This window comes from Coptis chinensis, chromosome 7, assembly GCF_015680905.1.
Source record: "Coptis chinensis isolate HL-2020 chromosome 7, ASM1568090v1, whole genome shotgun sequence".
NCBI lineage: Eukaryota > Viridiplantae > Streptophyta > Magnoliopsida > Ranunculales > Ranunculaceae > Coptis > Coptis chinensis.
The window spans coordinates 39,401,369-39,453,120 of record NC_141462.1 but is presented as its reverse complement, the minus strand read 5'-3'; the positions used below and the strand labels follow the sequence as shown (position 1 = coordinate 39,453,120).

General features: G+C 36.8%; 2 protein-coding genes and 2 long non-coding RNA genes across 5 annotated transcripts; 3 read left to right on the top strand and 1 right to left on the bottom strand.

Annotated features, from left to right (window-relative positions):
- Window positions 1-14,263: 14,263 nt before the first annotated feature.
- On the bottom strand, window positions 14,264-16,232 carry LOC147487484 (uncharacterized). The gene is made up of 2 exons (XR_015201806.1): window positions 16,130-16,232; window positions 14,264-16,034 (listed from the first exon to the last, which is right to left on the bottom strand). It is a non-coding gene; the product is annotated as an uncharacterized LOC147487484 (long non-coding RNA).
- A 10,625-nt stretch (window positions 16,233-26,857) lies between these two features.
- On the top strand, window positions 26,858-31,368 carry LOC147487483 (lactoylglutathione lyase family protein / glyoxalase I family protein). Of its 2 annotated transcripts, none has more exons than XM_086572014.1 (8): window positions 26,858-27,197; window positions 27,287-27,348; window positions 27,441-27,501; window positions 27,565-27,644; window positions 27,728-27,798; window positions 28,983-29,072; window positions 30,501-30,624; window positions 31,108-31,368. In XM_086572014.1, the coding sequence occupies exons 1-7, from the start codon at window positions 26,982-26,984 to the stop codon at window positions 30,599-30,601; spliced, it is 681 nt and encodes a 226-aa protein (XP_086428140.1). In that variant the 5' UTR covers window positions 26,858-26,981; the 3' UTR covers window positions 30,602-30,624; window positions 31,108-31,368. The 2 variants fall into 2 exon arrangements, with proteins under 2 accessions (XP_086428140.1, XP_086428139.1); XM_086572013.1 differs by having other exon boundaries at window positions 26,958-27,197; window positions 31,090-31,368.
- Window positions 31,369-36,291: 4,923 nt separating this feature from the next.
- LOC147487482 (uncharacterized) lies at window positions 36,292-38,449 on the top strand. Its single transcript, XR_015203174.1, has 3 exons — window positions 36,292-36,351; window positions 36,485-36,884; window positions 37,812-38,449. It is a non-coding gene; the product is annotated as an uncharacterized LOC147487482 (long non-coding RNA).
- A 1,109-nt stretch (window positions 38,450-39,558) lies between these two features.
- Window positions 39,559-41,910, top strand: LOC147487481 (uncharacterized). The gene is made up of 7 exons (XM_086574045.1): window positions 39,559-40,228; window positions 40,832-40,960; window positions 41,053-41,148; window positions 41,314-41,469; window positions 41,567-41,686; window positions 41,784-41,850; window positions 41,901-41,910. Exons 1-7 carry the CDS (start codon window positions 39,769-39,771, stop codon window positions 41,908-41,910), a joined length of 1,038 nt encoding a protein of 345 aa, XP_086430171.1. The 5' UTR covers window positions 39,559-39,768.
- The last annotated feature ends 9,842 nt before the right edge of the window (window positions 41,911-51,752 follow it).

Sequence of the window (51,752 nt, the reverse complement as noted above, 5' to 3'; positions counted from 1 at the left end):
GTTGGCAATGGAATTTACTGGATCAAGACTCAGGAGGGAAAACCATTGCCATGTCCTTGGAACACTTATTTGTTAAAGAGATTTTATCAATAAAAATGCATTGTTGTACATTCCATGTTTTTATTTACTGCAAATTAAGGTATAGTTTACTTATGTTTACAATTATAACCTACTCCGTTCAAATTCATCAACAAGACATGGCACTCACACTGTAAGCACCACCAACATACGCGAACTTCCAACACACTCAGGAGTTTTAACGCTCTCAGTGAGCAATACGCTTTCATAAACTAACACGCTCTCAACGAGCAGCACGCTCTCTTGAGCTTACAGGCTCCAAAGCCTCTCCAATTCTCACTAGTTAAGGACCTATAATTCCAGGATCAACTCAGTGAGAACGCTTTCAGTGAGCAATACGCTTTCATAACCTAACACGCTCTCCTCGGGCAGCACGCTCTCTTAAGCTTACAGGCTCCAAAGCCTCTCAAATTCTCACTAGTTGAGGACCTATAATTCTAGGATCCACTCAGTGAGAACGTTTTCCGTAAGCGATACGCTTTCATAAGCTAACACACTCCTCCGAGAAGCACGCCTCTTAAGCTTACGGGCTCCGTGAGCCTCTCTAATTTTCACTAGTTGAGGGACCTATAATTCTAGAATCAACTAAGTGAGAACGCTCTCCGTGAGCAATACGTTTTCATAAGCTAACACGCCACCGTGAGCAAAGACGCCCCTTAAGCTCATAGGCTTCATAGCCTCTCCAATTCTCACTAGTCAAGGACCTATAACTTTAGGATCAACTCGGAGAACGCTTCCGAGGCAATACACTTTCTTAAGCTACCACGATCTCCATGAGCAACACGCTCTCCGTGAGCAGCACACTCCCTTGAGCTCATAGGCTTTATAGCCTTTCCAATTCTCACTAGTCAAGGACCTATAACTTTAGGATCAACTCAGTGAGAATGCTTTTCGGAGGCAATACGCTTTCTTAAGCTACCACGAGCAACACGCTCTCCGTGAGCAGCACACTCCCTTGAGCTCATAGGCTTCATAGCCTCTCCAATTCTCACTAGTCAAGGACCTATAACTTTAGGATCAACTCAGTGAGAACGCTTTCCGGAGGCAATACGCTTTTTTAAGCTACCATGATCTCCACGAGCAACACGCTCTCCGTGAGCAGCATACTCCCTTGAACTCATAGGTTTCCTAGCATCTCCAATTCTCATTAGTTGATTACCTATAATTTTAGGATCAGCTCAGTGAGAACGTTCTCAGCGAGCCCTACTCTATATTAGGCTAACACACTCACTCGAGCTATCAGGCTTCACAACCTATATAGTTCCTACTAGGGGGCAACCCTTAAATGAGAACATTATCTACAAGCAAAACGCTTCCATAAGCTAATTCTCAGGCTTCTTAGCCACTATATGCCATATGCATCATAAACAGAACAATAGATACAAGCAAGGAAGCATAAGCAAAAGACATGCATCCCATAAACATTCATCAATGGCACTGCCTGAATAAACTCAGGACACCAATTAAAGAATCCACCGATCTGCTGGGACTACCCAGAAAATCCAAATATGCATTCTTACAATTTTGCAAATAGCTTAACTACCACTTTAGTGGAAACGGTTCGTTCAGATCTGATTCCGGAAAAGTTTAACTAGGGGCAAGCCCGAGAAAAATTTATTGTTTAGGCAAAAAGGCAGTTTTCACCCTCGAACTTGTCAAGTTTTACCACTTACCCCCCTAAACTTCACTTTAGGCAATTTTAACCTTGTACTTGTAAAACGTGTCCAGCTCCATTTTTCCAGTTCATTTTCGGCACCTGAAGAGTGACGTGGAATTATATTTTCTGACGTGGCAAAATTAGAATTTGACACATGGCAAAATTAGAAATTCCACGTCAGAAAATATAATTCCATGTCACTCCTCGTCACTCTTCAGGTGCCAGAAATGAACTGGAAATATGAAGGTGGATATGTTTTACAAGTACAGGGTTAAAATTGCCTAAACTGAACTTTAGTGGGGTAACTGGTAAAACCTGACAAGTTTGAGGGTGAAATATGCCAATTTGCCTATTGTTTAACTCTCTTACAGAGAGGATAACTGACAAAATATCCAACAATTTTCATAACTTACAAAGACGAGTCAAGAAATCATCATCCAGCATCAGCAACAACGTGTTTATCAGTAGGAGCAGCGCTGGTAGAAGGGACATTACTAGCATCTCGTGGTACAACAAGTGCGGCAGTACCCTCCGCCTCACAATCTTGCTTCTCCAGTAATTCAACATACATCTCTGCCAGCACAGCATGATCTTCACAAACTCGATCATATTCCCTCTGCGCTTTATGTGCTACACTTTGACACTACTTCACGTACTCAATCACGGACGCCAGCTTTTCACGCAGGTCCATCATCGAACTAACCAGCACCGTTTTCTCCTCCAGCACGTCCTGATGATGTTTTTTCCTCAAGGCCTTCATCTTCTTCTTGTCAGCTTCCCACGCAATACACACCCTAAGCAACTCAGCCGCATCACTATCAACATTATCGGGTTGGTTGAACCTCGCTTCGTTTTATCGCATCCACCGTGAACTACAAAGAAAATGCCAATGTTAATATTCACCATTCAAACAATAAGGAATCAATAAAAGTGAAAAGCTCACCAGAAAACATGCCAAATTAGTGGTTTTCAGCGTCGTTTCCAGAGTTTCATCTTCAAGCTCAGCTTTATCACCATCTAGCACCATTCCTTCCAAGTGGCAGGTCGCTATAGAAGTCGAATGGAAGCTGCAGTCAGAACGCTTAACCATACGCTTCTTCCCCGCCTTCCTAACATAGAAGAAGTCGCCCCCACATCACCGTAACGTTGGGACGAACCGCCAGAATAAAGCATGGTGACCTCGACCTAGGTCACCATGTTCCTCCCATTCGTGTCGTTACCCCTCCACGACCGGGAAACCTAAACACGATACCTCCAGTTACTTTCGGGGACCCTCCACCTTGGCATGTTTGTCGTTCTTTGAACCAGAGGCAACAACCTTTCATTTGCCACGATTCCCATGAGGATGGGGTCTGAACTCCATCTCTTCCATCACAAGGGGAGAGGCTTCCCTCGCCCCCTCATCACCAACAGCATCTCCACGTCACCCGGCCATAATAGAACTTGCAAACGAAACCAATGATCAGCAAACAAACACAGGCGCAAAGCTTTCTCGCTCAAACAGAGAACCAGACAATGAAGAACACGTACCTGAGAGGATCAACAAAGGAAGGAGCGAAAGAACTTTGGAGGAGAATAGAGAAACTTGAAGAAGAAGACGAGCAAATGCCTTTCAAATTCTAACAACAGTTCTCTTATTTTTAAGAAACGCACCTTCCCTAGGTGCATCATAATGACATCGAGACGCCAAACGTCAGGCCACCTGGCAGCCATCATTGCATCTCTCTAACCGCTTCATATTCCTACACGTGTCACACACGTGCGGAGGTAACTTCAGCTCTAAAAAATGGAGGACGCTGCATACGCATTTCACAATCTCTCAGAGTTCGCATTTAATCACTAATTCTCACTAGTCGCACCTACAACACTAAGGGACGAATAAAGATCGACGCCACCGTGGTCACAAGTTACTTAGCCTCACCCAATTTTACCAAGGGTCGTACACAGCCGGACCATTATAACAATATCAAGAATCACACATTCACATCATCAAAAGCTAAAATGTAATGGATAAGCAAAACCAAAGCATTTCATAAAAGCAAAAGGATGAACCGCCAACCAAATACAGCCCTAGTTCGTGGTACTAGTCGAAAGCCGAGTCTACTCAGAAATCCAAATCGGGCTAATCACCATTTATCATAAAACGAAGCTCCCCATAACAATACGAGGAGCAAGTTTGCCTGTTTTGTTTTGCCAATCATAAAAAGAAAGTCGAATCGCCCAAAGTTACCCAAGAAAGAAACTCAAAATTTAATGTAGCACAACTTACAAACATTAGAACCAATAAAATACTCTCACAACTCTCAAACTCTAGGAAGAACTGCCAAATTTTCAACAGCTTGGGGGTCTACTTCAACCTCTGCATCACCCCCCTCAACCACAATCGAAAGACCATCCGCACCCAAGTTCACAAACACATCTGGCGTAACGTCTTCAGTTCGGGATTTAACGATCTCTTGAGCAGATACCGCAGAAGTAGGAGCATCACATGCATCTCCTAGTATAGGAACCACTAATGTACTGGGAGCCCTGCGTTCATGCTCCTCTTTTAAGGCTTTGTATTCAACCTCCAGGTCGAGGAAGTCAGCGTCCAGATCGTCATACGCTTTAGTAGCTTTTTGAGCAACGTCCTTGCAGTGCTAGGCATAATCAGTCAACCTACCAATTTCTGTCGTCGCAGCCGCAAGGTTCTCCTCAGCGGCCTGTAATTTTATCTTTGCGTCTTCCACCTCGGTATCCTTCAGAAGCTTTGCCAACTTAAGAGCCTGCTGCTTTTTCTTCACCTCATCAAGCTCCTTTGCATCTATGTTATACACTTCACGAACATCCTTCAGCTCGTCTTTCAACTTCACCACGGTCTATCTATCTGATTCAGCGAACTGGGCGATCTCCTTCAGCTTCTGGTACCCACTCACAAGCTGTATCACCACACATACAATAGCAGTCAGTTCGCAACGTTCTCATAAAAGAGCACGCAAACCAAATTTGTACAATTCCACTTACTAGACAGAGCGCCACATCCATTCGCCTCAGGTTATCAGCCAGCCCCTTGGCATCCGGGGTTCTTTGTTGCCGTCAGAGCTATATGATCAAGGCAGCACAATGAAATCTTACTTGACTTGAAGCCGACATCAGTTCCTCACAATCCAGACCCCCCGCTCATCTAAGTACACCTTTGGGGCTCCAAATCCTCAATAGCCATCATAGACTTCCCACTCACCTTTACCGGGGCCTTTGCCTTCACCAACGAGGTTGACTCTCGCGACACTTCTGGGGTGAACTCGCTTGACCCCAAAGGTCTCCAGATCCATGATCGGCTGGCCTACTCGTACTCACGAGTGGCCTTACCACCAACTTCGCCACCACCGCATTAATCGATAAGTGCTCAAAAAGTGCAATTTAACCCTCGATCATGCCTCTTGTTTAGCCATTTTAGTGGATTAATAGTATTTGTAAGTTATGTTTTATGATTCTACAGGTGAAAGAGAGAGTTTTGTGAAATATTAGAGAAAAAGGGGTAAAACGGAGCAATTTAGAGCATTAAGGATCACATGGGAAGCCCGTGGACAATCATGGAGAAGGCCAAGGAATTGAAGCTATTAAAGATGCGACTTGGACCTATTTTAAAGCCTATTTGGAAGCCCAAGGCCAAAGGATTCGTAGCTTGGACCAAAGCCCGCAAAAGAGAATAGAAGGATAGAGCAGAAGAGACAAAATAGGCTTACGCGTCTAAGACGATTGATCTGGCGTCGAGACGATGGATCGTAAGGCCCACCAAGATAGATTGACATCAGAGCCAATTCCTTCTCAGTTTTGGAGACAAAGTTGGACTCTAAAAGAAGTATATTTATATTAGGAAACAAATGACGGTTTAGAATGCTTCTAGAACTCATTGTAACCCCTATAAATAGAGGACCTAAGTGCCTCATGTAATTTGCCAATTCACTTATACTCTTGTCTCCAGAACTTGAGGCAGAGAGAGATTAATAATAAAATATCGGTTTTAAATAGCCGAGTCTTAATAAATTAGTCTTTCTAGTTTTATGTTTTTCGACTCTTCTTCTTCTCGTTCTTCTCGTTCTTCGTGTTCTTCTTCTAGTTTTATGATTCTTTTGGTTCATGGTATTCTCCAATCAGGTTAGTTCTTTATGTTTTTTTAAGTTATTAGTTTAATTGCCCAGACCAGGGGATGGAAGTATAGATAAAGGTTTTTATTTATTGCAATCGAATATCATGCTAGTTTAGGGTTTTATTTATTGCAATTGAATATTTGCTAGTAACATGTTTTTATTTATTGCAATTGAATATAATGCTAGAATAGGGTTTTATTTATTGTAATTGAATATTATACTATTATTCTCTACTTTTTTCTAGTTGTGTAGTGTTTTAGAGTAAGGGAAGTATTTCTTGTATTTGCCTTAGATGGTAATTCATTGAATAGCTGCCCAAGCTCACATAAAAGGAAAGAAGATACTAGTAACATGAACATAGGAACAACCTTAAGTAGAGTTATTCGTTAACAATGTTTCGTCTAAGAGGGCATCGGCACTCGCTCGATTGCCTAATTGTAGTTTACATGCGAGAACAACCATGAAGCATAAGGTCATAGATCAAAAGTATTGGTGGATTCTAATCATTTGAATTCCCTCTCTTATAAATTCTCAATAGTTTAGTTTAGTTTAGTTTAGCATTAGAATCTACAATATCTATAATAATAGTTTTTAATCCCTCAAACCCCCTTTCCAGTCCTGTCCTTCATATAACATACACTTAAAAGTGGAACGATACCCTACTCATCCTTTACTTATTGAGGGATAATTAGGTTTTGATACGCTTCTATTTTGTTCAACGACCATCATCTATCTATATCCACATCCCATATACCATCTCACACACAAAAGAGGAAAGGTCAAATATTTGCCATTTTAAGTTGTTTATGTTTAACGTTTTCTTTCAAGATTAGAATATTGGATCTTGAGGTAATTTTAGCCGCATCATCCATCCTTTTAAGAAAGAAAGATGCTTGAAGGACATCTCGAAGACAAGATCTACCATCCAGGTTAGTTGAATCTTCATTCTTTTTATTTCATTCTTAGTATAGTTGCATCGTAGTTTAGTTTTATTGCTTTCTTAGTATAGTTGCATCGTAGTTTAGTTTTATTGTTTTCTAATATAATTGCATTTAGGACCTTTTCAATAATTGAAGTTGTAAGGCAACACAGCGAAACATCAAACTCTAGTGTTTCTTGTCTGAATCTTGACAAACGGACTATCGTCTGTAGGCCGTGGTACTTAAGCAATCCAAGCCATTCTCCATAACCCTAGAAGAGACGACTTTTAGACAACGGGGCGTAGATACTAGCTGCAAAGCCCAACCCAAATTGAAGGAAAGTAGTTTTGCATTTTAGTATAATTTAGAATAGTTGCATATTAGTTTAATTACATTCAAGCATAGTAGGATAGTTTTTCGTTATTTTCGCATAACATTTTCTAATGTATGCCCTGCGATCCATATCATCGTCCGGTAAGAACACAACAATGGATGGACAAGGTTCAAAGATCCGACTTACAAGAATACTAGGCGAGATTGAAACAATGGCCGCGACACAATGATGGAAGTGTTTTGGACACCAATAATCTCGGCTATCCCACCCATGCAAAAATATAGAGGAAGAAGTCGGCGATTTCTATTCGCCAATCATTGGAGACCCACCCGCCAGTTTTGTTTTTCCAGAGAGAATCTAACCGGTTTGAACTTAGAGCATCGCGAATCTCTATGCTTCCAAGTTCAATGGTTCGCATAATGTTCAAACTTTTATGTTCACATGAACAAATTTCTATCAGTCCTAAGAACTTTCAAGAACCAGAATATCAGGGATGAGAGTATCAAGTTAATTCTATTCCCACTCTCACTCGAAGGTAAAACATCTGAATGGTTAACTGCACAGCCGATCAATTCCATTGATTCCTGGGAGAAGCTAAGAACAAAGTTTATGAACAAGTTCTACCCACCCCAGAAGACTGATGCCATGCAGCAAGCTATCAGCAATTTCAAAGGAAAGGTGACTGAAGAATATCATCAAAGCTGAGAGAAATTCAATAATCTGCTAGTCTCAAGTCCACATCATGGTTATGATAAGAGCACACTGGCTCATTTTTTCTTTTGAGGACTTTCTACTATGAACAAGCAGATGATACAGTCAATGCACAAAGGCAAGTTTACATCAATGGATGGAGAGGAAGCTTACAACTTTCTCGAGAATTTAGCTGAAGAAACACAACAATGGACTACTAGCAACGAGGATGTCGCTAGCATGGAGGGGGAGCCAAAGCAATTTGGTTACCAAGTACATGAACAAGCATATCAAGAACTGAAGTCTACATTGGCAAGCCTGGCCACCAGCATTGAAACTCTGAGTAAGAAATTTAACCTGTTCTCCATGAATCCCTCCAAGAACAACAAGTCTCAAGCTAAATCTCTCCCAGTCATGCAAGCTAGCCGATACTGCGAAGTCTGTTTAGACACTTCTCATGCAACTCTAGAATGTCCTCGTTACTATCAACATGCATCAGTTGGAAAGTATAATATAAACTCATTTCAGAGGCCCAAGCAAGGTGGTAATAACTTCCAAGGCAATTATTGGAGATAGAACACAAGACCCCTGTGTTCTCAAGATCAAAGTTATATTCCCACGCACAAGTCAAGCTTCGGTTGGTTCCTCAACAACAATTATACTCTCAAGAGAATTCAATACAAGTGGAAAGTTAGTGCCCCGATCTTAGGAGAAATTATGCCACACCCCGCTAACCTGGAGAATGCAATTACTTTGCAATCACAGAAAAATTAGAAGTTTGAAAGTGTTCTAGAGCTTCTTGCAGCCCTCATTTCAATCTCCAGCTGAGCCGGGTAAGTCAATGTTCTAGAATAGAGTTTCTAGAGGCTAAGGTCGACCAACTCACTACGCTTTGCTTGCAGAAAAGACACAAGCCACTCAACCTAGCTTATTGGAACCAATATTGAGGAGTGAAGATGTATGCCACATTGGGACAACTTCTAGTACTGATCACATCCATGATCATGTTAGCTCGATTACATTACTCTCGGTCGATTGAAGATAGACAACAAGGTTGACTTACCTTCTCATGATGACATTGCTTCTGAGCAATCGGTCAAGATTTCAAATGAAGTTCAAAAGGAAGTGGGGAAATCTTTTCCACTCCCATTTGTCAAGATGACCAACACAAGATATGCAAGAATGCCTAAAAGAAAGAAGAGTAAACACATGCCGATGTGTTTGTACCAAAGGCACCTTTTCCTATGTTTTTGCTCAAAGCAAAAGGACAAGCAATTTTTAGAGATGAAGGAGGCATTTGAGAAAGATAACATCAATATCCCCTTCTCAAAGCGATCAAGCGATTGCCATCATATGCCAAATTTTTGAAGGATGCATGCAACATAAAGAGAAGTACTCAAGTTCCAAAGTGGCGTTTCTAGTCGACAAACAACATCATTTATCCATCGACGAAGCTCCGGTCAAGCTCAAAATCCGGGAAGTCCTACAATATCATGCAAGATAGGAGAAAAATTCACGGGTAATGCTCTTTTAGACCTTGGTGCTAGTGTTAATCTCTTGCCATATCATGTGTACCAAGCGTTGGGCCTGGAGAACCTAAAGCCTACAAAAGTCAAATTGAAGTTAGCTAACCGTTCTACCAAGATTCCCAGAGGCATAGTTGAGGATGTTCTTGTTCAAGTAGCCGATTTCTACTATCCTGTTGATTTCATTATGATAGACACCAAGGAGGCCTTTGATAAAATTCCAATTATTCTAGGCCGACCTTTCCTCGCTACTGCAAAAGCCTTGATAAATTGTCATAACGGTGAAATGAAGATCAACTTTGGTAAGATGTCCATGGACATAAATATCTTTCACCTATTGCATAAGGATTGTGATGACGCGCGAAGGTGGAGAGGTGTACTTCCTTGATAGCATAATACAAGAATCCTACCCATTCGAAGATACAATTGAGAGTGCTCAATTCTGAGAAACCGTGATGGACTTGAGAACCCCACCACGGCGTTGCTAGCCATGTTCTTGGAATCTCTGCAGAAAATTCTGTGGATTTAAGTGAAGCGGAATGGAAAATTAGCAGAGAGAGTATCATACCTTGAGAAGATGAACACTACATTTCATGATGAACAACAGACTTCCTCCCAAAAAAAATCAATTGCTAGAGAATCAACTTAAAGAAGTTTTGGAAAAACAATGAATCTAGAAAAATGAGTCTTCTGAAGCAGAAAGTGGACCATATTGATAAGATATCAGATTTTGTTGAAGCCTCTTCTACACCATCATCATTCAACGAGAGAAGTATGTGAACCGGTCTACCGCCCACCTTGAGAAGCGATTACCATATATCTATTATCATTCTTTGTGGTGGTAAAGGGCACATCGATATTATTGTCCAGTTAGAAAGAAAGATTTTTGTCAATTTTCTACACAGAGAAACCACAAGGCCTATCACACAATTATCAGACCTGAAATAGTACAAGGTAGAAAAGCAACTTCACCAGCAATCTTTCCAGCATATCAAAGAGTATTCTTGACAACCCACAAGGTGAGACCTCCTTGTCCTCCAAACATTTGTCAGATTTGAGTACGAAAATCTGATCTCCTCACACCAAATTGATAATGCATGATATATAGTCTTAGGGATCTGACTTAAAAATACCTAACAAAAAGAAATGAAAAAATGATCTTGTTAAAAAGAAATATTCTTATTTTTGGAATTAATTTTGATATTCGGCATCAATGGTAACATCTTCCCTTTTTCTCATTCATTTCATTTACTAAATTTCTATACATTGAGGACAATGCATATGTTAAGTTGGGGGAGGGTGTACTTGAGAAATGAATTTCGAAAATTAGTTTTCAAAAACAAAATTATTTTTGTTTCTATATCAGTAGCATGAGAAAAAAAATGAATTTTAATGATGAGTCTGGGATATAGATTCTATACTGCTTAGTGTTGAGTTTGATAGATAGTTGATATTGTTGATTTCATTACCACTTAGACTATTTATTATGCTCAAACATAGGCTTGTTGATAGAATTCTTTATCAAGGCACCACCATAGTACTTGGTCATGGGTTTTGTGTACTTTTGCTAGAAGAGAGATTTCCCAGTAAACCTGGGAAGCATATTTTTTAGACTTAGCCCGTGAGACTTGAGCTTTATACCCATTCTTTAGAGAGTCTTATTACCAGCTTCTTTTGTGTATGTAGATGAGATATGGATGATGTAGATAGATGATGGTCATTGAACAAAATAAAAAGTATCAAAACCTAATTATCCCTCAATAAGTAAATGATGATAAGGGTATCGTTCCACTTTTAAGTATATGTTTATATGAATGACAGGACTAGAAAGGGGGTTTGAGGGATTAAAAACTATTATTATAAATTTTAGATTCTAATGCTAAACTAAACTAAACTAACTAAACTATTGAGAATTTAGAAAAGAGGGAATTCAAGAGATTAGAATCTACCAATACTTTTGATTCAATGACATTTTGCTTCATGGTTGTTCTCACAAGTAGACTACAATTAGGCAATCAAGCGAGTGTTGATGCCCTCTTGGACAAAAACATCGTTAATCGAATAACTCTACTTAAGGTTGTTCCTATGTTTATGCTATTAATATTTTCTTTTCTTTTTATGTGAGCTCAAGGGCTATTCAATGAATCACCATCTAAGGCAAATACAAGAAACACATCCCTTACTCTAAAACACTACACAACTAGAAGAAAAGTATACAATAATAGTATAATATTCAATTACAATAAATAAAACCCTATTCTAGCATTATATTCAATTGCAATAAATAAAAGTATGTCACTAGAAAATATTTAATTGTAATAAATAAAACCCTAAACTAGCATGATATTTGATTGCAATAAATAAAAACCTTAATCTATACTTCCATCCCTGAAGTGCAGGGCAATGGAACTAATAACTAAAAACATAAAGAACTAACCTGATTGAAGAATATCATGAACCAGAAGAATCATTAAACCTTAAGCACCGGCTTTATCTACTCCCTTAAAGGAGAAGATTAGCCTTCCATAAAGAAGGAAGAACATGAAGAACGAGTAGAAGAAGAGTCGAAGAACATAAGACTAGAAAGAGTAATTTATTAAGACTTCGGCCTAGTTAAAACCGAATCTTTTATTATTAATCTCTCTCTGCATTTCAAGTTTTGTAGACAAGAGTACAAGTGAATTGGCAAATTACATGAGGCACTTAGGTCCTCTATTTATAGGGTTACAATGAGTTCTAGAAGAATTCCAAACCGCCATTTGTTTCCTAATACAAATAAACTTCTTTTCGTAGAGTCCAACTTCGTCTCCAAAACTGAGAAGGAATTGGCTACGATTAATGGATTTCATGCATCTGATGCACGATCCATGCGCCTCTGGACATGAAAGCAACACGCCCGACGCCACATCAATACATCCCATATGCGCGGAAGTCTATTTTGTCTCTTCTCGCCTATCCTTCTATCCTCTTTAGGGCTTTACTCCAAGCAACGAGTCCTTTGTCCTTGGGCTTCCAAATAGGCTTTAAAATAGGTCCAAGTCGCATCTTTAATAGCTTCAATTCCTTGGCCTTCTATGATTGTCCACAGCTTCCAGTAATGGATCCTTAATGCTCGACACTGTTCCGCTTTTACCCCTTTTTCTCTAATATCGACAAAACTCCTCTTCACCAGAGAATCATAAACATAACTTACAAACACTATTAGTCCATTAAGATGGCTAAACAAGAGGCATAATCGAGGGTTAAATTGTAACTTTTGAGCACTCCTATCACAACTCCCAACTAACCTTTACAATCTCTTGTAAAATAAGATAAAAAATATATAAGTGATTAAAATCATATCATAATACAAAAAAATAAAATCCTAACTCATTTTTGTAGGCATCGCTATTACATTTACCATATGCAACAAGGCTTTAAACCTTTAAGTTCCCCAAAAAGGACGAAGTTATAGTCTCTCGGAAGGTTTTTAAAGTGATATACCCACAAAATCAATCAATAACATGTTCAAGAATGATAGTATTATTTTTCAAAGAGAGAAATTCTTTACCCACTTAGTGCTTACTCCAACAGTCTCCATTGCTAACTACATTCTTTGCAAAGACTCATAGATTATGATGGGAGATAGTAAAATTGACAAAATCTCTCAATCAAGGCTTATGTGTGTACTCAATCAATCTCATATACTCTCCTATCCAAGAAATGGAATCCCTAGTTTACTTTTTAGACAGATAATTTTGACTTTCGATCCTCACCGATCATACTCTAAAAGAATCTCTCGAAGATGGTCTACTATTTTACCTCATGGATGCTGGGAAAAGAATAATGAATACTTAACATCCCACATACTACTTTGAAAAACTATAGCCATATAGTGCATGCTTTTATGTATTAGATAAAGTAGGTGTTAAGATTAGATAAGTAAGAACAATAAAACTATTAATAAAGGGTTCATCTCCATTTACATCCTCTCAAATGTCGATGTGTTGCAGTTCATTCAATGTGTTACATAAGATATTTATACACCTAATTTGCTGACTTCAACCTCAGAAAATAGGTTCACTTTTATGTATTAGCTTAAGTTGGTAAAAAATATCCTAAGTTTTCTCGTACTAAGCCCATGCAGATGGGGAAAAAAAATGTATAAAATAGTTGTCAAATAAAAGGCAATCAGGACGATGCAATCATCTCTATGGCTAAGCCTATGCCCAAAAAATCTCTATGGTTAAGCTAAATAGGCCATTAATCTAAATTAAGATGCGAAAATATCTAACCATATCTATTATATTCAACATGATTTTGGTGTAATATGTTTCACCTCTGCATTTTCAACTTAAATATATTCTTTGATATATGTTGTTCTAACCTTGACATATATGTTATTACTATTAGATTTGGAAACTACTATTTAAGCCACAAAGAGCAAAATCAATGGGTAACCCGCCAACTTTCCTACTATGTGAAGGTATTATAAAATTTAGTCATTTATCTACTTGAATCAATAAGAGAAAATATGGCAGATTGCACTTTAAAATCAATATAATATAAATGTGTTGTCATTAAAAACAATAGTTTTAAATCCACACATACATATAGAAGAACACTATAAGTGAAACATCATTTTTTGAAATATAATATAAGACATAAAAAATAAACATTGGTCGCACATATGGCAGGCGGCATGCTATTCCTATTCCAAGAAGAAAAGTTCACAATTGTCATATGCATTGTAATTTGTACATCCGATATACCAAATTATTATGCTTGCCTATTTTGGCCATATATATAATATAAGTTACATTCCAAGGTTTCAATATCAGGGAATTGGGTTTTGAGATTACATCACACAATTGATTGAAGCATTGCTATACTAACACGTAATAATAAGGTTAATTCACTTGGATGGCAAAAGAGTGAACATATTCATATAGGTGTGTAACTTTTTTTTACTGAAATTTGATCAATATAATACAGTTTCCGGTAGCAAATCAAACACGTCAACTTCCATGGTTTATTAGCACCTTTGAAGGCTAGCCAACGCGCACCAACCCTAACTATGAATTGACATATTCATATATCAAATCTGGTATGCATGACATATGACCAATTAACCAAAACATTCTCACATTAAAACCGACATAAAAATCAAAACATGAGTGAGCATTAACTAACTAATAAAGATCGAAAGGATGACGACCACCTAATATCCTCAACACACGTATGTTCACTCTACTTGGTGTAACATTCAAATCTTATAAAGAAAGAGATTTATCATCCCCGGCCACTTGTCAGTAAAGTCCCAAGCTCATCATCTAAAGGATGATTCTGACTGTGTCCTCCAGAAACAGTGCTACTACCACTAAAAAAGTTATCACTGCCACCTCCATTAGTGACACCATACTCTCCACCGCTTCCACCATAACCACCAGCAATAGCACTTCCATCAAAATTGCTTCTACTACCATAGACACCACCTCCACTGCTTCCACCACCACCACCATAGTCTCCGCTGCAATTGTGTAGTCCTCCTGACCAATCTGTTGCAAAATTTACCCTTATCTTTCTACTATGATGTTCCTGTTGGTACATGGTCTGTATAACACTCTGTGCATTCTCATGAGATGCGTACTCAATGAAACCAAAACCTCTGGACTTGCATAGTCTCACGATCCATGATAATTCTTGTGCTTGTTCAAACAACTAACACATCGAATATCAGTTCTCACAGTGATAAACCAACAAAAAAAAAATCATAAAATCAAATAAATACCCCAGAGAAAATGATAAAAAATATATAACTGCATTCATATCATTCTCTTTGACATCAATCAAATTAGTACAACTTAGCTTACCCATATAATTTACACGCTCTTTTATAAGGTAAGTCCCAACTAACCTAATGTGCAAATAAAAGCTTATTTGTGCTTTGTCCAATGTCTAAACAATTCAACAATGGATTCCAATCACAAACCAATATCATTAGTTCATTATCTTCGTAGATTAATAACAAACCCAATGCTTAACTTAAAGGTGGATAAATGTACCAATCTTCAATATAAATTTTCTAACAATGGCATGAGAAAATCAAACCTTCTCAAGAAATTGTAACTCCTTCTTTCGTTCTTTTCAAGTAGTTGCCTCGTTTGCATTATATGTGCACTAAATGAACGATATAAAAAATAGATTAAGGTACTGGTTAAAAAAAAAAAAACATTCCTTGGTACTGTTGACGCTCCATGATCAACTACAGTACATTGCCATATAAGCTCTTGTAAGGATAATGCCTACAAACTATACTTATAAAATGTATGAACATGTTTAGACTTTAGACACATACATCAATATACACTCCATACTTATAAAATGTATGAACGGGTTTAGACTTTAGGCACGTACATGAATATACACTGGTTCCCACTACGACCCTATATTGATTCTCACCATTAAGCTTTTCTTGATTATCAACAGTTCCCACCCTACCGTTATTGTCACCATTATCCCTTCCTTGATTCTCACCACGACCTCTACCTTGATTATCACCATGAGTTCTTAATTGATTCTCACCACGGTCCTTCCTCGTTCAGGTATGGGGTATGGGTAGATAAACTTAAGAACATTTTGCGCATGCGATACCTTTTTCACTTTATCAGCTTTAGAATTGGCATCCTCTTTCCGCTTTGCATCATCTTTTTCAGAACCCTGTAAACCACTATTCCATTAGAAACCAACCCTGATTGATGAAGTTCTCAGAAAGTGACAAAATGACAAAGGCAGGCCAAACAAAAAGTACATACCAACTTCACGAAAATTTCATGATTTCCTTTCTTGAGAAGCTTCATAGATTCAAATCCTTTAGAGTCAAACTGTTCTTTCCTCGGTAGTTTTCGTTGAGAGTACTTGGTTTCGCAGATCTTCTCATATTCGTTTAGAGTCATCACATTCCAGAGGACCAATGAAATATTAGCCAAGGATATATAAATAACATGCTAACATAGACTACACCTAATGAGAATGACACAAACAGATAGAATAACTTGAAAGAATTAATTTCAGTAGTACTAAAACAATATGTAGATAGGATGGGTTAAAATTAAAATGTGATGGTTGGATTTAATTGGAATTAGAGAACAAATAGGCGCGTTAATTCTTTCTTTGATGTGACAGGAAAACATAGAAACCCAAGTAATATATATCGACATACTACAAATAAAACACGAAAACACCCATAATATAAGCCTACCATGACTTAGATTTCAACTTTCTAATCAATAGTAAGAATGTAAAACTGTTCTTTCCCTTTAACAGGCAAACGATTTGGTAAAAACTAAGAGAACAGAAGATCCTTTAGAATATGCATTCTTCAATCTTTATCAAGCACATACATTGAGTAAGATATGTTGAATGCACATTAGAGAAAACACGCTTGAAGGAATCATCAACATATTAACATATACAACTCGCAACTAAACATGATAGCCAGTTCATACTTGATAGTCTTCAATTAGGTTACTTGTGGTCTTCTTATGAATGGCAGATGATTGGCGAAGGTTTGTTAAAATAAAATCATTACCTTAAAGTTGCTGAAAGGAAGACTGGAGGAAAAGGAAAATTCTTCAAATTAGGTGAAAGCTATACGAAACAACTACCTTTCCATGAGACAATGAGAGTAAGGTTTTGGCTTTGGAGGAAAGAGATGAAAATTTGAGAAAAGGGTTTCCATGAGGGGTGGGATTGACAATGGTTTTTTTGCTCTGGTCATTTTTATAGTCTAACCCAAGGGTTTTCAATTTTTAGGTTTGTATTAAACGTGAATAGTAGAATCATGCGTGAGTTTTGTTTTTTTTTCTCAAAATATTTGAAAAGACCAAAAAGTGTTTTAAGAAATTACAAATTACACCAATATTAAAGTTAGTTTGGTAATTATATAGTTAATTATTTTTTAAATGGAAACTATTTTAGAATTTTGGCTGAGGTGGCACACTATGAGCATCCTGAGAGAATGGATATTAATGTAGGTAGGATTTCAAACCTATGATGCACGGATACTCCTAAAATGCCATTGCTTCTGTATCGGTCGGGTACAATACCGATATGGGTACTGAAATCCTTGAAATATACTTGATCCGATAGTTTTACTCCATTGAAATATAAATTGTTCTTGAGGCTTCAAGCTATATTGACTTTGACATGTGTTATAATAGTTTTTCACATATTCCTGACTAACTTTACTCAAAGAACTACTAACATAATTTTTAAAATACACATATTTTAAAATAGGGTTAAAATACACATAGAGCACATATTTGACAACATATTTGACAACGTATTTGACAACGTGATCTGGCATTTGGTATTGGACATCCAGTCGGCTGAAGCACCACTTAGAGCACGTTTCTGTCCAATTTGAGTTGATCACGTTGTTTCATGACTTTGTCGATTCGGTGTTTGGTTTTGGTTTATCGTTATATTTATTTGCTTGTTCTCATCTTTTGTAGTATGGATAACCAACAATAGTGCCAGAATTGAAACCATTATATGTTAAGGTATTTGTTATTGACTGACCCATATTGTGTTGGGCAGACCCCAAAAAAAAACAATTATTACAAGTGTGTCATTGGTCCCAAAAAGTCCAAAAAAAAGCAATTATTACAAGTGTGTTATTAGTCTTAAAAAGTTGAATTCGAAAACTCCAAGCGTAAATGACCCGACTAGGTCGTTCATTGTGCAAACCCAACGATATGGCCACACCGTTTGGACTAAATCTCCAACAATATGGCCACATCGTTTGAACTAACTCCCAAATGACTTGGCCACACCGTTTGGGACTTAGTCCAAACGATGTGCCCACACCGGTCAAGAGGCCAAGAAACATAATTTTATATTTTTTCAAAGTTCAAATCCCAAACGGTATGGCCACACCGTTTGGACTAAGTCCCTAACGATATGGCCACACCGTTTGGGATTTGAACTTTGAAAAAATATAAAGTTATGTTTTTTGGCCTCTTGATTGATAATGGGCATTATCGTTGGACTAAGTCCCAAATGACCACATTTGGGACTTAGTCCAAACGATGTGGCCATATCGTGGAGACTTAGTCCAAACGGTGTGGCCATATCGCTCTGATTTGCACAATGAACCAATTAGTCGAAGTCGTTTAAGTTTGGGGTTTTCAATTCAATTTTTGGGACCAATGACACACTTATAATAATTGTTTTTTTTAGACTTTTTGAGACCAATAGCACACTTGTAATAATTTTTTTTTTTTTTGGGTTTGCCCAACACAATATGGAGTCCATCAGTAATAGGACTCATTGTTAATAACACATATTAATATTTCAAACCTATGATGCACGGATACTCCTAAAATGCCATTGCATCTGTATCGGTCGGGTACAATACCGATATAGGTACTGGAATCCTTGAAATAGACTTGATCCGATAGTTCTACTCCATTGAAATATAAATTGTTCTTGAGGCTTCAAGCTATATTGACTTTGGCATGTGTTATAATAGTTTTTCACATATTCCTGACTAACTTTACTCAAAGAACTACTAACATAATTTTTAAAATACACATATTTTAAAATAGGGTTAACTAGTATTATTTCAGATAAATAATTAGGGTCTCCTCCTTTCTAAACACACGGTCAACTTGGATTGACCGTTAAATTTCAAGTCAAGCAACTAAAAATTACACAAATATTTTCATTATTTTCAAAAAAATAAATGTTCAATTTTAATTAAATGGGGGCAATTGTGGCATTTTCAGCCATTTGACTTAAAAGTTAACAGTCAAACCAAGTTGACTGTGTGTTTGGGGAGAGACCCTAATTTCCCATCTAGTGGGGGGTAATACTACTTAACCCTTTAAAATATTCATATTAATTGTTCGTACCCGTATTCTAATATTTTAAAAAGGCATATCGTACCCCGTACCGGTACCTATACCCGTAACCGTGCATCATAGTTTCAAACTATTATTTAAGAACTTTAGCTTGGTAGATTTGTTAAAAACCTATTTTATGTTTTATCATTTTCTTATTATGCTATTTAAAATTCTGATGCATTCCTTAACTATCACTGTTTTTTCTTATTGTATTTAGAAAATATTACCACTACACGATTTTTTCAACATGGGTTTCTGGATTTGATAAGGTTTTGATCAGTGTAAATTTGATTAAAGTAGCATTTTTGTATATGTGTAAATTGTCTGTGTATATATTTGTGTAGGGGTCCCTATAAATAGAGGTGCATGATCTTTCTTGATTATTTGTCGTTCTCATTTATATTTATATGTGAAGTTGGATAAAAAAAAACTGCCTTGCTGAAGAAGCTCTTGTTGACCAGGCAAAAATGCAGGTCCTGGAAGTGAGTCTACTTTCAAAAATAGTTTTTGAACTCTTAAAAACATGCGCTTGTAGCTCGATGGCGCACAACCTTATTTATCATGTTTTTACATATTTTTGTATACGTGGCCCTTCAATGAGAATTTAGATTAATGGGTTATTTAGGGATTGGTCCTACTTATTTAGGGGTATTTAGGGATAGGTCCTAAAATTATCGATTATTAGGGATTGGTCCTACTTCTATCGATTAACCTTGAGTCGTCTCAGTTGACCGTGGTCAACCCATTTTATAATAATAAAATTTTCGTTTTTTATCAAAATGGCCAAACTACCCTTCACATGTGCTTTGCATGTGACTTTAGAGAGACGTTTAAAATGGCCACGTGTCAAAAATCTGAAGCATTTGATCCAATGGCCAAAATTATAGAGTCGTTGGAAGTTGTCTCTTTGCTGTACTATAAGAGAAGGCGTTCAACACTCACACTCTTCACTCAACAACTTGAACACTGAAGCAAAAACATGGGTGGAGCTCCTGTTCAAACTTTCATTGTACCAAAGGTATGAAATCAACTTAAATGGTAAATTCACCAAAAGTATTTCACGAACTTAAATTGAAACTCCTTTAATGGCAGAAAAGTAGGATGAAAGCCTAATTAACTCAAATATAGGAGGGGTTAAATCCTAAAAGACTAATTCTATGTTGTATCAAATTCTAACTTTTTTTGAACTTGGTTTATTGACAGAATCGTCCACTATGTGAGCAAAAAGGCCCACCTTTGCTCCAACTTGTCCCTACCTTAATAGGAGATGGGGAGGATAATTGCAAGGGATCATGTATTTGTTCAAGAGTTGGGATAAAACAACAGGGCAAAGTCATTGGAATGTGGTTGCAATGCGACTGGGTTGGATGTTTTAGTAGGGAGATGCAATACATTGACTGCAACCAACCTATGCTGCCTACTGAAAACAAGACTACACTTGTCCTAGATTGTAATGCGTGTGGCAATGAGTGTTGTTGTGTTATTGAATAGGGTATCCCAAGTGAGGTTCTATCTGATGTAAGGCCTCATTAAAAAGGATTCAAATAAAGGTTCTTGGTTATGAAATATAGATTTACCTACAACAATTCAAATCTTAAACTCAGCAATGTCACTCAGACAATATTCACAAGGGTACCAAAACAATGTCAGCATCTGATAACAATCAAAAGATATATATGGACACATACATAAACCTGACCCAAAATGAACAACATCATATAGACCATTTCTCAAGTATATGTAACACAAAACAACCCAAACAACAAAATATGGACAAATATTCACTGACAATCCCCAAAAGGATTCAAAAACCAACTATTGTGTAAGTAGCTCTCCTGCTCTCTGATTTGCATTCACTGGAGGAGTTGATGGAGTTTCTACATTGTCATCACCAAACAACAAGCCATACAAGCCAGAGAATTCTCTACCCCTTCCCCTTCCATTCCCTCCTCTTCCTGTTCTGCCTCCTCTTGGTCTTCCTCTCCCTCCCCTGCCTGGAGCTTGTGGTTCTTGCACTGGAGCTTGTGGTTCTTGCACTGGAGCTACCTCTTGCACTAGGGCTCCTCTTCCTCTACCTCCCCTGCCTCTCCTTCCCCTACCTTGTGCTGGTGCCTCTTGTTGTGGTTGTACTTGGGGTGGTGGTCATTCTTGACTTACTTCTTGCTCTGTTTGGGCACTGCTCACTTATTGAATTAGTGTTTGCATAAGGTAAGGTTTATGCAGTCATGCACTAACCATACTCATGCATTTTGCTTTCAATATTCAACTAACATACCTTTACTTTTCTTCCCTTTTCTTTCTTTGCATTGGAGGTGCATCTTCTTGCATTGGAGGAGCTTGTTGTTGCATCGAGGTCCATCTTGCACTTGGTTCAATTGCTTTGTGACATCATGAGTATCATTAGACATTGAAGGATACATCACAATCACATTATAACCAACTATGACATCATGAGTATCATTAGACATTGAAGGATACCTTTTCTTTTCTTCTTCTTGCCAAATTCTCCTTTTTTCCTTGCATCACATGATCTGGAATTGTGACCTTCTTCTTGACACTTTGCACATTTCTTTTTTGACTTGGGCATTTCATCATCTGCCCTAATTCTCTGCTTTTCTTGGTCTTCGGGTTGTGTGGAGACTTCAGGAGGCAAGCCAATTCTTTGTCAAGGTGCGTTAAAAGAAAAATACATTACAAATTACATACAAATAAAATAAATAAATTGCTAAATAACAAAAGTATTAGGAAAGGGCATCACTCACTATTTCCGGCCAATCCTCTATATTATCAAGTGGATACAAATAACTTGCGTAAGTTGCTTTGAAGGCCTCAAAGACTAAAATAAGGACTACAATACACGCCATATAATGAAAAAATGTAAAGAAAGTACCCCAAGAGAATGCACATATAGACACAAGTATAGACACAAGTGATTTACCTAGACCATGGTTCCCTCCTTGACACGAAAATTGCAGAATTGCATGCACGCGGGCACTCCTCGACATTGCCACTCAATGCAAGAGCATTCTTGCTTTTGGATTTCCACATTATACTTCTTCCCGGTTAGGTGGCTTATTGCTAAATCTTGAGTCCGAGTTACACCTCGATCTCATAATTGTTATACCTCTCCTCTCTTCTTAATCATGTACAAAACATTTGGAACAACACCATGTTCAAAAGACTTCATTGACAACATTCTCCTATCATAGATGGACTTCAACAAAAGCAGGTTATACATGTCTATAAATTGGACCAAAGGTTTATCTCTTATTTTCAAAATCCATGAGTTGAAAGACTCACTTTGAAATTGTTAGTCAACTCATCACACTTTGATGTCCAATCAAAGTGTGCTCTAGCCCAACCTCCCTTGGCTCATTATCTAACCAATCCAATCTTTGCACTATCGGTTTTGTTTATGGTTCCTAAGATCCTAGTCAATTCGGTAGCTTGTATGTCATTGCGGCTTCCCAAGCAAGACTCTCCCATAATTCACGGGAAACTTAGCTTTAAAATTTTTTATACATATGTACGGAAACAAAATCTGCAACAAGAAATACATGTACAAGTTAAAACAACATTATAACAAAGTCGGAAACAACATTGCAACAAGAAATACACATGTAAAACATTAGATATGGCTTGATGAGATTTATAACAAAATACATGTATAAGTTAAAACAACAACTTGTGATTATAATCACGGGAAGTATACGCAGCAATTTGGTACCAATCCCTTTTCTTTGTCACTAATGAATGTCAACTTTTCCTTGTGCTTGATGAGATATGGCTTCAATTCGGACAAAAAAGGCTCCATGTATCTTTGTTCTCACCTTTGCACACATAAAACCAATAGGGAAAAGCCCATTCATGGCATCCGATCTATAGCGATCAAACAACACCCACCATACTTACCTTTGAGAAAACAGCCATCAAGCCCAATCACGGGTCTACACCCGGTCACCCACCCATCCGATGAACCCTTGAATGCAATGACTACACCAACAAATGTCGATTGCTATCTTTCACAAACCATTTAACAAGGCTACCGAGTTGGACTTTCTATCTGTCTACACATCTCGGGACTACTTGATACCCAACTTCATAATTTCCATTAATTTTTTCTAGCATCAAAACTCTACTAGACAAAGGCAGTCCAATAAGATATACTAACTCCAAACTCACAAAAATCTCTTTCTCAGATATCCCTTGGTTTGTAATCGGGATGATCTCTCATTTTGTCAACAAGTGTTTTAGCTACCCATGGTGATGTAGCTTTGTGTATACTTGTTTTCATCATCAGCCTCACATGTATCTTTGGTCCAAAACTTCCTAAGAATGAATGTGTGATTGTCTCTTTTGGTAACAGAGGCACTTACTTTCCAATCGACAATTGAAATCTTTACATTCTAAAATGAGCCTTTCCTTGTCATTCTTCGGATGTCTATAGCTAAACTTCTTTCTAATTGCCAAATTTATGAAAAATCCCTACAAGCCTCATTTGTTGGCCAAGACATTTTAGGCTTCAAGTCACACACAAAACATTCTCAACTTTTGGTCCCGCAAGTTTAGCCATCTCCTCGCCTCAAATATGTTTGTAACGACCCTCACAACACTAGAGTCACTACCTTGTATCTCTTCTTCTAAATTTTGTACTTCTTCCTCCATTGGCTCCATGTCATCCAAGGCCTCATCATCAACACCACATCTTGAGTAGTCACTATCAAGGATTGTAGTTGTAATCTTCTTCATCCTCATCTTCAACACTCCACTCATCATTATTTGTGACAATTACAAAAACTGGTCCAAAACTATAACCATATTCATACATCTTGTCACCTCCATCATCACTTCTATCCTTGTCATCTAATGCATCACCATCACCATCGTAAAAGTCTCACCTAAAGTAACCTCATCAAATGTTTACGGATCAAGTGAACCCAATACATGTTCCCAATCATCCACAACATCATTGGCGATGTAAGCAACTTCGTGTTCAAAGAACTTCCACAACATGCTCAACTTCAACTATTTTCTCTACTTCATCATCAGAAGAAGACACAAGGTTCAACATCAAAGTCTCTCCATTAGGGCCTACAAGTGGTTTCAACTTCGCAGACCTACCCGACCTTCTTAAAGGTTTTTCTTGCTTTTGGTAGGGGTTTCCAAAGAGGGGGTTTCACACTAAGGGGTTTCTCAGTAAGGGGTTTCTCAGTAGGTTGGACATTATTTGAAGAATTTTGGTTGTATACAGGGAATCTGGGTTCCCTAGGGGATCTTCTAACTCTAACTGCCTCACCCATTTTTATACTTTTGTTGGGGGTTGTTGGAAGTACAGAAGTGGTAATAGTCTTACTTGGTGGTGGTGGTATGGGACTTGGTGGTGGTATAGGACTTGGTGGTGGTATAGGAGTGGTGGGAGTAAATCTAGGGGATTTTCTAACACTAGCACTTACTTGGACACTTTTCTTTTTAGGGGTAATGGGTAATGGGTGGGCCTTTACTGGTGTGGACTTAACTGGGTGGGCCTTTACTGGTTGAGCTTTTACTGGTTGAGCCTTTACTGGTTGGGCTTTTACTGGTTGGGCCCTTTTGGTGACTTCATTGGTGGGAGGCTGTTGTCGAAGAAATTGGTGGGGATTATAGGAGCTCTAGTGGGTTTAGAAGTTGTTGATTTTGGAAAGACATACAGGTGGTATTTTTTTTTTCTCTATCGGGTTTAAGCTCATGCCACATATGTAATAGGTGTTCATCTTTTGTTAACCTGCAAATATACCCCTTGAATGATACTTGCCATTTGAAATTCAACTCCCACACCAACCAAGTTTTGCACATCCTTTTCAAATCAAACATCTGAGAATTCATCCCCATCAAATTCCATAGTCTTGCTTCTCCTACCACCTTTGTAATCACTACCCTTAATCTTCCGAGGGGTAGTTGTCCCCAAGAACCCCCATAATGTACAACAAACTGTTTTACACCTAGCACCGTCTTGGCCATAGTTCATAATATCTTGGACATAACAAAGCAACAAAAATAATCGACATTATACACTTATCACAATAAAATAGTCCTACTTTTAAGAACATGCAATAACAAGAGTACCCTAAGAACAAAATACATGCATATATATCCACCCAACCATCCCACAAAGAATCTTCTTACAAAAAAATGTTTTTAAACATAGGGTTCAATCAATAATACAAACAAATAATGGAATAAAACACGATTTTTATAAACAATCCTAAAGATCCATGCTTTTCACTTTAAAAACGCATGTTTTGACATGTAAGCGATACAAAGTTTGAACCGACTTACAATGAGCAACTCCAAAAATCCACGACCACCACAAGAGAGATGTCCACGAACAAAATTAGGCGACCCGACTAGCTAACACTCACAATTCGGTTGAAGTTTTTCAAACATTTCGAGTTGAAGTTTTTCAAAGCAAACAATTACGGTTTAAGTTTCTTTCTAAGATTCGTGAGTGAAGGTTAAGCGTTTGGTAGAAAACAAGAGATCTTCAAGTTATCATTTTTAATGGAGAAGATTAAGACTAAGATTAAGCGGAGTGAAGGCTAACTATTGTAACTAAGATTAAGTAAGTGGACAAAAATGGGGAGTCGCGTAGATTTTCCCCCCTCTATCTCACTTATTTCCTCGAGATACGAATACGAAATGATCGAAAGACTTACATAATTTCATTCCTCACTGTTCGACACGTGGTGTTCACAAACAATTCAATATAATGTAGCGTGTCAAGCACGCTGAAGGGTAGTTTGGCCATTTTGATAAAAAATGAAAATTTTATTATTATAAAATGGGTTGACCACGGTCAATTGAGACGACTCAAGGTCAATCGATAGAAGTAGGACCAATCCCTAATAATCGATAATTTTAGGACCTATCCCTAAATACCCCTAAATAAGTAGGACCAATCCCTAAATAACCCTAGATTAATTGAGCATTCAACTGAGTAACTATTTGATTTCAGCCTTTTGTTAGATCTGCGATGTCATCCGGCTCATTTGTAGTGGTTTATTTACTTGTATTTTCTTTGTGAGGTTGCCTATATGCTCTGTTTGGTTCGGTGCACAGACTTGCAAATAACAAATAGTTGCAAATGGTATGTGATTGTATTGCATGCATTGCATCTAATTTATTAGTGTTTGGTAAATCTAAGGCAAAATGATGTAAAGTTGGTTACATTATCCCACTATTTTTTTTCACATCTTATAAAGTTGGTTATATTGTCTCACTACTTTTTTTCACATCTTAAATAAGAGAGCACCTCTATTGTGTTTGCATTTATTTATACAACTTTTTTGGCTGCAAGTGGATGTCATGGAAACTACTTGTATAGTGTATATAATTGCAACTTGTTGCATCAACCGCCTATATACATTTTGCTACCAAACACTGTTTTGTAGGGTGGTTACATGGAATTAGGTGCATTTACATTTTACTACCAAATACTATTTTATGGGTGGTTACATGGAATTAGGTGCAATTGCATCTAAATACATCGAAACAAACAGAGCATATAGTGTAGTGATAGTACCAATGTCAGATGTTAAGTTATTCATTTGAGCGTTCAAAAGTCATTGACAAAAGGAAGGTGGAATTTCGATATGTTCTATATTCGTTTCTTTCTTATTTTCACCATCTCATGAATATTTCATTCGGACAAGTGTTCCATAAATTTCATTCGATATATTCAGGCCGTGTGCAATTGAATTGACGGCTTTTGCAACACGTGATAATGATAACAGTACTACTAATCAAGCCAACAACATTACTCTCTTCAAAATTACTTTTTTTTCGTACTAATAATAAAACCAATTTCCTCTCTCACAAAACAAACGTCTCTCATTTACGGTCATATTGTTGTTCAATGGCAAAAGAATCTGTTTCTAACAATCCGGGTCTTGTTGCAAAACCGGATGAAGCTACTAAAGGATACTTGATGCAACAAACTGTAAATAATCATTTTTTTTTTGTTTATTTTTATATATATAATAATGTATTAAAGAATTTGAATATTATTAGTGTGTTTGGATGTAACAGATGTTTCGAATTAGAGATCCTAAAGTCAGCTTGGATTTCTATTCTCGCGTTTTGGGGATGTCGTGAGTTGCTTTTTCTTTGTTCAAAATTCAAATAAAATTAAAACAAAATCAAGTAAGGTCCTAATTGTTTCCTATGTTCCTGGGTAATTTAGGTTGCTTAAGAGGTTGGACTTTCCTGAAATGAAGTTCAGTTTGTACTTTTTGGGATACGAGGTAATAAACACACAAAATTATCCTGGTGTGGGGAATTTACTTATCTATTGCTCTTTGCTGTAGAATACAGAAGCAGCTCCGGTAAGTCCCTCTGAGAGAACTGTCTGGACCTTTGCTCAGAAGGCTACAATTGAACTCACACAGTAAGAAGTACCATCCATTTCTACGAATTTGTGGTTTAAATTATTGTTTTGTTCCTGCATATTGAATATTCTTATTCCAAAAGCAACTGGGGTACCGAAACTGATCCTTCATTCAAAGGCTACCACAATGGGAACTCAGAACCTCGTGGCTTTGGTATGTATCTTTCTTTCTTCACTTGCAACGGTGTAGCTGAATCCATGAAAATGCCTGACTTAGATTTCATCTTTAGATGGCTTAAATATTTCTGACGTAGCAAGCAGACTATTCTGAGTTGTACAAAGTTAAACAAATAGTCAAAGAACTTCTTATGTAGGAAATCTCATCTAAACTATTAATTAATTGTATTCTAGATTGCTTCTAACTATTTAATGAGAAGTAAGGCATTAGTATGTAATTAAACCTTTTGAGGTCCTTGATGCACATAAGCTTCATATTGGTTGTGTGCTATGTTGCAATATTATTTGCGTGTCTCAGTGTCCGTTATTCTTGGTTCATACATCTTATAGTCTGTAATTCATAGTTGCACTGATATTTGTTTGGGGGTTAGCAGCTAGGAAGCACGGATACCAATACGCGACACGGATACGCAGACACGGCAGTTTTCAAAAATATAGGACACGGATACGTCATGGACATGTTTGAATAATATATATATATAAATATTATATAATTGAGCATTTTTCACCAAATTCAAATTAAAATGACAATTCTACTTCATAAAATGACCAATTCAAACACATTAAGCAGCCACTTACATGTATAACTTGGATTCACTTCATCTTTCTTCTCTTGCATCTCTTCTTAACTTGGATTTTATTTCACTTGTTTTTTTTTGTTGAAATTCCAAAAAAAATTCTTGTATGTGTGAGATTACTGTCCCCTGTGTATCCCCGCTTGTCGGAAATTAAAAAATTAATTATATAATCGGATACTCCAAATCGCGTATTTGACACGTATCGGATGCGTATCGGGGCGTATCCGTGTCAGACACGGATACTTCACCCTTAGGGACGTATCGGTGCTTCATAGGTCAGCAGTACTTGTTTATCCCCTGATGAGTTATCATTTGTAAATGGCCTTACATATTAACACTGACTTCGATTTGTAGTTCCAAGAGAATGCAAAATCCTGATGATTATGTTTCTATCTTGGCTTGCTTATTCTGGTTATATGTATAACCACTCAAGAAAAAGATGAAATATATCTAGGCTGGTGCTTGCAAACTTTACAGTGGATATGCTACAAGGCGTTTTATAGTTAGTGTTGTGTTTAAGTTTAATATATCATTGAAGCACTCAATCTTGTCAGCTGATTTCAGTCGTCGCTTTCATTTTCAGGTCATATAGGCATCACTGTGGATGATACATACGAGGCATGTGAAAGATTTGAAAGTCTAGGGGTGGAGTTCGTGAAAAAACCTGATGATGGTAATTTCTCTTGCTGAACTAGGGAAAATGATTGAATATTGTATTGTACTGTACTTACTATATTATCATCAATATAGTACTTAACTTGCCTGGCGAAAGATAGAAATTTCTAGCTTATGGAAGAAAGTTCTATCTTTTTTAGGCAACTGAGAAAATAAAACTTTTTTTTTTGGCTTTTATAAACAGTCATAACCTGCATAAATAATACTAACTAAACTCTGTTTTGTTTTTTTGGGATATCTAAACTATGTACGCACGCAATTAACTAATTATTACATATTTAATGGAAGGCTTACAACCGCCTGGTTGTGAATAGACCACTCTTTTCATAGTATGTATACTTGCTCTAATGCCTTGTCATTTTCTTATTATTTTATAGTATGTACCACGGACCTCGGCTCCCTTCTGGCGGACGCGCTACCTTTAGAGGCCATGTGTCAATAGTTAGATCTGGGGACACTATTTGCTTTTGTGTGGGAAAAAGAAGTGGATTTCTTTAATCGACAGTTAGATTTTGGTGTGGACCAGAGGGTGAGTAGAGTGTTCACCATTAGACAGCTCTTCAACATCGGGTATTTTGTGATGTGATGTAGGGCAGAGTGTACTATTTTGCTTGTATTGTTTAATTATTTTTAGCAAGTCGGTTTTACTCAAAACAAGTAAATCTCATTTTTAATGTATATGCATAATTTAGTAGCATCTAGAAATCGTCGAATAGGTTTAGAAGGTTGCTAGTATGCTGTAGATAGCTTAGGAGACCAAATTTTTTTTATTGTTTTAAAAGGATTATAAGTTGTGTTAGAGTTCTAAGGGACAATTCCTAAGGGGATCTAAGGGCTGCGCCTAACTTTTTAGGGTGTTTCTATTATGTAAACCCTACTACTTTCTTATATGTAGATGTGTGAGAGAAGGCCGAAACTAGTTAAGGCAGTATTGTCTTTTCTCTCTTCTTCTCCAGATTTTCTTCTTATCATATTCAGTCAAACATGATTTTACTGTTATGAACGAGTTATCTATTAAATCTCCACTATTATTGTTTAAAACTTAAGGTGTGTTCTTGGACTTTGCTTTTTCAATTTCAATTGATAGCTTCCTCTAGGTTATGAAGTCACCTAAATGGGGACTCTTTGGTCCTGAAATTGATAATATTGTTTAAGATGGAGAGAAGGTTTTCCACATTGCTTTCCGTGACTGCTGCCTAGGAGACTCTTGGTCTAGTAAAATGTCATAATATTCCTCAGCTCTGAGAAGTGAAGTAGACATGCTAACCAATCAGTGCATGTTTAAGGAACTCTAATAGTAATATTCTTGAGAGTTGTATCTCATTTCAATTTGATCCTTTCATATTCGTTTGTTGCGTTAAGTAATTTGATTATGTTTAAGATACCTTAAGTTACAACTTACAAGGTTTTATTGACCCAAATGCAGGTAAAATGAAAGGGATAGCGTTCATTAAGGACCCTGATGGATATTGGATCGAAATCTTTGACCTTAAGAAGATTGGAACTGTGACGACCGATGCTTCTTGAGCTAAGCACTGCACCATATTTAGGTAACTTTTATGACCAACATGTCTAAATATTTTCTTCTAGGTTCCTTATTTGTTGCTAAGCACTGCAATTAATATATTTTTCTTTCTTTTTATGGGAAATTAATATTCATAAGCATATGTTGCTAACGTGCTATATAAATGGGCTTCTCTGATAAAACTGAACAGCGTGGAGACAAGTTTGTTTTGTCAAAGCTAGTAGCGCGTCTCATAATGGCTTTCTGTTTGTATATGCTCTAAAAATCTTTTAAGATGGGTCAAATTGCAAAAGTCGTGCTAATAACCTTGCTGTCTTGCTCTATGTTCATTGAGATAACCTTGCAAAAGGCTTTTTTTTTTTTAAAATGCAGCAGAAGCAATACTACAAAAATCAGTGAGTAAACCAAGCCAGCTCACTGATTTTTGTAGTATTGCTTCTGCTGCATTTTTTTTTTAAAAAAAACCTTCAATAGTATCTAAATTCTGTAGGATTTTGGTTTGATGCAGGGAACTTGTGTTTAGAGTTACCAGTCAGTTGCTGTTTTAACAGTCTTCCAAGTTAGTTTTACGCTTCTACCGTGAAGATGTTGGTGTTCGTTCCAACCGTGTATCAGTCAAACTTATGTGAAGTTTTCTGTTGGCATTTCTTTACGGAGATTGGCATGGAAAAACTTTGCCGAACCTATTTTGTGGTCATACACCCCTATGTCTTATACAGTACTTGTTGTAATTATTAAATTAATAAATAAAGCATTTTGACATGGAAAACTTCCTACTATTTTGTTTAGGTAGCCACGAGCCAGTATCTTGAACTGATCAAACGAGTCGAAAATATATGCAACAAAACCTGTCAATATCTGGAGAATCTCATCATAAACAGTATATACCCTAATCAGTTTAATATTGATGTTGGGCCTTGCATTCAAGTTAGTCCTTTAGCTCGTGGGTTGGCCCTTTATACATGAAAATGCCTGACTATATTTCATCAGTGTTACACTGTTACTGTCGCTGTTGTCAAATTTTAGATGGCCTAAATATTTCTGATGTAGCAAGAAGACTATTCAGATTTGTGGGAAGATAAACAAAGTTTAAGAAATTCTCATGTAGGAAATCTCGTCTAAACTATGAATTAATTGTATTCTAGATTGCTTTCTATATATTTAATAAGTCATACAATTAAACCTTTTGAGGTCCTTGATGCATACAAGTTTCATATTGATCGTGCGCTATGTTAAGTATGCTATGTTGCGATATACTTAACGCGGTCTGCATTCTTGGTTAGAAAGCAAAATGTTTGTTCATACGCCATATAGTTGGTAATTCAAAGTACTTTGTTTTCCCCCTGATGAGTTATTATTTGTAAGTGTGGCACGACACATTAGCGCTGACTTTGATATGTAGTTCTAGAGAATGCAAAATCCTGATGCTTACGTTATATTGGCTGCTTATATTATACTAGTTAGTTACTTAGTTATGAGCTAAGCAATTAAAATCAATTTTCGAAACTAATTGGTTGAGTAGCGATATATGGTTATATATAATAGTATAATCATACCAAATATTTCTAAATAAATAGTGATCCAAGATACAACAAAAAAATATCAAATTCTCATAATTACATTTAACTAGTTCAATTTTGGAGTAATACAGAGATGTCAAACACAAAAATTAAGTTAAATATTTAAAAGAATAAAGGAAGAGAGAAGTGATAATATATATTAGAGAGATAATACAATAATTTGTATATTTAACTTTTTTTTTAGAGATGACGAACAAAGGTGGAGTTTTAAGCTTTAAACTTCACAATCAAATTAAAGACAACAAACCTCCTTCTATCCATATTTCGCTCGTTAACAAATATGAATTTTCTATTATTAATTGTTTTGTTAACAAATCTATAATATTTGGTTTTGATGGTGGTGTGGGTTTGTTGGGGTGAAGACTCCTCGAAATTATAAGGTAAAAAAGTAGGGTTTTTTTATCCTACTATTACTATGGTAATTAGACTTTGGTTTAGAAATCTTTGAAATATTAGTTTTGGTTATATTTCTCGCTACTTGAAAAATCAATCAACTTGACTGTGGTCATGCTATTTGCTCTTTTTGAAATGGTAAAATGCCCCTCGAATGCGTCACAAGCTCACATGTAAGACTAAACTTTAATATCTAACTTATAATAAGGACCATGCCCTAAACGATGACATTATTACATGGGTCAAAAATCTAATTTATCTTTAAGAGTGAGAGAGGACAATGGTGTATCATATCTAGGTGATTTTTGCTCTTCATAAAACTGGGTTATGCTCTTCATAAGATTCTGTGCTATAGTGGATCTAGGTGTTTTTTGGGCTAGAACCCTAAAACCATTATTTATTACATGGACCAACATAAGGAGCATAGTTTTAAACTGATTTGAAGGTGGGGTGGACTGCATATGATGATTTTTTGCTCAAACAAAAATTGATAGGAGTTTAGTCAAAATAGGTTATAAGTTATAACAGAAAAATTACTGATCATGTTCGGTTTTAGTCACAAGGAAAAAGTGGATGGGGGTAGCTGTTTTAGAATCTAGATGCATCCAGTGGTGTAAACATGCATCTCATTCCGTGTGTATTTTATATTAAGCTTTAGTTTGTCAAAGACTTACGGGAATGCATATATAGTTTTGCATGTTATAGTTATTGTAGATGTGAGTCGTGGAGGACTTAAATGACCTGACTATAGCTTTTTGACCCATCATGAATTATGGATTATATTTTGATTGCTCATTTAAAGTGAATTTAAGTGATAGAGCGAAATTGGTTGAGAAGCATGTGCAAGAAAAGATAAGTTGTACAAGTCAATACTAATTAAATGTATGATTAATATGGATCTTTATGTAGTAAGCTTCCACCAAGAATCCCCCATTCTTTTTCTGTAAGGCTTTTGGTCTATCTATGGAGTAATGGAAGATACACATTGTCTTAACCATCGTCCTCTCTCAATCTTAAATATAAGTTAGAATTTGACCCAGATAATAATGTTATCATTTAGGACATGGTCTTATTGTATGTTAGATATTAGCGTTTAGTCTTACTTGTGAGCACGTGTAATGCACACCTAGGGACATTCTGGCCATTTCAAAAGAGCAAGCAACATGACCACAATCAACTGAGTTGACTAATGGTTAAGTAGCAGAAGGAGGACCAAAAACTAATATTTCAGCATTTCTAGACCAAAGTCTAATTATCAAAATGGTTAGACGTATCAAAATTTGCTTACAGGTTTTAAAATTATCCAACAGTCCAAATATTTCAAATTTCAAAACAATTTTTAACCAATTGTTTGGGCTGATTTTTTGTAGGAAGTTTCTCCATTATGAGAATGCTATATTTAAAAAAAAAAAATAAAATAAAAAATAAAAAAAAATCAACCCTCAATTCATCTTATAAATCCACTTTTGGTAGTGAAATTCATATATAACGGGTTCAATTGGATAAACTTGAAATACAAAGGCAAAATGTGGTTTACATAAGCATTATATATCATTATATGGGGGATATTAATATATAAACATTACAAATATTAATAAACATTACATATTGTGATTACTTGCGATTTATATAGATGACATTAATATCTTTGGTTCGGAATCTCCTTTAATGAACCAAAAGTTTACATTTATATAATTTATATAATACTTTGGCCATGAACTTCATCGATCTTTAAAGCACCCACCCATCTTCAAGAATTGTTCTCACTAAAAGTCGATACATGATGAAAAGTACTATAAACTATAAGGCTTTTTAACTTCTAGATCGAAAACTTTAGGGAAACAGTTATGTACAAGGTCTTGTATCGATGATACATGGTCTTGTCATCTGCTTGCTATATATATGAATCATGAAATGTACACAATAAATTGCAACGAGAAACATAACATTATTCAGTGAACACTTACATGCAAAGAGAATAAAAATGGATTTGAAAATCCCAGATGAGCTTTGTTTCCTTAATTGAACTGAAGTATTCTCATACACGTAATATGTTCATTGAAAAATACACCCAGGGACATTCTGGCCACTTCAAAAGAGCAAGCAATACGACCACAATCAACTGAGTTAACTGATGGTCAAATAGCAAAAGTAGGATCAAAAACTAAGATTTCAGTATTTTTGGACCAAAGTCTAATTGCTATAATAATAGCATGACCAATGTCTAAATTTTTTTATATAATATTTATTGTTTCTAATATATTTATTTATTTCTACTTTATATAACATATGTCAAAGACATGGACATATGTTAAAAAAAACATGTAAACAAACTCAAAATCGTTAGGGTATTTATAAGTTTTAGATTAACCTAATTTTTTGGGTGATTTTGGACATACCCAACAAAACACTTCCATACTCCATAACTAACATAATTTTTTGTCATACTCCAATAACTGCCTAAATCCAATATTTTCCATAAAAGCAAAAAGATTAAAAAAAAAAAACAAAATAACTACACGTCCTATTTGTACCTTTTTATTAGAAAAGTTTCTTTTCACATTCTTCGTCATCCTTCCTAAAAAAAAAAATAAATAAATAAAATCGATAGGGTGTAGTAGCATTAGCCAATCATAATACTCCAAACATAATACTCCAAATAAACAACTAGGATTATTATTACCACCTGCAAATCCCATACTTCAACTCCAAACAAAATTTAAAGTCTTAGGCTAAGTCCAATGGTTTGGTGCGCCATCCCGCCAAACCACAATAGCATAGTGTATACAGTTAGCGGCTTAGCGTTTCCCAATCCAATGGTTTCTTTTTTTGGGACTCTTCAACCGCCATTCCCACAGGCCTGTGGAAAAAAAAAAAGATTTTTTTTTTAGGACTCTCAACCGCCAGTGCCTATGGCGGGTTTTTTTTTTTTTTTTTTTGACTCTCCAACCGCCATTCCATTGTAAGGTGTGGGGAAAAAAATTAAAAATAAAAAATTTTTTTTTTTTTGACTCTCTAGCCGCCATTCCCAAAGGCGTGTGGTTTAGATTTCTTTTACCCGCCACTTTGAGTGGCGGTGGTGTTGACGCTTATCCCGTTAAAACCGACGCTATATATATAAGTAAATTTATACCGATAGCGTTGGCGGGTTAGCATTTTGACACACCATTGGATCAAAATTTCCGTGATATGTGGTGTTTTGCCGCACCATTGGACTTAGCCTTAGAATCCGGCTTTCGTGCATGGCTCGCTAAACAATCATTACCAGTCGAAGCCGCCGTAGTCACTGCCACGAGTGCAGTCCAAGGCGCTGCTATTGGTGGATTTATGGGCACTCTCACTTCTGATGTTACGTCTGCATTTCCAACTCCTCCTCCTGAAGCTGCTCTTAATCCTCAAGCCATGGCTTCACTTCAGCAAGCCCAGGTACTTGCTACTTCTTTTGGTTAAAATCAACTAGTTCAGGTGAATTTTGAATATAATTGATGGGTGAACCATTTTTTGTATTGGATTGTCATTGGTCCCTCTGTTTTATCGCTTTCATTGAGGTTGTACTGCATTTAATTTAACTTTTGGGTTGTTTTGTAGGGTCAAAACACTAGTCGAGAATTCCTTAAGGGATGCGAAACTCTCATTTAAAGACTTGGACGAGGTAATCCTTGTTGGTGGATCAACACGTATCCCAGCACATCAGGAACTTGTTAGGAAGCTGACCGGGAAAAAGAACCCAATGTCACTGTCAATCCGACGAAGTTGTTGCTCTAGGAGCAGCAGTTCAGGTCAGTTTCATTATCATTCTTTGACAAGTCACCTAATTTGATATCTTTTTCCCATGAACAAATCGAATTGCTTGTACTAAAAACTATTCGATATGAGTTTTATTAATATATGCTGTTGTAATTCTTGCATTAGGCTGGTGTCTTGTCTGGAGATGTTAGCGACATTGTGCTCTTGGATGTCACACCATTATCTATTGGTTTGGAGACTTTGGGTGGTGTCATGACAAAAATCATTCCTAGAAACACAACTTTATCCACTTCCAAATCTGAAGTGTTCTCCACAGCTGCAGATGGACAGACGAGTGTCGAGATTAATGTCCTTCAGGGGGAAAGAGAGTTCGTAAGAGATAACAAATCTTGAGGCAGTTTCTGGTTGGATGGTATTCCACCGGCTCCACGTGTTGTCCCTCAAATTGAAGTTAAATTTGACATTGATGCAAATGGTATTCTTTCCGTTACTGCTGTTGACAAGGGCACAGGGAAGAAGAAGGACATCACTATTACTAGTGCTAGTACTTTTGCCTAATGACGAGGTACATTCTCTTACAGTCTTACCTTCTTTTTCTTTTGTATTTTAATTTGTGTTTACTTTTGGTTTTACTAGATACCTTGAGCGCTACTTGTGTTATTGAGTTTATACCCTGATTAGTCAAACTGTTCACTGGAATAACTTAGGTGTGTTTCTTGTGAACTCAAATTCAAGGATCTGCATCTTGAGGTGAATTCATAAGTTGAGGCCTTGATGTTTATAAATTAATGCCACTCTTAGTCCGAGTGATTGGTGGATTAGATAAAAAGTTTATCCTATATGCATATCCAAGGAGTGAATAAGTAATTACACCTTAACATGATTTTAACTGGAAAAGCCTTTCCATGGAATTGCTTAGATTCCACAACAGGGTTTCAGCACGATATGGTTTAGTACGATTCATAGCCAACCTATCCAACTCACCTGCATACTAAGGCACCAGAAAGCCAGTTTTTGAGGGGTTTTGCCCTCACTTAGTTTGAGGAAACAATCAAGTCCCTGCTTGTTGTGCAGATGCACATCCCTACATTGTCAGCCTTGTCCATACTGTTGAGCACCAATACAGTAACATATCCTTCCTAGGCCCAGAAATTTTGTCATTGTGTATGGGTTTGCAAAATTTGGGAATGCATGTTGCTTACATATGCCTATTTGCTTCACGGGCGAGATCATCGTATATAACATATGCATCCTCACACTTTTACCCTTGCATTTGCCAGTTTTATCTGGTTTTAGACTCTTGGCTATAGCACGTGTTTAAAAGTTGGATTGTATCTCATTTTCTGTGGATTATATATCCATTTTACCCTTGTTCCCTTCAATTCCTTGACCTTGATTCTTCTTCCTGTGTAAGCAACAGACGTTGTGTTAGCTGTTGTTCCTATTAAAACTCATACACACCTTACAATGGTTGATTGAATGATATATCCAGGTGCAAAGGATGATAAGTTTAAGCAGAGAAGTTTGCGAAGGAGGACAAGGAGAAGAGAGACGCCATAGATACAAAGAACACAGATTCTGTTGTCTACCAGACAGAGAAGCAGCTCAAGGAGTTGGGCGACAAGGTCCCTGCTCCAGTCAAGGAGAAGGTTGAAGCTAAGGTTGGAGAACTTAAGGAAGCCATCTCTGGGGGATCAACACAAGCCATCAAGGATGCCATGGCAACCCTCAACTAGGAAGTCATGCAACTTGGTCAGTCCCTTTATAACCAACCTGGTGCCACAGGTGGTGCTCCTGGTGCTTTACCTGGCATTGATGCTGGGCCTTCAGGACCTACAGGATCAGCTGACAACGGCCCTGATGGTGATGTAATTGATGCCGACTTTACTGACAGCAAGTGAGAGATATAACTTTTAGAAGTCTTTTTTGTCAGGTCTCGTCATTGACCTGTATACATTGATTTTCCAAGAATGGAGTACACCATGGGAGTGGTTTTGTTGTGGCAGATTTAGCGGAGAGGATAAAACAATAGTAAACAAATAGTATTACCATTCAATGTTGGAGGTGTTTTCCATTGTGTTAATATACACTATCTGCTTTTAATATAATTGATGGGTTTGGGTTTGGAAACATGAGCACAAACTTTGCAATGATAACCACAAAACCAATTTCTCTCCCTAGCTCTTTGCACCAATCAACAAGGTCTTTTCGATTTTCAAATATCTGTAATCATTTTGTTATAGATTGTATTACATCACCATTCGGAAAAACGATATACTAAATTTATAAAAGTGTTTACAAGTTCTTACTGTTGCAGTTGTAAATGCGTCGGTCGTATCTGGACAAACAAAATTAGAGTTTTCTGTCAAACTTTCTTGCTCTTCATTTTCGACTCATAATTCAGTTGAAGCAAAGACAATGCATTTGGAGATGCACTATTAATAGGATGAGGTCGTTCAAAGTAAAATTTTATCAAAAAAAAAAATTGTTTAGGTTTCTTATACTTTCAAGTATGCACCCAAAAAAATAGCACACTTTTGTTTAATATTGCAAATAAACTCACATTTTGTTTGGTGTTTGTATCATTTATTATAGTAATCCAAAGTATAATAGTCTTTTATGTTCTCCCATTCGTCAAAATTTGATTTTGAATTTTTTTCTTCATCCTCATTCGGGTTGCTTTATTCATCCTCATTACTTTGGTATGATTGATTCAAATCAAAAGTGGGTATTTGTGATGTTTATTGATGAGATAAAAAAAATAAGAGATCATTGGAGAAGAAGAAAAAAAAAAAAAAAACCTGGTCTTTTTCTTCTTAATCACGTAGAGTAAATAACTTGTTTTAGTTAATAAATATTTTGGGTACGTCTAATAAAAAAGAAGGGTAATTTAGGAAGCTAAATGTGTCTAAAATTATTTTTATTTATTTATTTTAAAGTTCGGGAGTGTTTTGTTGGGTATCTCTAAAATCACCTAATTTTTTTTGTAGATATGATCTCCTAATTATTCTAAACATTGTCACAAAATAAAAAATTTCTAAGCTATAGTAACTTCAAAAGTATAATAATGAAATGATTTTCAAGTTGAAGCTGCTTACTCCAACAGAGAACCACATGAAAGCTACGACGACTTAATGGCCTATCTAAACTATATTAAAAATTGCGACCTTTATCTACAGTCCCGCTACAGTGGAATAATAATTTTTTATGTACTTCTAGGTCTCTTCGTCACTTTTCCTTCCGTTTTTGCCCCTGTACCTTCCGTAAGAATTAACCTTTAGAGTCACTTTTCCTTCCGTTCTTTGCCCCTGTACCTTCCGTAAGATTTAACCTTAGATAGATAATCAAATCATCCAATTTAGCTTCTCCTTCCCCGTCACCTTCCTATCTCACCGACTCCAATCTAGCTTCTCCTTCCCTGTCTCCAATCTCATTTAACTTCATAAATAATGGTTGCTACTTCGAACACCAATCAATTAATGGCTGCTATTTCGAACGCAAATCAATTATCTGATAAAAATAAAAATAAACGGTTGGAGCAACGGCGAAATCAATATAGAGAGCGACGCGATATGATGTCCGAGGAAGAACGAGAAATTCAGAGAGAACGTTGGCGTTCACAGTATAGAGAACGTAGACTGAATATGAGTAATGAACAGGTTGTCGCTGAGAGAGAACGTCGACGTCAGTATAGAAAGCATCGCGGAATTATGACTGAGGAGCAACGAGAAATTCAGAGAGAACGTTGGCGCTCGCAATACAGAGAGCGTAAACGAAAAATGAATAATGAACAAATTGCAGCTGAAAGGGATCGTGTGAGGGATCGGGCTAGAGCACGTCGTTTATCTTTGACTGGTGTTGAAAATTTGTCTTCAGAGCATGCAAGCTTGCTAACATCACTTCAATCAGGTACATTTTTTCTTTACACGCTTAATTGTTTGTTCCTTGCTTTTATTCAAGTATAATTACACGTATATACCATTAATACCATTAACCACAGACAACTCATCTAATCTCATCCCTCCCCTGGACAACAACCTGTAAGTCTGTAACTCATGCTCCTGTTATGCTGTTAGACCCATGGAATCTAAATTGGAAATGGGCAATAATCTAAACTGGAAATGCTGCTAGACCCATAACGGATTCATAGAAATATACTCCATCTAAGTAACAGTTAAAACTTATAATAACTCAAGCATATAAAATTGTCGGCTAACAGTTAACATTAGAACTCATAGGTAAAATCAACCATTACTTCATCTCATATAATGATAATGTTTAAGTCACCAAGATACAAAAAAAAATCATCCTGAATAGGACTATGACAATTACTGAAATAGACTCCATCTAAGTAACAGCTAAAACTTATAATAAATCAAACATATAAAATTGTCGGCTAACAGTTAACATTAGAACTCATAAGTAAAATCAACCATTACTTCATCTCATATAATGATAATGTTTAAGTCACCAAGTCCTTAATAGTACTATGACAATTACTGTGACTTGCAGGCCAGCATGTTTCCCCTTCCATTGACAATATGGTTAACAAAGATCACACTCTTCAATCCATTCTTCGTTCTGAAACCGATACACAATTGTCTTCGAAATGTACAAACACACTAACGTCTGATCATTCAGGTGAGTACGTAGTATTGTAATATTGTTTTCTATAAATTATTTGTTTGTTTCTTGGGCTTACTTGCATTCGGTTACCTTACCGTGTCTTGCAGGTCAACATGTCCATGATTCCATCTATAACGAATTTAGCAAAGATACAACTCCTTCACTTGGCCTTGATCAGCCATCTACACTTACTACGAAACTGCGTAATTCTTCTTCTTTGCATCAACTCTTATACTTCATCACACAATCACTAATTCTTCTTCTTTATTTAATTAATTATTAATTAATTGTATATATAATTGTCTTTGTTAATTATTTATTTATTTATTCTGTTACTATTTTATTTATTTATTTATTTATTTATATAGACGAACAATCGACTACAGAAAACTTAAATGCATCTCAGCTTTTTAGCATTTTGCAACGACATCTGGACTCAGAAGTATCTAGGATTGGAGGTCACCATTACACTCCTGTTTTGGATATTAGTCAAGGTTCTATGAATGTTATATTTAATAATGCAGGTGTGTTAGACCTCTGTATTCTCATCTAAACAACGTATATGATTCGTGTCATCAATTTTGTTAATGATTTAATCTTACTGCATTTTTACTTGAGCAGTTTCCACTCCCGTTGTTGGCGGATTTAAAAAATCATGTTCAAATATTTTCGGAGATTGGAACCTACATGAGGAAGGTCATGAAAATGAAGACCCTGATCAGTACCTATCTACTCTCACAGGTTCTTCTTTATCTTTTTATGTATTTATTACTTTGTGTTTTATACATTTATTTATTGTTATGGGGTTTTCCAAACACGTTTAATTATACCATCACAGATGATCCCGGTGTTGTTCAATCTGATATATCAAACCGGTCGAAACGACTATCCAAAAGACAAAGATCGCTTTCAACAACCGTGCTAGAGACTTTACCGACTCTTCCCTCTTCAACAGATGCATTTAGGCAACATGCGCATATGCATCCACCGGCCAGCGGTTATACCCTCACGAATCACGAGAGTTTTGTTGTCTCAATGGACGTGTCAACCTACCACTACCTCCTGTACCTCCTCCGTTGATGTATCTTTACATGGCACAATCCAATGTGGGTAAACATTTCAGAGATAATATAAGAAGGTACAATCATGTATTTGCATTTACATCAATGGGTGTACATATTGATGAGAACTTAGCTAATGGAAGAGATGGTGTTTATACTTATCGAAAGTTAATCGGGATCTATATACCATAAAATTGGTAGTTTATTGCCCGAAATTGGAAGTAGACCGAGATACCTACAAATGTATATATATGACAATCGACCATGAGCTAGACTACGGACTCTCGAGAGTGATTCACTTGATAGACGAGATCCTTGCAACTCTTAGACGGATATTAGATAGATGCAATCCCTTTGTTAGTGTAATTCACAAGTTTCACAAATACACGCACATAGATAACATTCGTTGCGGATAAAAGAGAGCTCTATTGAACGACATCGCTATGCAATGCCCACTTCATCACAAGTTGTCGCTATCTTAGTCGGTCCCCGATGAACCTTCTCGATATAGGCTTATGAGATATCATTGTCGGACGACACGGTCCGTAATTTACTTAATGTGCCCGACATCGCTGGATTTTATGATCCTCTTCAAGATCCACTTTTATCGCCTTTATGGTAGTTTTGGTTGGGATTTAAATATATTCCGCGAATGACTCACCGGATAAGTTGTCGCGGAATTTACTCCTACATGTTACGGGTTCCTCTAATTTCTTATTTTAAAAAGCTTATGTGTATATTATTTACTTCCGCTTCACACTTATGGATTAGTTTAATTATTTTCTCTTGATATCGGTTTATCCTTCAGATCAGAGAACATGTCGACTCCCTGTTTCTTATTGGTGGAAGGCTTTTTCAGCAATATGTAGTTGACCAGTATGTCAAAATCTCAACTCAACAATTGAGATATATACGGGATAATCAAAACAATCTTCGCTACCAGCTATACCAGTATTTACATGACTCGTCGTTCTTCGGAGAAAACATCTTCAAGTAAATTCGTTATTAATTTACATTTATTTGTTTGTTTATTTTATTATTGTACTGATTATTATCATTATTGTTATTAAAATTATATCAATTAATATTTTAGGTAATGTTGGAAGAAGGACTATTTTGCCTCGTGATCATACATTGGTAGTCCGAGATATGCACGTAAGATATCACGATGCAATGGCTTTGGTTCGAAGTTTGGCAAACCCGACATCTTTCCTTACAATGACTTGCAATCCAAACGGGATGAAATCAATGAAAGATTGGCTCTCGACAAACAAAGACAAGACGCACTGCACGTAACTACTAGAGTGTTTCGCCAAGTGTGAAGATCTGAAAAAGATTTGTTCAACCACCATGTACCGGGTAAGGTAATTGCACATGTACATGTCATTGAATTCCGTAAGAGAGGCTTACCCCATGCTCACTTTTTCCTCGATATTTGATGAATGTGACAAACCACGCACTCGATGACTATAACAAATTAGTTCGCAGAAATTCCCGATCCATCTATAGAGCCCGAGCTATTTAACATTGTCTTGAAGCATATGATTCATGGGCCATGCGGGAGTCTCAATCCATCTTTGCGCTTGCATGAAAGATGGAAAATGCAAAAGAATTTTCCAAAGGATTTTGCAAAATGTATTAATCGCAAGGTAATCGATTCCTATCCGATATATCAACGGAGAAACAATGGCCGAGTTGTCCGTCTTCATCATGGCACACAGGAGATCGATAATCGGTGGGTAGTTCCTTACAATCCTTGGCTCTTGAAGAAATATGATCATCATATCAATGTCGAGATCCGTTTCTAGCATCAAGAGCGTAAAATATTTATACAAATATGTCTACAAAGGAGGTGATCGTGTTTCTATGGAGGTCTCTTCAGAATCGAACAATGATAAAGACGAGATAAAACAATTTGTTGATGGTCGTTGGATATGCCCACATGAAGCTTTATGGAGAATATATATGTTTCCCCTAAACAGAATGTACCCTTCGCTTATACCTTTACAGTTCACCTTCCCAACATGCATCAAGTGACTTTCACAGATGGCCAAGACCTTCGAGTGCTGATGAATGATGAAAAAACGTCATGCACAATGTTAACAGAGTATTTTCATATGAATAGTATTGATCCCGGCAAGTAAGTATCTCAGATCAAGAATTTTAACATTATACATGGTGCAAGCAACTCAAAGTTTGGCTTAAAGAGAGGAAACAAAACCGTGTTATTGGAAGACTCTCCAATGTCTCCGTGTGAAGGTGATAGATATTACTTGAGGTTGATGTTGAATCATGTTCGAGGTGCCACATCTTTCCAAGATCTTCTACAAGTTGGCTCCACAATACACACAACATTTAAAAGCACGGTGAACATCTTGGTCTACTAGGGTTGACAATGCCATTCGAGAATCATTGCTTGAGGCGTCTACCGCACATGCCCTCCGCCATGAGAAGATTATTTGTGACAATATTAGTTCACATTAATCCCGTTGGAGTGAAGAAATTGTGGGGACTAATTTCACTCATTTATGATGGAGGATTATGCTTCAAAAAGCTCGTAATGCAACCAATCTTTTGCTCGCTGATCTTGAGGCTTCATTGAGTGAACTAGGCGTAAAGATATCCGATTTCGATCTCCGCCTCGATGTGATGATCCCATAGAAGCGGCCCCATGTCCCAAGTTCAATTGTTGAAGAGCGCCCGCATCAATACCTCGGCCGATGATCTATCTTCATATGACGAGAATGAATTCTCGCCGAGATATGCATTTGACAAGATAATGACTTCTATAAAGAAGAAAGAAAGTTCTTTACTTCATTGATGATGGTCCCGTGGAACTGAAAACCTTTCTATATCGATCCCTCATAGCTTCTTTAAGGAATGACGGTCATATAGCAATAGCAACCGCTACATCCGTATAAGCGTCAATAATGATGCTGCATGCATCGCTCATTCAAGGTTCAAAATACCGATTCCTACACACTCAAGGTCAACTTGCACATTCAAAGAAAGGATCTCGATGTGGCTGCATTGCTTCGCGGAAGCAAGTGTCTTGATATGGGATGAAGCATCGATGACTCACCGACATGCATTTGAAGCGTTGGATAGATCCCTAAAGGACATTTTTGATAACAATCTACCCTTTGAGGGAAAGTGGTTGTAATAGGAGGTGATTTTCGGCAGCCTACTTCGCCGTCACCGCGTGGCATAAGAAGCCGCACCATTGATGCCCGTGATTACCAATTCCCTTTGTGGCAACACATACAAATCCTGGCGCCTCACCGAAAACATGCGGGCCAAAACCGATCCTCTATTTTCAGATCTGTTATCATGAAAGTAGGAGATGATACGTAAACTTATGTATCGGCGATATGATAAGACTTCCGTGATGATATAGTAATTCCATGGGAAGATGATCTATCTCGAACCACCTTATAAATCAAATCTTCCCAGATCTACGGTCAAACGCATTATGACAAGAAAGGTACATGATAGATAGAGCTTTGATAACTCCATTGAACAAGAATGTGGACTTACTTAACCATGAAGTCATTAATATATTTCCGGTCAAGAACTCACGCACTACTCCTTCGACTATGTTGAGAATGACGCCCATAATTTGTATCCTCCGAGTTTCTACATTCTATGTCTCCCCGCGAAGTTACCTCCGCATGAATTAACTTTGAAGCTAGGGTCACCAATAATACTCCTACGGAACCTTGATCCAAAAATGGATTATGCAACGCACAAGGTTGTTGTGTCATAAATTCTATCAAAATCTTATTTATGCAGAAATAATCACCGGAAGTTTTTCCTCGCATGCCCGCTTTATTGAATAGGATTCCCTTTAAAATCCTCCGATGATGCTAGGGCCCCATTTTGCCTTACCCGAAACAATTTCCAAGAAGGTTAAGTTTTGCACTTACTATTAATAAGTCACAGGCCAAACCTTACCTCATGTCGGTGTATATTTGCCGGAGCATGTTTTCAGCCATGGTCAATTATATGTCGCGCCTCGCGGGGTATATCAAGGCGCACAACAAGGGTTTTAGTGAAGAATGGTTCTCTCATTGATCAACCCGAGTTCACACGAGGAACGTGGTATACAAAGAAGTACTACAACAATCTTCCGGCGCGAAGTTTTATTTAAGGTAACATCCAAGTCCTACCTCCATGTAGTCTCCACTAACGTGTTCTCCTCATTTAACTCCAAAGCACAAAAAGTGTCTCTCAAAGCTTACTAACTTCTTTCTCACAGTAATTAACTTCAAATCTTCTTTGTACTCTATTTTTGTTCCCTATGACTTTCACTAATGTGTAATCTATTTTGTTCGCTCCTAATGTTTCGTGTTCGAGCATGGAATAATCTGAATTTTGTTTCCCTATGGCTTTCACTACTACTATGCTTTCTTGGTGTATTCTTGAGTTTGGGGATTTGATAAATAGTTAATTTGTAATGAATGCAAAAGAATCTTTTCAGATCTGGAAGTATATGTAATTCCTTGAAATTTACTTTGTGCTAAAGGTTTATTTATTTATTTTTAGGACCTAACTTTTATGTCAAACAATTCTCATTTAGCAGGTTGGTGATGCTAACAATGACCGTGCTTACATGGAGAAACCAGATGATATGTACACTTTTGTTTTCTATCGATCCATACTTTAACCAAGAGTGAAATTTGGAACATATGCCACTTTCACCGCTCTATTCTGTTATAATATAGAACACTTACAATGTCATTGTACCGGGACGTACTACATACCGAAAGGTAGACGCAAAGATCCTTTTAATTCTATATGTATGACACCTTATCATTATTCGTGATAGCTTCCAAAAATGAATGGGCAACCATATGTGGCCTACGCTATGCCTTTCATATCCTTTTTTTTCTACTCACATAGGGACAGATATTTATATTAAATCTAGCTTAATTTTATTTTTACGCCTGCGCTTAAAGAATTCTTTAAATGCATACGTAGATAGATAAGGCTATGTCTTCATCATGAATTGTCTAAAAAATATTCGAATTTAAAAAAATTGCAACCGAACGTACCACAACTATATTAAGGGTTCCGTTCCAAGCAGATAGATCGATAGTGAGAAACTACTATATTCCGTGTCGGGGTCTCAGTTCTTTGGGTCTAGCCCCCATTGTTTCACTTTCCGCCCCATCTATTACTTTTCGAAATAAACCGGTGTCATCAAATCGAATGGTAATAAGTATCATTTTGCTCATGATGATAGTGACTTGCAATTGCCAAAGAATCGATCTCAAGTGAACATCGAAGGGACCAACGCAAGGACGACGGATCGTTTTCCGGGTATACAAATGATGGTTTGACTATTGAAACACGGGAACTTTTGAAAACACAACTAACTTTGTTTCGAGAGCTCCTTACCACTAAGGCCAATGCTCAAGGTGTCGATTGGCTCCATCGATCAAGAATTGAGAGTGATTTTTTGCTATCATACTCTATTCTTTTTTTTTTTTGACTCCTATATATTTTTCCAGATTAAGCAGTCCATTGGATTACCAAGAGGTTGGGTGAGTGTTGATGTTGATAGAATTGTGTGTGAATCTTTGCGGCTCAAATCTTAGTTTTGCTTTGTTAGCATCGTGGACACCAACCGAAGGTGAACCTTTGTTGTCCTCAATGTTGTTAGTGTAATAATACTATATTACATTTAGAGTTGTTAATTTATAATACTATATTAGATTTAATGGCATGGGGAGTTGTTTTTTTATGTTTCATTTCCTCCATGAGCTTTCTAACCGTAGTCAATCTCATCCGCTTTGATTCAAGCTAATAATGCCGGTAAAGCCTTTGCCAAGCAATTTTAATGTTGCACACGGAACCTCATTTCCTTGGAGGGAAAATAGCTTGGCGGAAAGCTTGGTTGACTTCCTCCTACCCCACATTCAAAGACTAACTGGGGCTTTAAAGATCGATCGCGACGGATTGTTGCAATTTGTTTCCCCTTTCGTTATTGCCTCTACAATTGGTCCGATGCGACTTTTCGAGTTCACAAATTGATCGTCTTCTAGCCCGGTCGTAAACTTTGGTTTGGAGTAACAGTTACATACAAGGAATTTATTCATGCAGTGACTTGGTAAACATATATTATTTGGTTACTCAAGTAGAAGTTTCAACGCTTTTGTTTTACCTTGGTTAATGATTTCCATTGATCCAAAAGCCGATAAGCCCGTGTGTGGATGGGAGCCAAGATAGGTTCTTAACGCTCCGGACTTTGAAGAACACTCCACTCAATCGCCTAGGTACTAATTCTCTTTTGATCCTAATGCAAACTTACTCGCCTTCACATCATCCCGACCTATCAAACATGCAATCCGCTTCTCTTAAAAGAGACACGCGAAAAAGAAAAAATCCCGAGTCAAGATCCGAATCTAGGTAAGCCTATGTTGGATTGTAGCGCTACATTCATAATCTAGGACTTCGACTTAAAGAATCTTATGATTGCCGGTAATTGGGCAGCCTTCAGAAGTGAGGTTGGTGATCGCACATCTTCATTTGAATCAAGGGGACCAAGTAACGATAACCGAACATCGAGGGTAGTAGGAGTACAATTGACATACCACCGCCGCTTCGAGAGCTATGGTCAAGGGATCCCTTTGGAGCGACAATTGGCGATGGCTCTGCAAGTAATGTAGCCGGATCAATGGGTGAAAATCTATAAGTATATTTAAGTAATCGAGGCTTGAAGGATTTTTGTCTTTGAAGTCATTGGTGAAACATGCAAGTGTTATGAAGTGTGTTCATTTGCATGTAGATTGATGATCCCGCACCCTTCCGTTTAGGTGTCATCATTATAATATGCTCAATGGATAAATATTGATTTTTGCTGAAAAATTAAGTGAAGAACGAGGGACTAAATTAAGAGTTCTTTTCTTATGTGTTCTTTGCATTTGTGTACGCCGCCAGCTCCCCTTTAATTGATCATTTACAATTTTTGCGAATTTTTAACGATCTTTGTAAGTTAAAAAATCATGACATATACAAAGTTGCACCATTTTGGATATGTTGTTTAACACAAATAACATTTATTCATTCTCGACTCCATCTTCCACATATTCAATATCCTCTGTAAGTTCCATTACCTTTTATATAAGCAACCATCTTATCAGCCAAATAAATCAATTACTATCTCTCATACATATAACTAATTAAATTTTCTAATAAATCAAAAATCAACTGATCCATCAAGGAACATATCTCTATGAAGAGCATCCATGTTTCAGAACTAAACACCTCATGTGCTTCTTAATTTGGATGACCTGTCCTCTTTCCACCGACTACACATCAACCAGATAAAAACAAGCAAAAAATCATCTCCAATAGTTAAGTAGATAAAGACAAGCAAAAAAAATTTCCGTTGCCTGTTCCTTTACTTGCTTTAAGTGAAACTATATCACGGTCTACTCTAAACAAGCATACACTACCGTAAGTTCCTTTACTTGCTTTCCACATATACACATACTTAGCTTATTCTTTATTAACTGTTGCCCTTTCCTTGAAATCAATTTAACTGCAACATACACGTATTTTAATCTTAAACAAGAACTAAATTTTCGTTGTCTGATACGTTTTCCATGTAGTATAAACCATTATTACTTTAGTTATATCAAAATTTACGCTCATTCTCATTGACTGTTATTCCATCCATTTTCTAGACAATAATTAATCTTATATTACACGTAGGAATTTGCGATTTAATGGCACATCTTCAACATCATTGCATTGCGGATATTGACTCAACTGATAGACAATGGAAAATAATGGCTAGAGTGAGTAGAATTTGGGAAACACTTGACTACGTCACTGACGAAGTAAGAAGTCTAGACATGATGCTCATCGACAAGCACGTAAGTGTATTTGTATAACTTTTTTTTTTTAAATAACTCAGTATACATATAGTTGTATGTGGACTTCATTTGGACTTTTATCAGGGTCATCAGATACATGCAAAAGTTGATAAGACATTGATGAATAAGTTCCAGCACCAAATAGTTGAAAAGGAGATTTACTCTATAGATAGATTTTCTTTGTCAAAAGCAAGAATAAATATAATGTCACCGGGAGAATATGTCATTAATTTCAATTGGCACACCAAGCATAAAGCCACTTTCGTAATTAAAGATATGGACTTTCCAGAGCATGCATTTTCATTTGTCAATTTCGATCAAATATCAACGAAAATTGACAACAAACATCTTATAGGTAAATACCTTTAAAACTATTTTATATATTAACTATAACCAACGTCATTCTAATCTTTTGTCCCATTTTCTTTCTTTACAGATGTAATTGGACGTGTACACGAGTGGAACAAACTAAGGAATGTAACAAAGAAGAATGGAAACAAGACTTTTGTACGAGATATCAAACTCCAAGATGAACAGTTAGTTATTTCATTCCAATCAAACAAACAACTTGCTATATATCTCTCTTACTTTACCACACACGCATTACTATCTATTTCTAATTACATTATGCAGGGATATGTGTTGAAGATCACATTGTGGAGCAACTCAAAGAATGCAACACAATGATGAAATAATCGTAATAATTCTAACACGGCAGTTTTGATCGTGGACTTCTACATCGCGTTAAATGTGATGGTATGTTTATCCACATCAAACTCAACATTGGTAATGATCAAATTGTATCATATTTTTATTATTATTATCATTTAAATTAAATAAAACTTAATATGTCGCAGACATACGTGCTGAATATGTTCTATCATCTACATTTGCAACAAAACTATATCTGAATTTGCAAATTCCAGAAGTTGCGAATATCAGTAACAGGTACTCCTCTCTTTCAAAGGATCACACTTCTTTCAAAGCACATACGCATGTTAGAAGTGCAAACTTTTGCACTGGTAACTAAACATTCGTAAACTCTGAAATTGGCACTCTTTGATTGATTGTTCACTACGGTCACATCAATATTAGTTATTACTTTTATAATTATTGACACTAAGTTTCATTTATATTGAGAAACTAAAATACTCAAGTAAATTGAAGTCATTCAAGTTTTTGAATCCTAATTTCCTTTTCGGACTCTCATTAGTCATCAAGTGAAAATTAACTTCATTTCCACATTAGCATATCCGATCAACACTTTAGATTTCTCATTTAATTCACAAACTTTTTTTTTTTTCTACAGTCCCGTACCATCGCAAAACCAAGCTTCTATCAAGGGAGTCACCTCAAGCGGTTGCATCACGTAACAAAAACGTTGTCAGAAATAATTGCTGCAATTAATGATGATTCATCACAGGTATATCGATTAGTATACATTATTCTATAGCTTCCATCTCATAATTATTCCATATCTCATATAACGAACTATATCACTTATAGGAAATGCATTTTACCGTTGAGGCGGCTATTTCAAAAATACTTCTTGACAAGGGATGGTCTTACATTGCATGCCCACATTGCCGAAAGACGCTTGATAAAACGAGTAGTGGTTACAAATGCGTAAAAGACGGCATCTGATTCCAATACAAAAGTAAGATTTAACTTTTATAACTTCCATATTTATATGCTATAATTAATATATATTGCAATGTACCAATTAAGTAATGGAGATAAATGATGAAACATCTACGGCAAAAGTTGTGGCATTCGATCCTCAAGCAACAACATTGCTACAAAGAACTGAAAAAGAACTTGCTCACATTGAACAACAGGTGAAAAAAATAATTATATTTTCTC

Excerpts from the sequence above, each read along its gene's own strand:
- LOC147487483 (XM_086572014.1), top strand. The coding sequence starts at position 26,982 with ATGATAACAGTACTACTAATCAAGCCAACAACATTACTCTCTTCAAAA. Across the intron at positions 27,349-27,440 it reads TCTCGCGTTTTGGGGATGTC|GTTGCTTAAGAGGTTGGACT; the intron begins GTGAGTTGCTTT and ends TGGGTAATTTAG. Across the intron at positions 27,502-27,564 it reads TGTACTTTTTGGGATACGAG|AATACAGAAGCAGCTCCGGT; the intron begins GTAATAAACACA and ends TCTTTGCTGTAG.
- LOC147487481 (XM_086574045.1), top strand. The coding sequence starts at position 39,769 with ATGGTTGCTACTTCGAACACCAATCAATTAATGGCTGCTATTTCGAAC. Across the intron at positions 41,149-41,313 it reads TACACTTACTACGAAACTGC|ACGAACAATCGACTACAGAA; the intron begins GTAATTCTTCTT and ends TTATTTATATAG. Across the intron at positions 41,470-41,566 it reads TGTTATATTTAATAATGCAG|TTTCCACTCCCGTTGTTGGC; the intron begins GTGTGTTAGACC and ends TTACTTGAGCAG.